Source organism: Oryx dammah, unplaced genomic scaffold (genome assembly GCF_014754425.2).
Source record: "Oryx dammah isolate SB20612 unplaced genomic scaffold, SCBI_Odam_1.1 HiC_scaffold_1, whole genome shotgun sequence".
NCBI classification, from domain to species: domain Eukaryota; kingdom Metazoa; phylum Chordata; class Mammalia; order Artiodactyla; family Bovidae; genus Oryx; species Oryx dammah.
Window position 1 is genome coordinate 33,328,988 of NW_024070185.1, and position 72,089 is coordinate 33,401,076.

The 72,089-nt window shown below is 36.8% G+C and overlaps 1 pseudogene; it reads left to right on the plus strand.

Moving 5' to 3' along the window:
• The first annotated feature begins 43,195 nt into the window (after nucleotides 1-43,195).
• Nucleotides 43,196-45,528, plus strand: LOC120863849 (annotated as a pseudogene).
• Nucleotides 45,529-72,089: the final 26,561 nt, after the last annotated feature.

Sequence of the window (72,089 nt, forward strand, 5' to 3'; positions counted from 1 at the left end):
TAGGAAATAATGGTGGTCTGACTTTAGAAAGAACCAAGTAGATTTGATAGCTAATTTAATAAATTAGCCAGTATAAATGTATGCTTATTTACTAGGGTAACTAAATAACCATTGCATATTTTCCTACAAAAGGAAAAGGGAAGATAATTACAGATTTTATGAAGCATTTACAGATGCTCTACTGTTGGTTAGATGCATATACAAAGATTTAATTTACCCTTCATAACTTCCCTTCAGTGTAGCTGTTATTAGTTTTGTTGTTTGAAAAATTGCTTCCTGAGGTTGCACAGCTAGTAAGCGACAGAGCTGGAATTTCAATCCAGGCATATCTGATTCCAGAGTTCACACAATTCTTTACATCCTGTTGCATCCCCTCATTCTTAACTTCAGATTCAACAGTTGAATAACATTAAGAATATTAAGTAATTTTAACTACTGATATCTTGCCAAGTGATATCTCAAGCTGTTTTTAATCCAAGTGTGATCCATGCAACACTGACAACTGAGTCATATGGGCTTTTGTAAAATAATGTAGTTTTCTAGGCCTCATGCTGCACTTAGGGCATAATTTAGAATATTTGGAGATAGGGTAATCTCCATTCTAATAAGGCCTTCAAATGATTTTTATGGTCCACAAATTTTGAGAAACCCTGCCATAAAATCTAGAACTACGTATTTAGCCAAATTTATCTTTTTGTAAAGAAAAAAGAGACTAAGCATAAAATTAACATGCTACTAAACAATAAAATTATGAAACCAAACTTATAGTCACATAATACAAGTCTAAGGAATCTTGCTTTTCTGTGCAAAGGATTAATAGGGAAAAATATCGTTAAAATAAATTAAACTTTGAAATTAAATTTTGAAAATTAAAACATTTTTCCAAAGGCCTTCTTCCAAGGTTAACTTATACTGTTTTTAGAATGTGTTTCTACATTGAGAAGAACCATAATGTTTTATATGTTGAAGCCAAGGAATATTTTTACTTCTTATTCCATATAATCGATTTGATTTATTTTATTTTTTTTCTAAAGACAACTATTCTGAAAATCACTAATAAACTGAGTTTTAGTACATGAATATTCATGGACTAAATGGATGAGAAAAATTGCAAAAACAGAAAATAATAAAGTATAAATATTGAGTTATTAAAAATATTTCCTAATCGATTTACTTCTAATATCCCATGTAGATATGTAAGCGTGACCATTATGATACCTTCTTAAATGAAACATTTTTTAAAATATTGATACTTATATCAGTGTTCATATGTTAGCTTCATACTAGTTTTACACTTTCATGATATGAACTTCTGAGAAGGGAAAGTCAACTTACAGAGGAAGTGTCCAGGCCTGTGTGATTCTTTCAGTTGTATCTGTATTTAACCTGCCCAAATATTGCCCTGTCTGAGCCAAAATGAAAGAAATATACAAGTTCCTATTGCAAATGGTGAATCTCTGTTGTTTTTTTCATCATAGATTTTTTTAACTGATTATTTTCTCTGTAAGATTTTTTTTTCCATAGAAACTACCTTCAGAATCTTCTAAAACAGTTAATGAGTTTGCCAGAAATTCTAATAAGTCATTCTTAAATATGTAGAAGTACATTTTTTGTTCTTTGATATGCTCCTCATAAAAATGAGAAGGAAGCAGAAGAGCAAAATGAATAAATTCAGAGTTTATTCATTCATTGGAATTTCAGGAATTCTTTTTGAATTAAGAGTATTTGAGGAGGTAAAACAAACACCCTTATGTTCTATGAAACAATAACATTTGAATCCATAAAAAAGGGAAAGTTTGGAAGAACTCAAGCTATTAATCTCAAGCTGAATCTTCCACTTTGTATCATTGATGTTCTAAGGGCACTGCAGTTTTGCAGTCAGAGCTAGGACTTCTTTAAGAATGTACTTGACAGAAATTGCTGGAGGATGGGTTGAACACATGAAACTCAGTCAGTTATTTATTTTACATTTAGAAATCAACCTTCCAGGCAGACCAGCTTTAGAAAATATTTGTATCATAAATTATCTCAAGTGTTCTATAGTTCCTTCTTGCAGTGATGCTTTGCGTGGTCATTTGTTATTCAGAAATTTCACTGGTGCATTCTATTAGCAATAATTTATGTTTTCCAATGAAACCTGAAGGGACAACTTGACACTTTGACATTTAATGCTGTGGTAAGGTGAAGTAAATTGGTGGTTTCATACTGCCTGTGCACTACAATAATTTATGCGGCTCTTGCATATATTGAACAATAACATTTGAATCCATAAAGAAAACTAAGAAACAATAGTTTAGAGGAACTCAGTCAATAACATGTATCTCGCTGAGTTATTACCTTGCAACTAACAATACATATACACTGCCTATTTCCATAGCTAACTTAGTTTTTTCAAGTCTTTTTTAAACTGGGAGTAACTTCAAGGTAAATGTGGAAAAACTAGGTTAACTCTATTAACGAGTATTTCCAATGTATTTAAATGCAGAATTCTGTTTTACAAAGAATTTGTATCTAACTTGCATACAGAATTTAATCTGAGAGTTTTTCTGAATGACTGTTTAAAATATCTTGATTGTTTCATCACTGAAAGTTAATAATGAGAAAACAATGATATCTTCCATGTTCAAAAGATACTTCTCTTATATGAGTATCAAATGTCATAAAATAATATGAATTTAATAAGGATATATATTAATTTTAACTTCATTAAAGAACATATTCCTAGGTAGGAATTATAATAAATTTATGTTGGAATTACGGATCTTCAACTTCTATTAACTAGTTTGTTTATTTTGACACACTTTATCCATCTTAACAACTCATTTTACTCGAAGCTTAAAAAGGAGAAAAAAAAAATCTCCTTCAACTCACATTAATCTCTAAAGGACACAAATAGATTTTTCTGTTTCGCTCCTTTGAAAAAGCTAGAACAATGTCTAGTAAATCAAGGATAAGCATAGGTTCAAATCATTTCTTTTTTTTTTAACCAGTATATTGGCAGTTGTCAGTCTTTTTAATGATCTCTTACTTTATCCAATCTCATCAAAAGAAGCCTGCATCCAAAAAAGGTTAAGGGATTTTCCAAGTCTATTTGAATATCTGAACGCACACAGCCGTATTTAGTTGCTATCTAATTGATAGAAAATAATTCATTGTTTCATAAAGGGGCAGAACATTGCCAAAAATCATTTTAATACTTTAGCTTGGTTTTGTAGAGATAGAAGACAGCAACATTCTTTATTTTAAACGTGGCTCCAGTCGCTGCTAGGGCTCTAGCTGCCGCACTATCTTTTTGCTAGAGACTCAAGGACAAGCTGAGGTCACAGAATATCACTTACAATTCAGACAGTTTGAGATGCTGTGAAACAATGTGATACTGCCACATTCTCCCAGTATATCATTTTATGATTCCTGATGTTGTAACTTTGGGAAGCACATTAGTCAGAAGATTTCATTCATGTTTTCTTTCAGTTCATGGTACATCTAAATACCTACCACCCATGAAGGAAGCTTCAACCAAAACTCAGAGGCTTCAAAACAAATTTCAAAGCTGACATCAGATAGGAGAGTAGAAGGCAGAAAACGGCTGCCATTACTTAATCATCACAACTGATTATGTAATCATCATAGTTATTGGAATCTAAGCACCATATTTTTAACCTAACTATTTTGAGAGTTCTGTGTCATTAGAGAAAAGAACACAGCAAAAAAAAAAAAAAAAAAAAAACTTGGATTCCATAAATAGACTAACAACTCTTCCTTAATTCAAAAATAGAATGTGCATAATTCAAAAATACCACTCCTCGCATTAAGAAGGGACAGAATAAAGAGAGAAAAGTGAAAGAAGATCCTTTCATATGAGTAAGAGGACCTTTAGAAAAAATATCTGAACAGACCCTAAAGATTTAAACATATATACGTTGATTTAAACTTGTCACACCACTATAGTAGCTTAAAAAATGGTTCCTAAGGAATATGTGTAATAAGTTACCCTCAGAATTTATCAGGAGTTGACTGAAGACATTTTTTAACATATTTTATATTAAAATTTTATAGTTTTGCTTATCTGAAACTATTATATGAGATTTTATATACACAAATTTCTAATAAGCCTAAGGTACTGGTTCTTCAAAAATTTTAGTCAGCGACATTGATATTCTTTCTGCTAAGCACAAAATATTTCTAAATAACTTTCAGAATATCTATAAATGCAAAACAGAGAATAAGAAAATAGATTTGGAGTAAATGGTGAGAATATACATGTGTATAGAAGGAAGTAAAAGTGAGAGGAAAAAAGTAAAAATGAGAAAGGAATAAAAGGAAGGAGGGAGGAGAAAGAGAGAGAATAAGTTTTTACTAAAAATGTCCAATCCAATACTTTCTATAGGAAGTATTTGATTCTACTATTTTCTTCTATTTCATTCACTTGCCTTAACAAATGTAATAAATACTTCTATCTTAAAAATGCAGATAGGATCTGTAAAGAGGTAGGTGTAAAAATAAGGTTTTTCTAGTCTATTTCTTCAACAATCTGAGGATCATGATTAATAACAACTATTATAATTACAGCTACCCTTCCTTGAGTAGCTATTGGGTACTAGGAATTAGTATAGATAGTATATGCAGCAGTTGTAATCTTCCCAACAATTTTGCAAGAAAAGTCTTGTTTTTCGCACATTAGGAATGAGGGAACAAACACGCAAAAAGAAAAAGAAGCTTTTCCAGAGCACATGACAAATAAATGAGAGTCAGGCTCTAAGTTAAGGTCTTACTGCCTCTGCCTGTGGCTTCAATCTATATAGCAGAGACAGAAGGAAAATCTGAATATCCTGTGCTGCATTAGCATGGATTGTTCTTTTTTTTTTTTTTCCTACTACAACACAGTGATCAATGACACTGCCAAGCAGAAGGCATGAGGATGATATTAGCCACCATGATGTAAATAAAATTATCATGTTCTCTTCAGACCCACTATAAAATGTCATCTCTTTGTGGATGTTTTTCTGTTATCTTCCCAGCACATGTGGCACTTAGTTCTTTCCCTTTATTTTTTTAAAGAACACTAAGATTTAGGCAGCAATTCTAATATCTTAACAACTAATAGTAATTGATGAAGAAGGGGCCATAGGAAAAAACAAGACCTATGTTGAAACAAAGAAAATAAGCAGAATAACGATAATGGTGTAGAAAACCTAATTATTGCCAAGGAGGATAGGACAAAGTAGAGACAGGTGATGAAAATTCTTTAGCAACAGTTTGTATTTACATGCTTTAAATACCAATTATTGTTGTGTATACACACACACACACACACACACACTTATGTGGGCTTCCCTGATGGCTCAGTGGTAAAGGAACCACCAGCCAATGCAGGACACAATCCCTAAGTTGAGAGGATCCTCTGGAGTAGGAAATGGTAACCCACTCCAGTATTCTTGCCTGGGAAACCCATGAACAGAAGAGCCTGGTGGTCTACAGTCCACGGGGTTGCAAAGTTCAGTTCAGTTCAATTCAATCACTCAGCCATGTCCAACTCTTTGCAACCCCATGGACTGCAGCATGCCAGGCCTCCCTGTCCATCACCAACTCCCACAGCTTACTCAAACTCATGTCCATAGAGTTGGTGATGCCATCCAAACATCTCATCCTCTGCCATCTCCTTCTTTCCTGCCTTCAATCTTTCCCAGCATCAAGGTCTTTTAAAATGAGTCAGTTCTTCACATCAGGTGGCCAAAGTATTGGAGTTTCAGCTTCAGTATCAGTCCTTCCAATTAATATTCAGGACTGATTTCCTTTAGGATGGACTGGTTGGATCTTCTTGCAGTCCAAGAGACTCCTTGGACTCCAACACCACAGTTCAAAAGCATTAATTCTTCAGTGCTCAGCTTTCTTTATAGTCCAACTTTCACATCCATTATGGGGTCGCACAGAGTCGGACACGACTGAAGTGACTTAACACTTAGCAGCAGCAGCAGCAGCGGCTCATATCCATACTACTGGAAAAACCATAGGTTTGACTAGACGTCTGGATCTTTGTTGGCAAAGTAATGTCTCTGCTTTTTAATATGCTGTCTAGGTTGGTCATAACTTTTCTTCCAAGAAGCAAGCGTCTTTGCAAAGAGTTGGACACAAATTAACAACTAAACAACCAATCACCCAACCATCGGTTTTTATATAGTGATCCTCCTAGAGTTAAATCCTCAGACTGTGTTTATGATCAAAATACTAAAAAGAAAAACAATTAGAAGGTAATTTTTTATATTACTAATATACAATAAACTATCTCCCATGCATCCTATGTATATAAAGACATTGTTAATTAAGCTTGTGTGACTGAATGCTAAATTATGAAGAATTTCATTGCTCCTATTATTTATTTATAAAGAAAATGCATGCTGCTAATATTATTGCTTACTGATTGAATTCACATACCTAAATCAATGGATGGGTTCCATATGAAAAATTATTATAAATTCAGAGCTGGTATAAAGGCCTGCTCAAGCCAACAGGTAATATTTAATTTTGCATAAGCCTGCCAATTGCAGTGCATTGTTGGTTTGTGTTTTCTCATTGCTAAAGCAAGATTATATATAGCTATATTGATGAAAATGAGAAGAAAAGAATTTGAGGACGGTGGTTCATGGTCATAAAAGTTAAGGAATTAATAGCAAGAGCTAGAGCCAAAAATGTAACAACTTCCCCTAGTGCATCAGGAAAATAAAACAATGCCTTTTCCAGTCAAGGGTTTCTACTGTGTGAAGATAAATGGTTATAATAATATTCAGCACTTTCAATGAAAGATCACAAGGTTTTTTATAAACTAGTATGTCATAGTCTCAAAATGGAATACAAATATGGGTTTAGGATAAGGTGAAAGCTTAAATAGAACAAGATGTTCTATTCTATAAAATGCAGTTATAACCCAGCTTCCAGAAGGCTTTGGTCTCTAGAGCAGCTTCTTTATAACTGTATTTTAGAACAGCTACAGTTTTGTTCAGTCACCATATTGAACAGAATACTATAAAATATTTTATTTGAAAAGTTATTAATATTAAGAAAATGGATATGTAGTTGAATAATAATGATAGAAAAGAATATTTTAGCATTATTATGTGATTCTATTTTTAAAAGAAATTATATTTGTATGTGTATTCATATACATAAATACATGTACATATGGTGTAGAAATTTGTTCACAATATGTTGGCAGTAGTTATCTTTTTTTAAAGTAGTAGTTATCTTTGATAAGTAGAAATAACAGGTGAGTTATGAAAATATACTTTTACTCATCTCTGTTTTTGTAATTATATATGTTACTTGTATAATACAGAAATAGCAAAGAACAGATAATATTTATAACAAAGCTGTGTTAAAATACAATTTTAAAGAATTGTTTTACTTAGTGATTCGCAATATTTAGAGAGCTGTGGTCCTTTAGACCTGGTGATGTAATTTGTATTAAAACTTATAGCAGTGTGATAGAATATATTTAAAGACTTTTTTCTATTTTTTTTGTGTGTCCCTCATATCTTTATATATAAAATTACATTTTCTATTATTTGGCTTATAATTTTAGTTCTATGATTCTGTAATTCCCATCCCATTGTTCATTTGTAAATGCCATCTGCCTTTTCTGGAAGTCATAAAAATTCATTTATAGAGCATCTCTTATGTGACAAGCACACATTAGATGCATTACGTGAATCATGTCACTAATTTTTATAGCAACTCTGTGACCATGACATTAGTGCTTCCACTTTGTAGATGAAGTAAATTCAGGAGGGACGAGGTTAGAATAACAAACCAAGATCAAACACCTAGAAAACATCAGTACAAGAATTTAAAGTCAGATCTGTCTAAAGCCAAAGTCAACACTTTCTACTGCAACACTAAGGATTACTCTAAGAAGTTATCAGAGGGATAGTCAGTCCATAAGAATTTTGAGTACATATTTAGAAACATTCCTATGTTAAAATATACCACACAGTTAATTTTGAGTCTTCTGGTATTTCTCTCTGACTCCATAGAACTTGAATCTTTAAACACCTCACTGGCCACATCATTATCAATGCAAACATTTGGCAGAACTTCCCGACTGAAAGCGTTTCATGTTAATGCTTTTTAATATAGTTCAGATAGTAAATTAGTTCATGATATACACATAAAAGAAAAATATTTTGTGTGTAATTCCATGAATATCTATTCATCTGTTTATCATCTATTTAATCTACTTATCATCTGTCTTTGCTAGAGAAACTGCATGCATGATCACACATTTTATAATCACATTTTTAAAGAAGGCTTGCAGATACAGCAGTGCCTAACCAAGGTTTACCTAACTATGTGCTAGGCAGTCCAAGATATCTTTTCCCCTCAGGGTGCTCAAAATCCTTCACAGGATTCTAGCCATGGCTTTCTAGTGCATTTATCCACTGACCACCTGCCTTAACTCTGCAGTTTAGATTACACACTTGGGGTCTTATTTGGATTGATGTCTTCATTAGAGCTGCCCCCTCCCTAGCACTTCTCCCTTCTCCAGCCTAGCTGACTTCCTCTGTTGTTATCATTCTGTGTTTTTGAGCATTCTTACCTGATGCCCTGCAATAAAAGGACCATGACTTACTCTGTACCAGTGTAGGGTTCCAGGATCACCATATGCTTCAGGCTCCAGCTTTCCTGAATTTGAGTTCGATATTGGGTAGGATAGGCTATGTGGCAGGTTAAGGGATGGTAACAGTCCCTCAATACTAAGTATGACTAAGTAATAGTAAGTATGACTAAGTAATAGTAAGTATGACTCCCAAGGATGTTTGGGAAACTGGTCCTTGCACTAATGATATAGCTTTAAATTCAGAAAACTGTCCTGACCAGACTGTTTCAGTTTGTGAAAATTGAAAGTGTTAACAGAGGCCCACACTCAGGCATAATGGTACTGAATCTCACTTCAGTTGCATTTTAAGTTATATAACCCTGAGATTGACAAAGTGCTTGTGTGATAGTTTCCAGCAAGTATTTATCAAACCTACTTGAATTGCACCTGTATGGTGACACTTGGAGGGGACAGCTGAGCATCGTAAACATCTGAGATAATCCATATTCATTCATATACTAACATTTCCTACTGTAAACCTCAGGATGTGGCTTTCAGGGGTCCATAAGTGTATATGTGTGCATCTACTTTGAAAAATCCTGCTAGTTTCTCTTCTGGGTGTTGTGACTGGACTGAACACTTTTTTGTCCTTTTACTATGCAAATAATTTTGCCCTTTACCTGAGTGATCCTTATAATGTTCTCTCCACTAAGTTGAACTAGTTCTTAGTATTTATCCAAACAATTTTCTACCAGTGGGTGGCATTTACATAAAGAATCAGACTCATGAGAGAAAAATTCTGTGGGGAAAGTACTAAAAAAGTGAAGGGAAAGATAATAATTCTGTAATGCCAAAATTGTTCCCCTGACCCGAGGGTTGTAGATGACCAAGATGTAGGATGTCTTAAACAAATCAGTTTTTCACAAGAATATACAGCCCATACCATGCATTCCTGAGAGTCTAGCCTATTGATAGATTAAATTATTTTTGCAATGGCCAACTTTTAGTAATGCTATGGTGAAAAAGATTTAAACCAAGATGGGGAGCTGATATGGCATAGGTGAACTTACAGGGTGCTGCAGTTCATTAACAGTAATCCCTGAGTACCATGGAAAAATAGTTAAAAGGTCTTATGATATCTTGGAGGAATATAGAGATTCAAGAATGTAGAGACAAACCAAGACTCTGAAAAGGAAAATAACTGGCCCAGGGTCAAGAACTGGTAGTAGAATAGCCAGATTTAAAATCCTTGTCTACTGATTTCCAAAATAGCATTCTTTCTAAACTTGAGGTTGCTGACCAAGGTAAAGCATTCCTCAGGGCAGCGCACTCCAATATTACGATTCCTACTTCTCAAATATTTTTCTTCCATCTGCACTCAGTTTCTTCTGGTCCCCTTTTATTCCACTATATACAGTTCAGCTTGTCTGGGTGCAGAGGTTTAAATCTCAGAACTTAACTATTTATCACCCTTCCCTGACATTTTTCCTCATAGTTTTCCACAGCTCAGTCCACCTTCCCTACCATTTGGCCCAAAATACTTGCAGAACCGTTGTATTATTTATGACCAACTTGCTAGATTCATCAGTCAAATATAGTTTATGTGTATGCAGGTACCTGTGTGTTTGTATATACTGATTACACTCTCCTAATTTTTTGTATTTGGAAACATACAGTCAGTCATATTAGTGTCAGGTGAGTGTATTCTCTTCAGTTCTGTCTTGCCACAGCAAAGATTTGGGGTGACAAACATCAAAGCCCTCGGTGCATCACAGCTCTCGGATCTTGGACAGACCGTGTTATAACTCTTAGATCGGTGTTACAGCTCCGTTTTACAGCTCTGTTTTATTTAGAAAATAGCAGGAAAATCCATCCTCGAGGCTTGAGGGCATGCCGACCGGAAGACATGAAGAGAAGAGAGTGGAGGAGCATGCCAGCATGTGGGAGAGAGCCCTAGCCCTTTGGCCCCTCTTTTTATATGATTTTTTTTCTCCCCCTGGACATGCCCTATGTAAATTGGGCTAGCCAGGAGTGCTGTTCTACCTGAGGTCCTCACTCCAGTCCTCAGACCTTCCTTTGACCTTCCTTTGTTCTACATCCATAGACTTTTCCCTTCCTTGTCTTTTCAGTTCATTTCAGTTCAGTCGCTCAGTCGTGTCCGACTCTTTGTGACCCCATGAATCGCAGCACGCCAGGCCTCCCTGTCCATCACCAACTCCCGGAGTTCACTCAGACTCACATCCATCGAGTCAGTGATGCCATCCAGCCATCTCATCCTCGGTCGTCCCCTTCTCCTCCTGCCCCCAATCCCTCCCAGCATCAGAGTCTTTTCCAATGAGTCAACTCTTCACATGAGGTGGCCAAAGTATTGGAGTTTCAGCTTTCGCATCATTCCTTCCAAAGAAATCCCAGGGCTGATCTCCTTCAGAATGCACTGGTTGGATCTCCTTGTTTTTTAGCCACTGCCATTTTGCACTCCTGTTTCCTATTCTAACTACCTAGCTCAACCCACTCCAGTGTTCTTGCCTGGAGAATCCCAGGGACGGGGGAGTGTGGTGGGCTGCCGTCTATGGGGTCGCACAGAGTCGGACACGACTGAAGCGACTTAGCAACAGCAGCAGCAACACAACCATATTCTCAAAATGATATTTCTATAAAACAGAAAATTGCAAGGACAAAGGTAACAACTATCTACTCACCTCTTCAAGTAGACAAATGAAAATGGTTGTCATTTTGATGTATTTTAAATTTATTTTAATAGAAATAAAAGTTGAAATCCTTGTGTTCATCTGCCACGTTCCTTTTCTCTCCATCCCCAAACACCGTTACCACAGCTTTGTTCTGTTGCTCGTCCCTGTTGATACTTTTACTACTTATATATAAATGGCTTTGCATTTATAAAAATCATATGCTTGCACACTACACACATGCATCTGTTAATTGCTTCTTTATTCAGCATCTTTTAAGGTTGGTAAATTCTAATCCATCCATTTCAAGTGGTGTACGGTAGGTCATGTATAATACATGAATATACAATAGAACATTTATTTGACTTCCCCAATGTCATCCATCTCCATATCCAATATTAAAAGAATGATTCAAATAATGTCTCTTATGTATCTCTGATCTTACTTGTGCAAAAGATTTTCTTAGAAGTGAGATTTCTGAGTGGCATCTTGTGTGTATAGTGGATAGTTGGTATATATTCCGTTGTTCTAATTTATACTTGCAACAAATTGATATGAAGAATCTGCTCTCCTAATCCTTTGTCAGTTGATATGGTTAGACTTTTGAGCATTTTCTGATTGATGGATGTGCAAGGAAATCTGATTGTAATTTTTAATTATATTATGCTTATTATTGGGAGACTGAGGAGATTTATTTCTTGGTTGTCTGTGTTTCTTCTTCTTGGTATGGTTTATTTTCATTTATATAATTTTTTGGCCCTGCCCTCTTTTTATATGAATGATTTATGCATATGTTCTACTAACTAAAATTTTTGTTGGCTGTATTTATCTTCTCCCTGCCAGATTTTTATGCCTTCTATAATAAAGTTTTTAATTGTGACATTGTTGTTCATTCACTAAGTGGTGTCTGACTCTTTGTGACCCCATGAACTGTAGCATGCCAGGCTTCCCTGTTGTCCACTATATCTGAGAGTTTGCTCAATTTCATGTCCATTGAGTCAGTGATGTTATCCAACCTCCTTATCCTCTGTCACCTCCTTTTCTTGCCCTCAGTCTTTCCCAGTGTCAAGGTCTTTTCTTATGAGTCGGCTCTTCACATCAGGTGGCCAAAGTACTGGAACTTCAGCTTTAGCATCAGTCCTTCCAATAAATATTCAGGGTTGATTTCCTGTAGGATTGAGTGGTTTGATCTCCTTGCAGTCCAAGAGACTCTCAAGAGTCTTCTCCATCACCACAGTTTGAAAGCATCAATTTTTCAATGCTCAGTCTTCTTTCTGGCCCAGTTCTCATATTTGTACATGACTAGTGGAAAAACCATAGCTTTGACTACACGGACCTTTGTTGTCAAAGTGATGTCTCTGCTTTTTAATATGCTGTCTAGGTTTGTGATTGCTTTTCTTCCAACGAGAAAGAGCCTTTTAATTTTGTGGCTGCAGTCACTGTCCACAGTGATTTTGGGTCCCAAGAAAATAAAATCTGTCACTGTTTCCACTTTTTTCCCATGTATTTTCCATGAAGTGATGAGACAAGATGCCATGATTTTCATTTTATGAATGTTGAGTTTTAAGCCGGCATTTTTGCTCTCCTCTTTCACCTTCATCAGAAGCTATTTCCTCTTTGCTTGGGGCTTCCCTGGTGGTTTAGAGGTTAAAGCGTCTGCCTCTAATACGAGAGACCTGGGTTCGATCCCTGGGTTGGGAAGATCCCCTGGAGAAGGAAATGGCAACCCACTCCAGTATTCTTGCCTGGAGAATCCCATGGACGGAGGAGCCTGGTGGGCTACAGTCCATAGGGTCGCAAAGAGTCGGACACGACTGAGCGACTTAACTTAACTAACTTCTGCCGTTAAGGGGAGTGTCATCTGCATATCTGAGGTTGTTGATATTTCTCAGGCAATCTTGATTCCAGCTTCTGAGTTATCTAGCCTGGCATTTTGCATGATGTACTCTGCATAGAAGTTAAATATGCAAGGTGACAATATATAGCCTTGACACTCTTTTCCCAATTTGGAACCAGTCCATTGTTTCATGTCCATGGGGATAGTTTTGGTCACCACCTCCTGCACAATGTCATGAACCCCTGTCCATAGTTATTCAGGCACTCTGTCTACCAGATCTAATCTCTTGAATCTACTTGTCACCTCCTCTGTATAATCATGAGGGAATTAATTTAAGTCATACCTGAATTTTACAATAAGGAGCTGATGATCTGAGACACAGTCAGTTCCAGGTTCTTGTTTTTGCTGACTGTATAGAGCTTCTTGATCTTGAGCTACAAATAATATAATCAGTCTGATTTTGATATTGACCATCTGTTCATGTCCATGTGCGTAGTCATCTCTTTTGTTACTGGAAGAGGGTATTTGATATAATCAGTGTGTTCTCTTGGCAAACTCTGTTCCCTTGGCCCTGCTTCATTTTGTACTCCAAGGTCAAGCTTACCTGTTACTCCAGGTATCCCTTGACTTCCTAATTGTGATAGTCTCACTATTTTTTAATTATTTCTATTTTATGTCTTTCATATTTTCCCTACATATGTAAGAAATACATTTGTCTATATTTTATTCTATAATTTTTGTAAAGTTTTGATTTTTACATTTATATCTTTAATATATTTATATATTTCCACTTCCATGTGGAAAGGGGATTGTCCTAGCTCTTTCCTCCTTCATCTATAAGGTCTCTCCATCATGTATCAAGAACCCATACACGAGTAAATTCCTATTATCCAACTTATGTGTATCTTATATTATCACTGCCTGTTCTTCACAGTGAAGTAAAATATATAACTCCTTTCAAGTCTTGTCTTCAAAATTTTCTCACCCAGTAAATCTACACTTGAATTGTGTTTATGCTATAGCATCATTGTACATTTATGACTATCAGTTTAACTATATTTGATACTTACTAATTTTTAATTTTGTCTTTGTTGTATAAAATATACTTTAAAGCTAATGCACATGTAGTGAAAGATGACTAACGTGTGTCAGATAATTATTTTGAGAAATCTTTTTTTATATCTTTCTCTCTGAAAAAAAATATTATAGTATATGCATATGCTATATGTTGAATACTACACATCATTTAAAGTGGATACATTAGATCTTATCAGTCTCAAAACTCTAGTATTCCATAAGCCAGAGTATATTACCAAAATCTCCAAAGAACTATCACATCTTACATGAACTGTGCCTCAAAATGCTTTCTAATGCTATGGGTCATTTCCTCTTTTTCCATTTAATGTACATCAAAGGTTTTCATTGCTTTAAAGATAAAATTTTAATTTGTTAACACAACATCAAAGGTTTTTCCAGATCTAGACCTCTTTACTATCCACACGTAACCCTTAGAAATCCTAACTCCAACTTGCATCCAATAAATCAGCTTTTCAAATGAAAAAATTTTAAGCCAATTTTTCTTGTCTCTCAGCCTCTTTACATCCTGTTTTGTCTCAGTAACAGAGTTGTTTCTGAAGGCTTCTTCACCTGGCTGAGTTCTAAGTCTTCTTGACAATGGAGTTCTGATACTAGTTCCTCCAAAGTACTTTGCATGACTTTCTGCCATACTCCAGTTTACTCATGCTATATTAATTGATCCTACATCTATTATTTTATATTTGATGTGATTTTAAAGGTAGTGACTATGAGTTAATGTTTTTTAAACTCCATATTTTCCACACTTAGAAAACACTTTTAAAATGACGGCAGTATAATCAATGTTTATTAATCATATAGGAAAATCACAGCCACATAGGGGAATATAAAGATGTATAAGACATTAAGACTCTGTGTACAATCTGATTAGGGTCACAGGTATCTTTATAAAATTATCAATCAAAGCAAGTAGAATTAACAAAAATGATATATGCAAAATAGTTATAGTTAGAATTATCTTTGTATATGTTTATATAAAATTTAAGAATAGCTCTTTTATGAAAAATCCATAGAGAAAAGAAAAACTAAGAAAATTCAAGTATAACAAAAAAGAAACAAATTTTAATAGATGTATTGCTAACAATTATTAATTTTTTTGGTATATATTTTTTAAATTTGTGTGTTTGTGTATGTTTGTCTGTATATGTACTTATATATGTGTGCTCAGTTGCTTCAGTCATATCTAACTCTTTGTGATCCCATGGACTGTAGCCCACCAGGCTTCTCTGTCCATAGGATTTTCCCAGCAAGAACAATTACCTATTTAAATATTCCCTAGCTTAATTTAACCAAATCATATTAATTGATACTTTCACTATTTGCAAGTTTTGGTATTATCATATAATAATGAAGAACTATCTAAATGATATCAAATACTTAAGAACATCTATTTTAGCCATGAAATTACTAATTATTATGGATATTTTTGAGAAATTTGATACATATTGCCAAGTCACTTTCCAAAAATTTTGTAATAATTCATACTCAATTTGCAGTACATGAAAGTGCCCTCATTTACTAGCACTGGATATTAGAAAAATAAATTACTGAAGATTAAAGTTTAAGTGTAATGAAAATAACCATGTCTTTAATCCATCAGTGATTTAGTTTGGTATAAAATATGGTATAAGCTGTGTGTATATGTGTATGTGTTCATGGTGTTAACTAGTTATTCTGCCACCTTTTATTGATTAATCCATTTGGTTGTCTTATTGATTTAAAGTGCTTATTTAAGATTCATTCACTAAGTTTTATGTATAATTATCTTTACTTCTGATGTTTCATCATTATTGCATTGATCTATCTCTACACTCTGCTGCTGTTGCTGGTCTGTTTTATTAATATGTTTATAAACTGTTTAATAATTGTGAGAAAATTCTTTCCATGCTTTACTGTTTTGATTCTAAGTATGTGCATATCCATATGATGTTAAGAATTAGCCAAATTTATGGTATTTTCTCTGAGTTCAATATGGTCTTATATGTGATTAATTTAAGAAATGTTGCTCTCACTTTTTTTCTGGTCTTCCTATTGAAGAGCAAAGTATGTTTCTTCATTTTCATCTTTCCTTTATATTCCCTAGAAAATTTATATAGTTTATTGTGTAAAGTTATGAGAAATTTATTTTAGTTCATTGTTTAGATTTCATACTTATCTGGATACTATATATGGCTCTTTATTTTTTATTTTAGTGGCTTATCATTTGTATATTAGAAATTTTGATTTGTCTATTCTTTTTCAATTCAGCTATGCTATTGTGTAGATTAGTTCTAATAGGTTTTTTAGTTATTTCTTTTGTATTTCTCAAGTTGAAAATCATGTAATCAACAATTAATATATACTTTTCCTTTGTTGCATATAAACATATATTTTTTAAAAACTTTGTTTTCCTGAATGATAATTTTAGAACATCTGAGAAGATTGTTTAAAAAAATAATAATGTTTATTTTTCCCAACTTTATGTTCTCTTGAGATTAAAAGAAAGGTCTCTAGTGCCCAGACATTTGCTAGAAAGCTGACTTCTGTCTAAATAGCAATATTTTATGTTAAGGAATGGAGAAGGCAATGGCAAGCCACTCCAGTATTCTTGCCTGGAAAATCCCATGGACGGAGGAGCCTGGTAGGCTGTAGTCCATGGGGTTGCTAAGAGTCGGACACGACAGAGCTTCAATTTCACTTTTCACTTTTCACTTTCATGCATTGGAGAAGGAAATAGCAACCCATTCCAGTGTTCTTGACTGGGGAATCCCAGGGACAGGGGAGCCTGGTGGGCTGCTGTCTATGGGGTCGCACAGAGTCGGACACGACTGAAGCAACTTAGCAGCAGCAACAGCATGTTAAGGAATACACAGATATTTCATCATCCCACTGCTTTTTGTTGTTTTCCTTGTATTATTTCATCCTTGTTTCTGACTTTATTTGTTTGTAGTGATTGATTTTTAAGTGTAACAGTGACTTTTACTTTATAATATTGACTTTTCTTTTTACCAATTGGTTTCCAAATAAGATACTTTTTAAAATTAGGAATACATGCTGAATATTGTTTTGTGGGCATTTATCATTTGGACCATAACAGTTTTTCTTCCTTGATTCACTGATATGATTCATTATATTAGTAGATTTTCTTGTACTATATAATTGCAGTTTCCAATATCAATTTCTATAGCTGATATCAGAGAAATGAAACTGCAAAATAAGACCAGTCTCTAAAATTAATTGTTTTAATATGTTGCTAGAAATTTACCAGCAGAAAAGAGACCACTGCTTTATGGGAAATATTTTTTGTGATATAAAAGTTTTATGAAATAGCCTCACCTGAAATGTGAGATGCTACAGTTCATTGAAAATATGTTTTCTGTGTTTATGTCTGTTTACAAAAATGAAAAAGTAAAATCAGTTTTTCAACTATCATTTAAGAAAAAGTAAAATGAGTCTATGAATAAAAAAATGGAACTTTGCATATAAAAACAAAGGAAATTAAGCATATGTCTTAATGACACTTTTAGGATAGAATTATGTGGAGATCTTAATTGGACACCTAGAGGAACATATTTTTCCAAGTATATGGGGTTATAAAAGTATATTCATTTCTGTGCAAGATATTTATGCAAGACATTTCAGTTAAACATTTTCACAACCACATTTTTGTTAATTTCTTTCATGAAATCTACAAAACATTTTTTTCATGAAAATATAAATTAAGCATATGTTTTAGCACTCAATTATGTAAATAATTATTGGAGATAGTGGATTTATTTGTTAATTTTTTTTAAATTTCCTTAGAATATGCATTATCTTTCACTTTTCTATCCACTGAAGAAAACCACACAATATGAGAGTTGTGAGCTAATTTTCATTTGGAGACTACTGAAGACTATAGGCCAGGAGACAGTCTCCCAGACAGTTCTGAGGAACTGATCCGAAGAGGTAAGGGAGGAGAAGATATATAAGAGTTTTATTTTTGCTGGGGAAAAAATTAAAAGGCATGCAGTTGAACATCAAAAGATCACAAAAACAGACATATCAAGTTAATGATTTTTGTACTTTTCTATGTATGGGAACGGAGAAGGCAATGGCACCCCACTCCAGTACTCTTGCCTGGAAAATCCCATGGATGGAGGAGCCTGGTAGGCTGCAGTTCATGGGGTCGCTAAGAGTGGGACACAACTGAGCAACTTCCCTTTCACTTTTCACTTTCATGCATTGGAGAAGGAAATGGCAACCCACTCCAGTAAGATGCAGGAATCTGAACTCATTGAAATTATTATTTAGATACTCATCTTAACTATGTAGGGCTAGAAACCAGAGTGCACTCTGGCGGGTGGGGAGGGATTCAGAGGCTGATGATAGGCAATCCCTTTCCACACCCTATTGCCAGCAAGACTGTACCTAATATGAGGAGAACATAGTACAGTGAAAATATTGAAGAACACACAGGCCATGGCAAACAGATATTTAAGTTTATAGTTCATGGAAATACTAAGTCAGATGGAAAAAAAACAAAAAGACAGAGTTTGTAACTGCAAAGACAATTATGCATCTGTAGAGATTTGACAGAAATTAGACAGTGGGAAATAATGTTGGGAATGATAAAAAGATTCAACAAAATTGCAAGTAGATCAAAGAAGGGAAATCAGGAACTGTATCCGTGACTATTGAATGTATATCCTCAAATTCATTCCATTAAAGGATTGTCAGGGCAAGTTTTCAAAGGGATCATCCAAACACTTAACAATTGTCAGTATTTCCCTGAAGACTCAGTGGGTAAAGAATCTGCCTGTGATGAAGGAGAGGCAGGAGACGTGGATCTGATCCCTGGGTCAAGAAGATTACCTGGAGTAGGAAATTGCAACCCACTCCAGTATTCTTACCTGGAGAATCCCATGGACAGAGGAGCCTAGCAGACTGCAGTCCATAAAGTCACAAAGATTGGACACAACTAACCACACTTTAGGCTTTGCAGGTGGCGCCAATAATAAAGAACCCACTGCTAATCCAGAAGATTCAGGTTCAATCCCTGAGTCCGGAAGATCCCTAGGAGGAGGGCAAAACAGCCCATTCCAGTATTCTTGCCTGGAGAATCCCACAGACAGACGAGCCCAGGGGGCTCATCCATAGGGTTGCAAAGAGCTGAACAAAACTGAAGCAACTTAGCACACACAAGCACACATTAATAATTCATTTAATATATTTGAGTCTTTTCTTTAAATGCAAGTTAAGAAGATTCATTTTTCAGCAAGCTGTTACAGATCACATGTGGCTGCTGGTCAGTTCAGAAGCTCAACTAATGTTTTCTCCATCCATTCTCAACATTAGAATGAAAATTTCAGCAAAGCAAAAGGACAAAATTACATTATTTTTTTAAAAGGGGGGATGTGGTTAATGACAATCCATCATAAAATTGTAATGATAACTAAAGATGGAAAAATTTGAGGAAGAAAAGGGAATTGGGGAGGACTCATGGAGTAGAGAAGTAAGTAACACATGTTTAGTCAAAATAAAGTGTGACAAGAAGAGGAAAAAACATAGAGGAATTAATTTTATAGTTTACAAGAGTTAAATCTTTCTATGAGTATGGAAATATGCTGGGAATTTTCATCTACATTCCATATTTTAATACTCAAAACTATCAGTGATATAGTATTATCTCTTTTAAAAGTGAGAAAATTAGTGGTTCAGATGACAAAAGTAACTTGTTATGGTCATTCCATTAGCAAACTTCATGAATTAAATCAGCCAACCCCATTATACTCCATAGCCACAAAAGATAGGCTGTGCACATATTTTGTTTTGCACAGATTTCTAATTTCAAATTAGTGACCATTTTAATTTAAACATTTCTTTTAAGAATCAGATATCTGTCAATACTGGACAAACCTGCAGAATCTAGATAGCATTAAGGAGAATGTTCTTCCTGTCAGAGCCCCCTTGCTAAAACATGCAAGAAAAAGAGGAAGGGTGAGATAATCCACATATCACACAAACACAGTTCAGTTCAGTCCCTCAGTCGTGTCCGACTTTTTGTGACCCCATAAGTCACAGCACGCCAGGCCTCCTGGTCCATCACGATCTCCCGGAGTTCACTGAGACTCACGTCCATCGAGTCAGTGAGGCCATCCAGCCATCTCATCCTCTGTTGTCCCCTTCTCCTCCTGCCCTCAATCCCTCCCAGCATCAGAGTCTTTTCCAATGAGTCAATTCTTCGCATGAAGTATCCACAGTATCGGAGCTTCAGCTTTAGCATCATTCCTTCCAAAAAAATCCCAGGGCTGATCTCCTTCAGAATGGACTGGTTGGATCTCCTTGCAGTCCAAGGGACTCTCAAGAGTCTTCTCCAACACCACAGTTCAAAAGCATCAATTCTTCGGTGCTCAGCCTTCTTCACAGTCCAACTCTCACATCCATACATGACCACAGGAAAAACCATAGCCTTGACTAGACAGACCTTAGTTGGCAAAGTGATATCTCTGCTTTTGAATATACTATCTAAGTTGGTCATAACTTTTCTTCCCAGGAGCAAGCGTCTTTTAATTTCATGGCTGCAGTCACGATCTGCAGTGATTTTGGAACCCAGAAAAATAAAGTCAACCACTGTTTCCACTGTTTCCCCATCCCATCACACAAACACATACATGATATATTGAAACATTAGAAATGAAATAAAGGAAAAACTGAAGTATAGACCTCAAGAAGGTAAAAATGATTTAAAAGAGTATTGAATCTACTGGATTACTATTCAAAGTGAAAAATAATGTGTTTAGATTTTATTTTCTGATTATTCTTTTTTAATTGGAATGTTATCCAACAGTTAAACATGAAAGTGAAAGCTGCTCGGTCGTGTCCGACTCTTTGCAACCTCATGGACTATACATCCATGGAATTCTCCAGGCCAGAATACTGGAGTGGGTGGCCCATACCTTCGCCAGTGGATCTTCCTGACCCAGGAATCAAACTGGGATCTCCCACATTGCAGGCAGATTCTTTACCAACTGAGCTATCAGGGAAACCCTCTCAAGTAAACATATGGGTGTGTGTGTGTATGTATTATCCACAACAGCAAGTTCATTGTAAAGCATCTTTTTTGTTAAGGGTTTCCAAAAATCATGCATACAGAAAACATACATGGTGATCTCTAAAGTTAACTATCATTTTTAATGATATTTGGGAAATTATTATTTTATGTCTCTACATAGAAAAACTCAGATGAAGGATTGATTAAGGTTCCGATTTCATAGAGGGAGTTCTTTGAAAAAATGGAATTAAAATTTTTGTACTATGCTCTTTATTTATAAAATGATATTTACATCACCAATTTATATTCAATGTCTGTACATTATTTAATACTCTGAGTCTCTTGATTCTACATATAAATAGGTATTCTGTTGTTAAAACACAGCATGGGTTGATATGCTGTCTTTGTAATTATCTGTCTAGTTTGATTATTGGAGATTGAAAACACATAATTCAGATTTCCAAAATAAGTGTATTTGCTGCTTTGGTATCATTTGTTTTGTTTTGACAAAATAATGGTTATGTATAAATTCAGGAATTAAGCCTTCTGCATTCAAATCCTATTTCTGCCTTTTACTAATTGTGTGACCAGAGGCAAATTGCTTTCATATTCTTGACCTCTGTTTAGTAATATTATAAATAAGGATAATCATAATACCATTCTCCCAGAGTTTGAAAAAATTAAATGAGAAAAAAGGATGTAAAATACTTTGCAAAATATCTGGCATATATTAAGTGAACTCGCTCAGTCGTGTCTGATTCTTTGCTACCCTGTGGACTGTAGCCCCCCGGGCTCCTCCGTCCATGGGATTCTCCAGGCAAGAATACTGGAGTGAGTTGCCATTTCCTTCTCCAGGGGATCTTCCCTACCCAAGGATCCAACCCAGGTCTTCTGCATTGCAGGCAGACGCTTTAACCTTTGAGCCACCAGGGAAGCCGGTATATATTAAATACTCAACAAATATTGGATATTATTATAATTTTTACATTAATTAAACTACCCTCACAATTGGTAGATTTCTACCTTACCTCAGGGGCTGTCCCTAATAAAAGAAGGGAGAACTTTAGGGAATAATCTAATTAAACCTGAAAAGTAAAATTACTCAGAACATGGATTCTTTCAATTCTAGGTCACTTAAACACATCAGGGCTAGAACTATAGTGAACAGATTCATTGTGTTTTTCTCTGTAATAAATCAGTGAGTTGACTTTTCACAATTTTTCAAGGATTGAAATAAATCTCACTACCACTAACAACTTAGTTCAAAACTTCCGGCACAGTATTAGAACTTTATTTTTGATAAGGGGTACTAAGCTGAAAACCTACTTTAAGAAGACTGAATATAACCTTCATAAAACAGTATTCAATAAAAAATCCTGATCCTAATTTTCAATTTCTATGCGTATAAACCGCTGAAAAAACCAAGGGCTAGTAGTATTCCATATTCCACTAGCAAGAGCATTTTCAGACTACTCTACACAGGCTACATACTCCCAAGCACTTTCTATCATATCTTCCTTCTTTAATATATTATTTCCATTATTACAAAGTCTGTAAATGTAGGTTTATTATTTTGATATTTATCTATTTAAATATATCTATATTTTTATAGCATCAGTTTCATGAAGACAACAACCCTTTTGCCTTCTTCACCAATACATCTTCACAACATAAAATGTTTCCTGAGGCAAATGATGGGAATCCTGAAAATAATTGTTTATTGATAGCCTAAACCATCCATCAGTTTCTACTTCTCTATGATGTAAATAGTAGGAATAAAGGCCCATTTAATTGTGCTACTTAGAGTGGAATAAGTCCTTTATGAGTAATAGAGCTAATTTTAAAGATTATATTCTCATACTGAATTCAATAACAAATAGAGATAAATTCCAAGAGGAAGATGCAATCAGTTTGTGCAGAAGGGATTTAGAGATGAGAGTAAACTGTGTGGACTTTGATTGTCTGTAAAATTGTGTGATTGAAACAGAACGTTGGCTTTGGTACTTATCTTTTGAAAGCTAGCAGAAGAATGTGGACAGGCGGACCTGAGCTGCTGAAACCCATTCTAGGCAGGAGGAATGAACAAAGATAAAGAGGTGAGCAAGAACTTTGTGTTTGGAGGTTGTATTAAAGTATTTTTCAAAGAGGAACAGAATTTGCATTAGGTAATGACTGGACAAATTTCAGTAAGTAAGGCATAACAAATAATCTCAATCTTGAAAGCAAGGCCAAAGAGTCCAGAATTGATGTAATCATCACAGATCTCCCTCTCCATAAGGTTAATGCCGCTCCATGTAAATTTCTACCTTAATTTCGTGTTCTGCTGTGTCTGCAACTATGCGACACTCTTAATAGTAAGGACTATACCTTTATTCATCATTGTACCCCAACACCTAGAACAGTGGTTAACATCTGCATGCCAAATTGCTTCAATTGTATCTGATTCTTTGCGACCCTATGGACTATAACCGGCCAGACTTCTCTGTCCATGGTATCCTGCAGGCAAGAATGCTGCTGCTGCTAAGTCGCTTCAGTTGTGTCCGACTCTGCGCAACCCCATAGACGGCAGCCCACCAGGCTCTGCTGTCCCTGAGATTCTCCAGGCAAGAATACTGGAGTGGGTTGCCAATTCCTTCTCCAATGTATGAAAGAGAAAAGTGAAAGTGAAAGTGAAGTCGTGTCCAACTCTTGGCGACCCCATAGACTGCAGCTTACCAGGCTCCTCCATCCATGGATTTTTCAGGCAAGAGTACTGGAGTGGGGTGCCATTGCCTTCTCCCCAAGCAAGAATACTGGAGTAGATTGCCATCCCCTCCTCCAGAGGATCTTACCAACCCAGAAGTCAAGCCCGCATCTCCTGCTTTGGCAAACCTGTTCTTTACCACTAGCGCCACCTGGGAAGCCCTAAAAAGCAACTAGTATTCGAAAAAATAATAAGCCAAAAGAAAACTGTGAATGCTTTTGAATATTAAAATGAGGTAATAGTTGAATTTTGGGAACATGAAATTCAAAGAAGAAATGGAGGAAACTAGTGCCAGAGATTTGGGATTCCTGGATTATAGATCTGGATATCAGTGATAGCAAGGAGGAATAGGGTTAAAGTTAATATGGAAGGTCAAGAACAGTCCTCATTCCCCTGGACTACACAAAAGTATTCATTTACAATTTTCCATAGGACTAATGTTAACTCCATCATAATACAGGAAAAATATCTAGATTATTTGAACATCCTGCCAAATATCACATTGATCCATTAGTAAAGTTTTTGAGCCCAATTTTAGAGACATAAGAGGACATCCCTTCCAAAGTAAAAGATAAATTGTTGCACCTTGCATACCCATCAACAAAGAAGGAAAGTGAACTCCTTCTAGGTCTCCTAAGGTTCTGGTGAAAGCACATGTCATATCTATGAACAGTGCTCTGGCCACATACTGGGAGATAAGGAAGCTACTGTTCTGTTTTTTATTTATTTTTTTAATTTTATTTTATTTTTTCTTCTAGTTTTATTGATATACAACTGACAAATAGAAATGATAAATATTTAAAGTGTAGAATGTGATGAAGGCTGCCACGTTTGAGTGGGGCAGAGCTCTGTATCTGTTCCAGTCTGCAGTGTGATCAGCTGCACTGAGACCCAGGTGACTCAATAGATTATGTGAAATTGAAGTTTGGATGTTGTAAAAAATGCAGTATGGCATGTATGGCAAGCCCCAGTGAATCATGAGGTTCTTGAAGCAAGAGTCTGCCATCTATGTGAACAAACTGGAAGTCATTTTTAAAAAGTAGCTCCTGGAATGCTATGGAGCAAAGGTAGAGTGAAGCCTTGATTATCTATAACTGTCTTTTATGAACTTGGTACTGTCAAATGCACCAAATCATAAGGTTCAGTGGAATTAGAAAACATAATTTTAAAATAGAAGTGAATCGAGGACCAGTCAGGAGCAGAGATAGAGGGCACAAGGAACATGCATGAAAAAGTAGCCCAGGTCCCTTATCCTCTCACTCAGTTGCATTGGTTTCCCTCTTCCAGCTTGTACCTATGACCTTTGGGGGAACCATGTCTAAATATCTCCAAAAGGAGTCAAATCCCCAAGCTTGTTTAACATATGAGCTAGCTTATTATGTGGAAACTAGCTGAAAAAGTCACCAACTGGTGACTTTTTTTAGAGCCTCACTCATGATCATGCTTAAAAAATAGCCATAATCCTTGAGCACTTGGATGCTTAATTTTCATGGAAGGAGAATTAGCTTGTGGTCATAATATATATATAGACTAAAGGACAGTGACAAATTACTGGGTCAGTTGGTCAAAGATCTGGGAGGAAAAGGATTGGAAGATTGGCCACAAGGATGCTGAGATAATGGCATGTGGATGGATATGTGAGAGCGGTCACAAGTGATTGCCTACCAGAAAAGATTCATTAAAGACACTAAACTTCCAAATGGAAGCAGTGTTCAACCAGTGGATGTTAGCTGATGCAAAACTATCAGCAGCTACCATAGTATTATCATGACAGGTATATGAAAAACAAGAAACATATGGCAAGGACACAAGCTATGCATGAGCCCAAAAAATTAGCCTTCTTACTTAAGCTCATCCAAATACTGTTAACCACTACCTCCACATCTCCAAAATTCCTACAGCAAAGACCAATATGGCAATATTCCTGGAGTAGACTAAATGGCCACTTGATTCCAAGTTGACCATATTGAGTCTTTCTATTAGCTAAGGCCATGTGGTTTGTTTTCACAGGAATAGATATCTAGTGTAAGTAGAGGGTTGCCTTTTCTTGCTAATGGGACTCAGCCAGCACCACTATCCAGGTGCTCACAGAATGCCTGGTCCATAGGTACTTGATCCCCAGACAGCTTCTGACCACAGAATTCACTGGGTGTAATACATAATGCATCATCCAGCTGCTGCTACCCTGATAGTGTTAGAATGGCCTGCTGAAGGAAAAATCTAAAGCACCAGCTTTGAATCAGAATCCTGCAAGAATGAGGTATGCTTTATGTTTTGAATCAGGGACATTTATATGGGTAGAAGCCAGTTATGCTGTTAAATTAAACATCCTATAATGGATAGGACTAATTCTATAACAAAGAATTATTCAGTTCCAAATATCAACAATGCCAAGATTGAGAAAACCTGTGCTAAAGGTTCAAAGGTGATTCAAGGTCCCAGGACATAAGAACTTTGTTGCATAGGCTAACAGGTATTGATAGAATCAGGTCAGGATAAAAATTTCAGGATCATGTTATTCTATTTCATGTTCCTTCCCTTGTGGTTGAACCAGTTTGGCACTACTCATTTGAACTTAAACTTAAAATATAGTAATTTGTGAGAAGCCTCCAATATTCCAGGAGGTAACATCAGAGTTTCTTCTACCATTTCAGAATGAATAAAATCTGTCATGTTAACTCACTAGTGTGAGTTCAAAAGGAAAAAAAAAAAATGAGGTTTTTTTAAATGAGAAATTTACAAAAATGTGAGAAGTTTCCCATACTGAATAAACTTGGAAATCATTGCCTGACATTCATTTTCACAACTCCAAACAATGAAACTCTCCTCTGACTTTTAAGATAAGTTAAATATAGAATTATGAAGGCAAGAATAGATAGATTAAATAAAAATTTTCTTATAAGACATATGTTCTCTTCTGACTGTTCTTGTGTTGTCAGTACCATTTTGCACCTGTGTTTGCTAGGGAAAAACACCTAGTAGGAAAATATAGGAACAAATAATCAAAAAATATCTTTACAAATGTCAAAAGCCTACCATCAAATTTATATTATTTGCCTTGGTAATATTTTCCTATTTTCCTAATTATTATTAAGTAATTAATAAGTACATAGTAGAACATAGATCTGATAAAAACTTGATAAGTGATTTTACAGATATTTAGAATATATTGAAAATTTCCAACTATGATATCTTACTCTATATCGTATATACTAAACCAAAATGTGCTGTATATGTAGTTTAGAGTACAGTCTCTCCTAATCCTTAGCTGAAGTTTATGAAATAATGCAGTTTAAACTACAGCACTATAAGGGTTGTGTCTAAATGTACAGCCAGTACAGTTATTTTGCCTGATTTTTTTAGTAACTATAATTGAGCAGTAAATTCATTCCTCCTGCCAAGAGTTTTTATCATTTTTTGACAATTGAAAGAAGTTAGCGGTCACTTCAAGGAAGAAGTCTTAAATCTAGCTTACAGCAGAAGAGGAAATGAAATTTGTATTTTAAAAGATTTATTGCAAAATAAACAATGAGGCACACAAAACAGGAGGGTTACTGCAGGGACAACAGCATATTGATAATGATACACAATGAGATAAAGTTATAAATGCCTTTTTTTTCTAATGTCTAATTTAATGAAGAAAGTGCTAAAAATAAGTATAAGTAATTAAGAGTCTTACTGACCTTGCTATTAAATAGTTTGTTTCTAAATATAAAAACAAAACTAAAAAATATAAAAGATTAGTATGCCCTCATGCGGCATACTGAAGATGGAAGAATAATTGCATAGTTATAGTATATAAATCTCAGTGAATATTACTTCTTAAATGCCAAAGAGGACCTGAGAGGCATTAATAAAATTCATTAGAGTTGCATATTTTCCTAAGAGAAAAAAAAAATAGCATTCTTGAAAATGATCATTTTTTAATTTATTTTTTAATCTTGTTAGTTCTTAGAATTACAGAAACATTGCTTTTGAGTGAAGATTAGGATGTTCAAAGTTTCTTTCTTATCTAGAAAAATGTTACATAGACCAAAATAAAAAGCAAGATATAAAAATACAATAGTTTAAAAGCTAAAGATGCATTCCAAATTAAAAATTTATTAGGGGCTGAGTGGAAGAATTAGTGCTTAAGTTCAAAATAATTATTTCCCATTGTGTAGTAGGTTGTTGTTGAGTCACTAAGTCAAGTCTGACTCTTTTGTGACCCCATGGACTGTAGCCCATCAGTCTCGTCTGTCCATGGGATTTCCCAGGCAAGACTGTTGAAGTGGGTTGTCATTTCCTTCTCCAGGGGATCTTCCCGATCCAAGAATCGAGCCCACATCTCCTGCATTGCAGGCGGATTCTTAGGGAGATTTTTTATTACTGAGCCACCTGGGAAGCCCATGTAGTAGGTAGAGTATTGAATTTTAAATCAGAAATCTAAATTCAGTTTCCACCTGTGAAATTTACTGTAATATCAACTTTTTGTCATGTAGAAAAAAACCCTCAGAATCTCTGTCTTGCAATAACATTTAAAAAACTAATAATAATAACTCATAGATCTTTGAGTTTTTAAGATTTAACCCACCTTAGCAAGATTACAAAAGTTCACTTCAGCTGGGCTCCAGACTGTCCATGGGCTCATATCCTCCTACATGTCTCCTTCTGAGACAAGCAGCACCCTAGCAGCACTATCTTCAAGGCCTAAAGGAAACCCAAGAGGTAAGTGGAAACCTGGATATGTCTTAACTACTCAGTTGAAAAATAGCATGCTGTGGCTTACACATGCATCCCACTGGCTAATGTAGTTAATATGGTAAGTCCAGTGTCAATGGGCTAGGCAAATATACTCTGACCTCAAAGAGACACTGCACTAAAAATTAATACGCCAGAGGTTATCCATGTGTGATCCTGCTGTACAGGGAAGTAAAAAACTGGGAGAAATAATTCAATTGACCACATGTCTATGTGATCTCTGTTTACTCTGCAAAACAATGCATTATCTGCCCTAGGCCTTGTTTCTTCATAGAACTGATGATTCATCATAAACAAACATTTTCTGAACACATATACTTATTGTTAAATGCCAAGAACTCTGCTAAGTGCTCAACACATAGAAGTGTATGGAACACTGCCAAATCTGTTAGCTGAATGAGACATTTTATTAGACAGGGCAGACTATGCTAAGCTTATGTAATAAATAGACCACCTAACATGAGTAGATTCATGGAATAAAGTTTTGTTTCTAAGGTACACAGAGCATATTTTACCTTGGAGTTTTTCTTAGTGACTTTCTCTCAGCCAGTTGAACCAGGCTACCAGCCTCTTATGCCACCATCTCTTAGGTGGCCTTCCTGGTTGTCACAAAAGCAAAAGATAAAGTTAAAGAGTGTGCAAAGGAGTTTCACATCCATGCCTGAGAATGCCTCACATCATGTTTTCCCACACTAAAGAAGCTGTCACCTGGCCATTATCTAGTTGGAAGGTCCAAACTAACTGTAAGGATTTGGAAAACATAGTACCCAGAAATAAATGTTGGGAGTTATTGAACACCTAGACATTCTGTAATGTAATCCTCTTTTTTTATTCACCAAATGTGTCACTTTTCTTTCTATACTTAGAATACACTTTTCCCCTAAAAAGGACAAGGCAGAGGGCCACTTAAGTATTATATCTAGCTCAAAGTCCATGATTTTTGAATCATACACAATCATATCCATAGAGTCTTGATGACTTCCATTATCTCCTACAAATCTCAATGGTCATGTGCCTTGACCACAAAGCTATCTGATTGCAGACCAAGCAGTCACACACAGTATCTGGAGTAGAGACTGTATAAACACAATAAATACTCCCATTTGGAGAAGCAAATAACAGGAGACCTTGTAGTCATTAGTTTCTGATGATTCTGAAACACTACTGAGGTAATAGCGTGCAATCTCTCAACCCTAGATTAAATTAACTCAGGTATTTGTTAATTTTTGTTGTTTCTGAAGCTACTCTATTAGGGAAACTGTGTTATCCCTGTTTTTTCCTGGTCCCTGGCTCCACACTCTGGAGATTCTTCCTAGTTCATTATTTATATAAAATCATTTTGGAAGAAATTACTCTTGCAGACCTGAGGAGCTGTTGAAACATGTCTATTCATGGAGGTTGAAGTCTTAGGAGTTGTTTTAAATCTTAAAAAGTCTTAAGTTTTTTATGGTCCTAATTTTCTTGAAAACTTAGTAGACTTCAAATCCCCTTGCTTTGCTTCTGGTCTGTTCCATGCTTAAAGTTCTTTAATATACATAGTTCTCAAAACCATTTATTTTTTCTACTTTTTCACTCTCATGTCTGTCTCATTCAATTTAATGGTGGCTATCTGCAAGCTTTGAATGAGAAGGATATAAATTAACCTGACATTTTCCTTGGGTCACTTTTTTCAAATGAACATTTTTACTTGGGTTTTGCTGAAATTTTTGTTTACTGTTAGGTTTTTAGAAATAGTTGACTTTTCCTCCAATGCAAAGTTCCCAAACTCTGTGTGTGTATGCGCAGTATTCAGTTGTGTCTGGCTCTTTGCAAGCCCATGGGCAATAGCCTGCCAAGCTCCTCTGTCCATGAAATTCTCCAGGCAAGAATACTGGAGTGGGTTGCCACTTCCTTCTCCAGGGTATCTTCACAACTCAGGGACTGAACCCTGGTCTCCCATGTTGCAGGCAGACTTTTTACCCTCTGAGCCACCTGGGAAGAAAGATCATTCTTTCTTGTAAATTGTTATTTAAATCAATAATAAATAACAAACCATGCTGAACTAGTGATTTTCAACTCTTTTCTCTAGACCTAAAAGCTCTACAAGCCTATGGTCTGATTTCAAAGTTATCTCTGGTAAACAAGTATTTTGCCATTACGTGACACAATTCACCAGCCTTCTAGCTTTCAATTTCAGTTTCTTCTTTGTCCACTCTCTGATTTCTAAGTAAACAAATGTCCTTTTTTTATTGTTTTTGTAATTTCATAGCAACAATTCACATAGCCATTATCCTCATTATTTAGTGAAGGCAAAGCTGTGATGCATTGACAATTAAATCAAAGATCTGTAACCCAACAAACCTTTTTCTTATTCATTCAAATTCCAGTAGGTTTCAGATATTCTCTTGGAGCTTTATTCTAAAAATAAATTTTTAAAAATAGGCTATTTCCACATTGTCATTGCCTTTAATATAACTTTCCTGATCACTATTTAAATAGAAGAGATTGTGGAGGCTCACAAAGCAAGTTCTTAGGCTTAAACACAGGACACTCTTCTAAGAATAAGACACCCTTCTACCCATATTGCATTAGACAGAACCCAGTTGTATGGCCCTACTTAAAAAAAAAATAGCTTCAGGTGAAGATGGAAATTATGGTTATTTTACAGATACAGAAGGATGAAGTTAGTTTTCTTGAGCATCTGGCCAGTTTTGTCCCTCTCCCACATGCATCTCTGCAAAAATCCTAATACTACATGATATGAGGCTAACATGAGAATCAAAAACTGATCAATATATAGTGTAAACCAATGTACACATTCAAACAATTTTATTAGGTTTTTATGACTTCTGACATTAATTGATCATTTGAGAAATATTAATGAATGCACAATAAATCTAGCTTGTACACAAATTAGATAGATATTTATATAGCTTATACAATTTCTTCTATTTGAATTTTGAAACATCTTAGTGAGGCTAGAAATAGTCATACTTAATATAAAGTATATGATTCATGGGGCTTCCCATGTGGCTCAGTGGCAAAGAATAAGCCTGCCAACTCCAGAGATGCAAGAGATGTGGGTTCAGTCCCTGGGTTGGGAATATCCCCTGAAGAAGAAAATGGCAACAGACCCTAATATTCTTGCCTGGGAAATCCCAGGGACTGCAAGGAACCTGACAGGCTACAATTCATGGGTTTGCAAGAAGTTGGACACAACTTAGCGACCAAGCACACACATATGATTCATGGGTCATCCTAATGGAGGTTCATAGTCTCCAAAGGAAAATTATAAGAACAATTGATCAAATTTTCCTCTAATCTAATTTGAAAAGTAAAAGTGAAAGTCACTCAGTGGTGTCCGACTCTTTGTGACCCCATGTCCATAGAACTCTCCAGGCTAGAATAATGGAGTGGGTAGCCTTTCCCTTCTCCAGGATATCTTCCTAACTCAGGAATTGAGCAGGGATCTCCTGCATTGCAAGTGGATTCTTTACCAACTGAGCTATGAGGAAAGCATCAAAATTTAAGTGACCATAACTGCCTATGGCTATTAAATGGCAACCCACTCGATATTCTTGCCTGGAGAATCCCATGGACAAAGGAGCCTGGCAGGCTACATGGGGTACATGGGGTCGCAAGAGTCAGACATGACTTAGCGACTAAACCACCACCACCATTATTTCTAAGATATTAGAAGAAATTAAAATCAAGAAGAAAAGTAAAATACTTTGGCATCAGTTTCTTGTAACTATATTATTTTGATTGAATATTCATTATGCACCATTTATTATAAACAGTAATACCCAGAGATTGAACCCAGGTCTTCTGCATTAGAGGCAGATTCTTTACTGTCTGAGCTACTAGAGAAGCCCTTCTTTCATCCATTATACACTATTTATTATAAACAATAATATGCAAGTGATAATTAGTATGCAGTAATATTGAAATGATAATTTATCTACTCACAGTTTACATGTAAACAAAACACTGTAACTAAGAGTGAAAAGTGAAAATTAACTAGTTTCATAGCATGGGAGTGACCAGAAATCAAACATTCTTCAGGCACTATATTCAAAAGTGTAGATTTATTTCTTACTTTATTTTTCCATTTATTTAAAAACACTGAAGGGGTTCTTATGAATGCTAAGCACTCTTCCAGGCACAAGTTTATATTAGGACTTTTCCCACAGAATATTAAAAAAAAAATGAGAGAAGAGGGGCAGGATAAATTTCCCGGCTCATGGATTCTTTTATATTTTTTGTACTTATTTTAAACAGAAGATATCATTAGTAGAGTATAAGGTAAAATCACTGGATCAAGAAAGAGAATACTGTTCCACATCTTGACCCTATTATTTACTGGCCCTACAATCTTGAGCAAGTCACATAATCTCTCATGTTACTGGTCACTGAATGCTTTTGGATAATAGAGAAAATAATAACCACTCTTTCTACAACACCAAGTGGTTCTAAAGATCAAATGAAACAATGTATGCAAAAGTAGTTTGAAACTAAATTGCTGTACAGATTTAAAATATTTTTTTATTTTTTCTAAAATCATTTTAATAGATTAATAATTATGCTTTAGGTTAGGCATTTTCCTCTTCCTATTATTATTATTTTTTTACAGCATCATCTTTTAGGATTTCAAATAGCTCAACTGGAATTCCATCACCTCCACTAGCTTTGTTCATAGTGATGCTTGCTAAGACCCACTTGACTTCACATTCCAGGATGTCTGGCAACAGGTGAGTGATCACACCATCATGACTATCTGGGTCATGAAGATCTTTTTTGTATAGTTCTTCTGTGTATTCTTGCCACCTCTTCTTAATATCTTCTGCTTCTGTTAGGTCCATACCATTTCTGTCCTTTATCGAGCCCATCTTTGCATGAAATGTTTCCTTGGTATCTCTCATTTTCTTTTTTTTTTTTTTTAATAATTCATCCCTGTTTATTTCAAACAAAAATACTAATTCAAAATGATACATGCACCCCAATATTCTTAGCAGCATTATTTACAACTTTCATGATATGGATATGGCTGAGGTGGTAAGAACTGCAGTCCAGGGGGCTTGCATTGGAATCATGGACATGACTTCTTTCAAATTATGCTTCTCAGGCATCTCCCCTCAGATTCTCCCTTCAACAGAGAGTTACTGCTCCACTGTGTTAAAATCTAGGCATGAGATGCATCCTTGATTTCTTTCAGGAACATGAGGGTGGTCCTCTGGCTCAGGGAACTGTGGCCGTGAAGCAGCTCCTGTGGCCCGTATGTCCCGGGAATTACGGAGCAGCCCCCAGAGGCCTGGTGGTGTGTGTGGCTCTCCTTCCATCTCTCTGGGCACCGGGGCCACAACTAAGAAGGCGCTGGAACACTGTGATCCTGGGCTTTCTCCTGGATTCCTTCAGAGGTTGTGGGTGGAAGCCTGGGGGGTTGTTGAGTCACCACCAACTCCTGTCTCCAGTTACGGCCACTCCCTCCCTCAGCCTGCGGGCTCTCCATCTCTCATTTTCTTGAAGAGATCTCTAGTCTTTCTCATTCTATTGTTTCCCTCTATTTCTTTGCATTGATCGCTGAGGAAGTCTTTCTTATCTCTCCTTGCTATTCTTCGGAACTCTGCATTCAAATGAGTATATCTTTCCTTTCCTCCTTTGTCTTTAGCCTTTCTTCTTTTCTCAGCTATGTGTAAGGACTCCTCAGATCACCATTTTGCCTTTTTGCATTTCTTTTTCTTGGGAATGGTCTTTATCACTGCCTCAGTACAATGTCATGAACCTCTGTCCATAATTCTTCAAGGATTCTGTCTATCAGACCAAATCCCTTGAATCTATTTGTCATTTCCACTGTAATCATAAGGGATTTGATTTAGGTCATACCTGAATGGTCTAGTGGTTTTCCCTACTTTCTTCAACTTAAGTCTGAATTTGGCAATAAGGAGTTCATGATCTGTGCCACAGTCATCTCCTGGTATTGTTTTTGCTGACTGTATAGAGTGTCTCCATCTTTGGCTGCAAAGAATATAATCAGTCTGATTTTGGCATTGACCATTTGGTGATGTCCATGTGTAGAGTATTCTCTTGTGTTGGACTGAAAAGAAAGCTGAGCACCGAAGAATTGATGCTTTTGAACTATGGTGTTGGAGAAGACTATTGAGTTTCTTGGACTGCAAAGAGATCCAACCTGTCCATCCTAAAGGAAATCAGTCCTGAATATTCATTGAAAGGACTGATGCTGAAGCTGAAACTCCAGTACTTTGGCTGCCTGATGTGAAGCACTGACTCATTTGGAAAGACCCTGATGCTGGGAATGATTGAAGGTTGGAGAAGAAGGGGACGACAGAGGATGAGATGGTTGGATGGCATCACCGACTCAATGGGCATGAGTTTTGAGTAAGCTCCAGGAGTTGATAATGGACAGGGAAGACTGGTATGCTGCAGTCCATGGGAATATAAGGAGTCAGACACGACTGAGCTATTGAACTGAACTGAACTGATTATTATTAAAAAAAAAAATACTTGCAGGTTTGATGCATGGTACAAGATGCTTGGGGCTGGTGCACTGGGGTGACCCAGAGGGATGGTATGGCGAGGGATGTAGGAGGGGGGTTCAGGATGGGGAACACGTGTATACCCGTGGTGGATTCATGTTGATGTATGGCAAAACCAATACAATATTGCAAAGTAATTAGCCTCCAATTAAAATAAATAAATTTATATTAAAAAAATACTTGCTCTATAGGACATACTGTGTTAGTCACTCAGTCATGTCTGACTCTGTGACCCCATGGACTACAGCCCACCAGGCACCTCTGCCCATGAGATTCTCCAGGCAAGAATACTGGAGTGGGTTGCCATTCTGTTCTCCAGGGGATCTTCCAGATGCAGGGATTGAACCTAGGTCTCCTGTATTGCAGGCAGATTCTTTACCATCTGAGCCACCAAGGAAGCCTCAAGGGTAAAATAAAAGGGTTCAGTACTAAAGTAACTGAATAAGATAGCTATTATTCCTAACCTTTTCTCTTTGCATTCTTCCTATTTCTTCCAGCACATTATTCTAATAAAGCTATCTTTTCCAACATGTAAAATACATTCATAATCTTGAATAAAGGAAGACAGGCACTATAATAAAAATGTATTAAAAATGTATATCTAAAGATCAGGATGAAGGATGAGTGATTTGTAGTACAACCTGCCATCAAAAGTACTGAACGCTGGGGAATGTATAAGACATGTGTAACAATCAATATTAAAATCATACTTAGCACAGTCTAAGAGGGCAATAGTGACATTCAGCATAACATTTTACATTTTGCTAATGGATTAGAAAGGCGACTGTAATTTTGAACTCCTTAGCAATAAAATCCACTTTATTCTGCAAGTTGTTAAAAAAAAATGTCATAGTATTAACATACTTCTCAAGTTAGACTGAAATTCATGGAATGTGACTGACAGAGTGTTTTTCCCTATGTTTCTTATATCTTTGTTTGTTTTGATAAAAAATCTGAGTTTAATTTAATTTTCATTATAAAATCAACAATAATGATAATCATAGGGTCTCTTTGAGTTTTATAATTGACCAAGAGGTAATATTCAGTTGTTGAATACAATTTAAGTTGGCATGATTGATTTCAAAGCCATCCAGCATTTGAACTTTTGCAAGTTAACATAAACAAGAGTGAGGTATGGAAGTGATAAAAATAAGAAAAGTACCTGGTAAAAATGAGTGTTTCCTTATTGACCCTAAAATCACATAATCTCTTCTTAAGGTTTAAAAACATTTTTTTTGTTTATATGGGTTTAGTGGAAAGCAAGTCTTAAAGAATATATCTGAAAGTGATCATCCTGGCTATATATTATAGAATTGTTATTGGTAGTTATTTCTATTTTTTCTCATCCTTTGAAATATATTTTTCTGTTATTACAAGTACTATATGTATCAAAGACACACTAAGTATATATCATTCTGTTTTATTGTATATCTATTGATTTTCATCTATCTGGCAAAGACTTTCAATTACTAGTATTCTATTGATAAAATGAAAATTACTGTTAGTGCACTTAATAGGTATTTATACATTTGTATTGCATCTCACAAAACGATGATACTATTTTATGTCTATCTTTAACAGTCATCTCTCTCTCCCAAACCTGTAAAATGCCATGAAAATTGATAAATCTAATAAAACTACCTTGAGTTGGAATCTGACACTCAAAGTACATTTCTTGCTCATCTTGGCCACTATTGTCATACTTGGAAGACAGTTAATATAAGAAAAGAGGCAAAAGGCCCAACAGAAAATTTGTGCAACTATCCTTTTATTAACGGTTAAATGACAGATATGGCAGTAATAGCCAAATTTAAACAATCATACTAAATCTAATCCAGTCTTCTGGATGTGGGAGGAGAGACTGCTGAAAATATGAGATGAAATGAAGCAAAAGTATAGAATGCTTTGACTAAACACACACACACAGATACAGAATGAATTATATACATATTGATGATGATTTATTTTTTCCTTTCTTGCCTTATTCTGCCTTGTTCCTTTTGGATCCCACTGATACCAAATCTGAACTCTCCTTTTCTTGGTCTGCACAAAGAAATATAAGTAGTTACAATACCAACTATTCTCGATGTCCTTCAACAGGCTAAGCCTTTTGTATGAACCTGATAATTGCCACATTTCTATCTCTCTCACTTCCTTTTCACTGGTGTTCTTATGAAACCTGAAAGCAATCCAGTGAGTTAGCAAGCAAATACATCAGTCCCATTTGTCCTGCACGTTGGAGCGACAGGATCATTTTCAGGACTGACTTAGCTATTCAGTTATAAAGGTGTAGAATCCCAGGTGAAAGCCTGCTCTGCAGCCTGAGGTCTGTGTTGACCTCAAACCAATTATTCAACATCCCAAAGCCTGAGGTGGAAACTGAAGACATGAATAAAAATCCTGTAGGATTATTAATAAGATTAGAGATAATGTTTGTAAAGTTCTTTCAGTTAATGCTGGGCATACAGGGGGCAGCTGGTGAAAAATGGCTACTATTATTAAAAAGAAACTCTGTAAAAAAAAAAAAAAGAAAAGAAACACTGTAATTAGAGACCCAAGTTTGATGATGATATTTAAAATATTTTAGGCCTAGGAATAGCAAAGACTTTGTTTCATGTTTGAGGGCCTCTAGAGTAAGAAACACTTTGCAAAGCAGAATTAAAGACTGTCCTTGACTGCCTGCCTTCTGTAATACTTGCTTCCTGCTATTGATTTCACAAGCATGGCACAATCCCATGGAAAGAAGAGGTAACAATGGTTTAAAAATAAAATGTAATATTGCTTTTGAGATTCTTGTTTGTTTGGGTGCTAGCTTACAAAATATGTCAAGGATTGTATGAAATTTGTGATATGTTTTCAAACATCTCCAGGAAAGATGAGATAATCACAGCATATGGTATATTTGTCCATCCCTAAATCAAGAATGAAGAGCTACCCAATTATCAAACTAATAAAGGTAGTGTTCACTGTGCCAGGCATTGCTCTAAGATCTTCATATAAATTGTTTTATTTCATTTGGTGATTCCCTGAATTTTATTCTTCTATTTTTAACATTGGGTGATGGGGTTTGTAGAGATAATTATGGAAGGATATAGTACAATTCATTCTACCTCTTTCTGTATTTTTCACCTTTGTCAATGTTCCCTCCAATATTACAACCCAGAATTCCTAAAGTTATTTTGGTGCCAACCCTCTCTTAATTCTTTTTACTTTAAAAGCCTTTAATCCTACAGATGTCCCTCTAGGTATCTTAGTATAATGACCATTCTTTCAGTTTTTGTTTTTTGCAGTATCAGATCCTTCCGCCTTCAGTCCTTTCTCCACGTGATTGTTGCAGTTATTTTCATAGAGAAGTAAGTTCTTGTCACTTCTCTGATTTAAAACTTCTGCTCACTGCTTAGCAAGGCTTCAGTGGCTCTTCACCACCAGCATTTTCCCACACCTTGATGCTCAGTGCCAGCCACTCCCCACACTACCTCCCACTTTACTTCAAGCTTTAATTCATCCATTATACACAAACACACTCTGTATCCTTGCTGTAATTATCCCCTAAACACAATACCAAGTCTTATCATTTGTATTTGTTTGGACTACCCTCAAAACTACTTGTAGACTTTCCCTGATTCAACCACATTTTAAATTGGATTCTTTGTGACTCTAGGATGGATATCTTTCTGTACGAGGCTTATTGGGGCGGTTTTCAGCAGTGCTGCATGTCAGAGATGGAGGAAGCAGTATTGTTAAGAGGAGAGGTTGAAATGTGGTACAGATGAAAAGAACCCTTAGCCAATCTAACTGAGTGAGCAGATCACAGAACAGTATTCAATAAAGGTTTTCCCTAAGGAAGAAGCATAGTCTGGGGGGAGCAGACCTCTTTGGCCTAAGATAATTCCTGGAGAAGGATAGATACAGAACTGTAGCAGCCCAGGATCAGGGATGATGGGGATCGCAGACCCGAAGGAGTTTCTGAGTGGCCCAGTACAGCACCCACTGCACCCCCATAGGGATTATTCCTCCAGCGCTTGTCATCTGTACTCAGTCATAGTTGAATCTCTTTTCAGGCTGTGAATTCTCTCTCGCATGGCTGCGTTTATGTCTTCAGGAGCCATCCCAGTTTGCAGTACAGTGCTTGGTGCCTTAGAAGCTTTTAAAAGAACACCAACTTGCCACAGAATGAAATGCCATACACCTGGAATCGTAATACCTGATGCTGTATGCTTCCTTGTAAAACCTGTACAGATTGTCTATCTTAGAAGTTTTAATTAGCATTGCTATTTGGTTAAATTGGCTTTCAAGGAGATAAAGGGAGAAATGCTGAGAAGAGGTTTAGTTTGTAAAGAGATCTGTACAATGGAAAAGGCTATTTCAGAGGCACAGTAGATTACCAACATCAATTAGAAATCAGAAAGAGGAAGACCTTTAAATAATACATATTTGAGAGAAAGGGCAATTGGAGACTCTTAATTTGAACATTGGGGAGAACTGGAGTGAGATAGAGACCACAGGGATAAATTACTGGAAAATATTTAGAATCAGCTGAGTTCAGGGCTGTAAATCAAACACCTCAGATACTACTGCAAAACCACTGCCATGTGGGAATAAATAAATTCTCAAGTAGCTACTTGACTGGTTAATTCAGTAAAATATATTGATATTTCAGTTGGTATAGGGACAGTTATGTCTCTCTAAGGAAAAAAATATATATATGTGGCCTGCCCTTCACAGACATGGCACGTTGAAGCCTCACAATAAGTGTTTGTTCGTTACCTCTTTCTGATAAAGGTAAAGGTTTTAAATCTGCCTTACCTTTCATTTCAAAGATGTGCTAAAGTACCTGGTGTTAGACATCCAGGGGTCCTCTATTGCCCATATGGTGCCTCTCACAAGAGGTTATATAGTCAAATACTTGACTTAGCCTGAACTTCAGGAAACGAAAACAGATCTTTCTCCTCTTTTTCCTATCTGAGTAGGTTCCTTGTACATATATTTTTTGCTTTGCCCTTTCTCCTATTCACACAGGTAATGTGGTCTTTAAAAAAAAAAAAAAAACAATACAAAAAGAACTTGCCTACAGTGCATGTGTATATTGGAGGTAGAATTAGGATACACCTATTTTCTCACATTAAGAATAAAATGAGTTATGATTTGAGTCAACAGTGTTTAGTATCAATATCTTGCAGAGTAGTACACTAGAAAATATGCTGGAGAATGATGACTAAAACATAGAACTATTGAGAAGGAAGACAAATCACTAGCAGTAATGGCAGAAGAATGAAGCAAGTGTGTGCTTTAGGTGGAATTAAGATGCTATGACAACAAGGAGGTGGGGATGATAGCTTTTGACCTAAGGGAAATCAGAAGATGTGGCTCTTTTCAGACCTTGTGAGTGTCCTTAATCATTAGTTAATTGACCCCTGCATGTAGAATCTGTGTTGTTGGCTCTGTATGTGTTTCTTAGTAATTAATACCCATTTTTCCAGTTAATTTTGTGTATTTTCCATCTGTGCCTTTTTAGATGCAGGGAAATGATTTTAGAATGATCTCTCTCTCTCTCACACACACACACACACACACACGAGTCTCAGGAATGCCAGTTTTATAAAGACCAAAAGTTGACTGAAAGGAAATCAAGCGGTGGGACACACATCACAGTATTGAATGTCGCTTAGAGTCCAGCAATTAGAAATGTGGCAGAAAATTGCTAGAAAAAAAAAAGAAAAAGTCAAGTTACAAGAATAATTTTGAGGAAATTTTGTCAGAAAGCAAATTTCTAAAACTAAGATTCAGCTCAAGCATGATAGAACTTGTATGATATAGCAGGAATAGTGACAGAATCTAAGACAATGACTATCGGAGGTTGTTTCAAGTCATCTGCAATGTAACAATCATGAGGAAAGTTTGGAACCACTGCAAAAATTCCATTAGAATTTGAGTTTGCATCTAGAAATTGACTATAAAATGGGATGGAGAGAAGCTTAGATTAACTGAAGATAAAATAATCTGAAACTGAAAAGTCAAAAAGCAACTATTTTGCAGAGTTGCAGAAGGATGCACATCATACTGAAGCAATGTGTGAAGGAAGTAAAGTGTTCATATATTGTTTTTTTCTGTAACATCCTCATCCTTCTTACTACCCTCCAATGGCTAAGTAGCAGGAAAAGAAAGTAAAGCTTAGTTTTCTTTGCTAATCTCAGTACAACCCAATCATTAATTTTTTTTTTTTACATTGCAAAATGTGTCTTCTTGGATGATGCAAATTCATCATTGTTCTCTTATATTCTCTAAGATGTCATCTGGGTACAGAACAGTAGAAGCATAGTGTATGGCAAGATCTTGTAACACTGGGAAAAGGGTCTTCTTCTGCTAATTTATATATGCCCTGATTGTTATGCTAATGTATTATTTATCTAAGCTGTTGTTTTGCCTAACTGAGTTGGCAATGGCTGCTGATTTCTGCCGCAGATGATTTCTTATTCTGTCTTATTTCCTTGTGTCTTGGAACCCTCCCAGTTGAATTGACCTTTTGAATTTCTGCTGCTTCTCTCATCTTGCCCATAGTCTGATGGCAGAATCTACTTAGGTGTCCCTTTACCCTCAGCCACAGGAGGCCATATTGTCTTTTGATCATCTGCAGCAGCGGCAGCAGCAGCAGCAGCAGCATGCTTTCTTCAGGTGGTGCAGTTGGTAAAGAATCCGCCTGCAATGCAAAACACACAAGAGACACAGGTTCCACCCCTGGGCTGGAAAGATCATCTGGAGGAGGGCATGGAAACCCACTCCAATATTCTTGCCTGGACAATCCCATGGACAGAGGAGCCTTGCATGCTACAGTCCAGGGGTCGCAGAGTCAGACACGACTGAGCCAAGAGCACACACACATACCAGTGACATTCAGGAAAAGAGAGGTGTTTGGAAGTATAGGCTAGATCTTCTCTGCCTGACAGCCTCCCAGCTACACCAAGCCCTCCAAAGCTAGCTCAGAGATACTCTCTTCAGGAGGCTGCTCTCCACCTCCCACATGGGTGGCTGGGAAATTCCACCTACAGAGTTCACCTCACACCATACTGAACCTTGCTGTTCCAACCCCTGTGTGCTTTGCAATTCCACGACTGGAAAATGAGAGTAGGTGGCTATTCTTATATACATTTCTTCAGTCTCCTTACTTGTCTACCATTCTCTCCTAAATTTCAACGAAATTGGAAGTGATGGGATTTTCATTTATTTCTCCCAGTTGTCTTCCTCGGACATCTACTAAATCAAACTCTGTCATCTAAGCACTCAAGTCTAGACAATAATATGTTCAATAGGAAACTGGAAAGACAAGGTTTTCTCTCATAGCAATGCCTGGTTTTTAAGCCTATAGCCTAACATTTTGTTTTGATTTATAAAAAATAATTTATCAACTACTACTTAATATTTTTAACAGGAAAAAGTAGTATCACTGGATATATGTCATTTATTTCTCCTGTTGCTTTTATCACTATAGAATAACATAAAACTTCCAATCCAGTATGTTCTGTCCCTGTATTGAAGCTCATAAGTATCTTAAAAAAGAAACAGTTCTAGATAGAATGTAAGTTTAAGACTCAGTAAACAGTAACCAAACAAATGTCGTACAATAGACTTTTCTTCATAAAGCGTGTAAGATAGGCAATAGCAGCAACAATGCAGTGGGTTGGGCCTCGAGCCTGGCACACAGGCCAGGCGAGGCCAGGCCTCCTCAGCCACCACTAACACCATATGGTCTCTGGCACCTCAGCATCCTGACTGTGGGTGGGATCAGTATGGGGAGGTGACTGTGACAGACCAGCGGGAATGGCACTGTGTCATCAAAAAGCTGAAGCTCCAAAATGCCTCAGCTGAGAGCATCAAGTTCCTGGAGAGAAAGCTCAGCTCTTGTCTCAGCTGAAGGACCCAATGCTGTCACCTACAAAGAGCCGTGGGAGGGAGGGGACCACCTGTTGAACATCTTCATGGGCTTCTGCATGGGAGGTGCTCTGTACCGAAAACTCTAAGAGCAGAAGGGGAAGCTTCTGCCTGAGAGTTTTGTGATGGGCTTCCCTGGTGGCTCAGATGGTAAAGAATCTGCCTGCAATGCAGTAGACCCAGGTTTGATCCCTGGGTCTGAAAGCTCCCCTGGAGAAGGGAATGGCAACCCACTCCAGTATTCTTGCCTGGAGAATCCCATGGACAGAGGAGCCTGGTGGGCTATAGTCCATGGGGTCACAAAGAGTTGGACATGACTGAGTGACACTTTCACTTTCACTTTGGTTGTAGAGTGGTTTGTTTAGATTTTCATGGCCTTGCAGTATTTACATGAAAAATACTTCCTTCATTGAGCTCTGCAAGATCAAAATGTCTTCCTAACAAGAGCAAAACATCATCAAAGAGGGTGAATTAGGGATTTCCTGAGTGCTTGAGAACCACTGTGGCATGGCTGGAACACTTATTGGCACATACATGAGCCCTGAATTGTTCTCAAACAAACCCTAAAACTAGAAGTCTGATATTTGGGTTATAAGATGCTGTGTTTATGAAATGGCAATCCTGGATACATGCTTTCAATGCAAAAACCATGAATTCTTTGGTTTATTGAATTATTGAAGGAGTTGCCACCGATGCTGAAAGATTACAGCCCAGAGCTGATAGAATTGATAAGAACCATGCTGAGCAAAAAACCTGAAGAAAAGACCTTTTGTGAGGAGCATCCCTGAGACCGCCTTACATAAAGCACCAAATATCCTTGTTTTTGGAGGCCACAAAGGAAAAAAAAAAAAAATGAAATAACATTAAAGATGGTGACTCTAAATTCAAGCCTATAGCTACAGTGCTTTTTGGAAAGATTGAATTAAGTCATAAAGTAGTTCACTATCAATCACACTCTTCTGAGAGCTCTAAGACATATGTAATGGATGAAGACAAATGTTTGTCCCAAGAGAAACCCATGGTCATTGGCCCCTTGAGACACCCACAAGTCTGAAAGACCATGACTACAAACCAGACATAAGCAGTACTGCAGAATCACTAGCTGTGATTTTAGGGTAAATATTAACATCTTATTTAAAGAAAGGTGAAACTCAATGGACGATAGCTAGCTCAAGAGAATCAACCAAGACTCTCAGATGCCTCTAGAAGGTAAATGTAACATTTCTCAAGTGAAGGAGAGTCTGAATAATAGCACTAAATCAGTGTTCAACCTGAAACCCGAATTCCCACATGACCCTCTGAATATGTCACTGGAGTAATGAATGAGCCAGTGAAGCCTCTGCAGCCCCTAAACAAAGACCGAGATTTACCAAAGGACTAGAATCAAGTTGCTGGTGAATGTGTTATAGAAAAACAGGATAGAATCCACCCAGGTTTACAGCCATACAGCTCTAGGTCTGAACCTTCCCTTCTTGACAATAGCTGCAGAAGGAAAGAGAACCCATTGAGCCTAGTGGGGAAAAGAGACAGTTCCAAGAGACCCTCCTCATCTTTTGCCTTCTCTTCCCACTGTTGGAAAATTGGATGTCACATCAACACAAAAAGATGCTGAAAGCCAAAGTAGAGTGGTCACTGGATCTGTGAGTAGTTCCAGGAACAGTGAGACAACATCATCAAAGGACCAACCATTATCTGCAAGATAGGGAAGGCAACTAAAGCAGTCCCAAGACAAGGTCTTGTCCTCAGGCACTTCAGGGAGGAAAGCTCCTCAGAGAGACAATGTGTGAGTTTCCTTTCCTGAGCAATGCTGCAGTCAGAAGACAAGCATGGAGCAGGACCGGGGTGACCTTCCTCTTGTGGTTCTTCTGGCCCTGTTGGTTTCAGATGAGTACTCATACAAAGGAAATATTGACTGGTACAAATGATTACTCAGATCTTAAATCTGGTCTCTAAAGAGAGCTGTGAAGATCTCCCAATACCAGATTCAGTGTCAGAATTTAAACTTCATCAAAAATATTGAGATGTGATATTTCATGGGAAAGTTGCAGAAGAGGCAGAGGAACTCCATTTTAAAGAATTATTTTCAGCCATCATGTCATGTTCTGAAAAAAAATCAGAAGAATAATTGAAGCCTTGAGAGCTGTTGTAATTCAGGGCCTGTGGATTCAGCTTTTAGAGCACGTGTATGATATTTTTGAAGAGGATGATGAATTGGAAAGAGACGTACATTTGCAGAACACATGGGTGAAAAGTATGCCTTACACTGTGAAAGCTCACCAGTTAATGATTTTTTAAGAAAATGTGAATTTTTGAGAATTTATCTAGTCCGCTAGAATCATACTATTTTCAAAGGTTTTTGGCTTAAACAAAAACAAACAAACCTTTAACAGTGATTGGAGGCCATTCAACATTTTTATATCTTATGGGTCTTTCTTTACTAGGGCGAAAATAAAGGACAAAACAGAGAAATAATGAAGCAAGCTTACAAAAGAAAATAACATTTTATTTATAATATCAGTTTACTATCTTTTCCTATGCTATACAGTAAGACCTTGTTGTTTATCTATTAGTAGTTTGTATCTGCTAATTCCAAACTCCAAATTTATTCTCCCCTGCTCTGCACTTTATGCTTTGGTAACCATAAGTTTGTTTTTTATGTCTGTGGGTCTGTTTCTGTTTTATGTATAATTTCATTTGTCCTTTTTTTTAAAGATTATGCATATAAGTGATGTCATATGATATTTGTCTTTGTCTGACTTACTTCACTTAGTATAATAATCTCTAGCTTCTTCTATGTTGCTGCAAATGACATATTTCATTATTTTTAATAGCCCAGTAGTATTCCATTCTATAAACACACCACATCTTCGTTATCCATTCATCTGCTGATGGAAATGGCAACCCACTCCAGTGTTGTTGCCTGGAGAATCCCAGGGACGGGGGAGCCTGGTGGGCTTCTGTCTATGAGGTCATACAGTCGGACACGACTGAAGTGACTTAGCTGTAGCAGCAGCAGCTGATGGATGTTTAGATTGTTTCTCTATCTTTGCTACTATAAATAGTTCTGCAATGACCACTGGGGTGCATGTATGTTTTTGAATTATGATTTTCTCCAGATTTATGTTTGTATATCTTGATTGAAACAAGATTGATAGAGAAAATAAAAATAAGGAAACTACTTCTAGTTTTAGTATCTTATAGTTCAAATAGAACAGACATTAGAATGACTAGAAAAGCAAGGTATAATGTTGATCACTGTTTTCCAGTCACAAATCTGAATGGTTGATTGAAAAGCATTCTTTTTCATCCTCTTAACTGAAAAATTTTTGCTCAAAACTGACTATATGAACTTTTGTTCTAAAGATTTTCTATCTATATATTCAGGTAGCAGAAGTTTCCCAAATGTGACTAGATGTCATGTCCTTGAGATTCTTAGGCACAGATTTATTAGCAAGAGGATCTATTTACCTTGTGCAGTGTGGCACAAAGAAGCTGAGTTTTATTACATATGATATTAGTTTTAGGTTTATAAAAAAGTTGCAAAGATAGTACAAAGAGTTCTATATACCCCACATTCAATGCCCTCTACTATTAATATCCTCTTTAACTATAGTACATTTATTACAACTAATGAAGCAAAATAAACAAAAAATGAACTGATATATATATGATTGTAACAGAAGACTAAATCAGAGTAGTATCAGTGGTATTAATAGTGATAACCAGATGATCTAAGAATAAAAAATAAAAGCTTTAAGTATGGTTGGAACCCAGGCCTCCAAAATTGTCATCAAAATTCACCACCCACCTCTAGTTGTTTTTTTCCCCACTTTGGACCAAAATAGGCCCCTGCATTTCCTTTGTTAGCATAATTCAGACAGAAGTTCCCAACATAGAGGAAAGGTGTGCACAAGATCTTCAGGCTCATATCTATATTCTTAATAAGCCTGATAAATAATGTTTCTAACAGATTTTTAGATTGATACTTACTGGACTGACTCAGATCATGTGACCCTTCCTGAATCAATCACCATAAGAAACTGAATACATGGATTGGCCAAACTAGCATCAACATCCCAACCTTTGTCCAAGAATATGGTTATCTTTCCAAAATGGCTTAATCTAGCTATAGGACAGTGTTTCTTACAAGTAAATTATGTTGCTGATAGGACAATTAAGACATACAACTACTGAACAATTGCACTCATCTCACACGCTAGTAAAGTAATGCTCAAAATTCTCCAAGCCAGGCTTCAACAATATGTGAACCGTGAACTTCCTGATGTTCAAACTGGTTTTAGAAAAGGCAGAGGAACCAGAGATCAAATTGCCAACATCTGCTGGATCATTGAAAAAGCAAGACAGTTCCAGAAAAACATGTATTTCTGCTTTATTGACTATGCCAAAGCCTTTGACTGTGGATCACAATAAACTGTTGAAAATTCTGAGAAAGATGGGAATACCAGACCATCTGACCTGCCTCTTGAGAAATCTGTATGCAGGTCAGGAAGCAACAGTTAGAACTGGACATGGAACAACAGACTGGTTCCAAATAGGAAAAGGAGTGCATCAAGGCTGTATATTGGCACCCTGCTTATTTAACTTATATGGAGAGTACATCATGAGAAATGCTGGACTGGAAGAAACACAAGCTGGAATCAAAATTGCCAGGAGAAATATCAATAACCTCAGATATGCAGATGACACCACCCTCATGGCAGAAAGTGAAGAAGAACTAAAAAGCCTCTTGATGAAAGTGAAGGAGGAGAATGAAAAAGTTGGCTTAAAGCTCAACATTCAGAAAATGAAGATCATGGCATCCTGTCCCATCACTTCATGGGAAATAGATGGGGAAACAGTGGAAACAGTGTCAGACTTTATTTTTGGGGGCTCCAAAATCACTGCAAATGGTGACTGCAGCCATGAAATTAAAAGACACTTACTCCTTGGAAGGAAAGCTATGACCAACCTAGATAGCATATTCAAAAGCAGAGACATTACTTTGCTGACTAAGGTCCATCTAGTCAAGGCTATGGTTTTTCCAGTGGTCATGTATGGATATGAGTTGGACTGTGAAGAAGGCTGAGTGCCGAAGAGTTAATGCTTTTGAACTGTGGTGTTGGAGAAGACTCTTGAGAGTCCCTTGGACTGCAAGGAGATCCAACCAGTCCATTCTGAAGGAGATCAGCCCTGGGATTTCTTTAGAAGGAATGATGCTAAAGCTGAAACTCCAGTACTTTGGCCACCTCATGTGAAGAGTTGACTCATTGGAAAAGACTCTGATGCTGGGAGGGATTGGGGGCAGGAGGAGAAGGGGACGACAGAGGATGAGATGGCTGGATGGCATCACTGACTCGATGGACGTGAGTGAGTGAACTCCGGGAGTTGGTGATGGTCAAGGAGGCCTGGCGTGCTGCAATTCATGCGGTTGCAAAGAGTCGGACACGACTGAGTGACTGAAATGAACTGAACTGAACACACCAAGAAGGAAAAACCATCTTATCTGCACTAAAATGTGCATATGAATAGATGTCTTAATCTTGACAGGGTCTCTAAGGATATTAGTTTACAATCAGTCCTAGTCTAAATTTCATCTATAAAAAGCTGTGGCTATGTCTTTCTCTGGTAAGAGAAGAAAACTTCTTTCATATTGGGTATATTGTAAGTTAGTTATCTATATTTTTAAATTAAAATAGGAACCCTTATTCAAGATCAATATTTTACTGATATTTCTCTCACATCTTCATGACATAAAAAAACCCCAGATACCTCTAAAATCTTTTTTTTTTTTTCTGATACTCTATATATTTGGTGCTTTATAAGGAGGTTGAATAATAGTTAGAACATTTCAAGTTTTTATTTAGATTGCAAAAAGTTTCCTACATGAAAATAGAAATAACAATTAACACACTGTTGTTTGGTCCAAGCTCTGTGAAAAACATTTACAAATAAGATATCTTATAATTCATAGAGCAACCAGTTAATGGAACTAATACAATTATTAGTTCCGTGCTATAGAAGAAGCAACTGAGTCAAAGGGACAAAGTAAATTTTAAAAGGTTGCAAAGCTAGTAAGTAGTTTTTCAGATGCCATTTAAGTTTCCTTTCATAGCTTCTTTGCTTCACCTATTCCATAGGCCTTTTACTTCCTGGGCCATAACCACAGAGATCTCCTTTGTGTGAATTCTGACCAAATTCAGATGACTACAGCAACACCATTCCTTTCTTCATGGAACATATATAGAGCTTTTGTCCTTTGCCCAAAGTCCTTGTTGACACTAAGGCAAAAGATACCATGGGATCATTTGGTGCCTACACCTAAGCAGCCTGGTAATGGGAAGAGATTATAACCTTGAAGGTGAATTTTTGAACAACAGGAAATAGCTGAAAGAGGAGAATAAGTTCTTCTCCAGTCCTCTGCCATGCATAACCTGTCCTGCGAAGCAGTCATTGATAAGTCTTCTTGGGAGGTACTACCATAAGATCAAGCATTCAATTACACAATATCATGTAGTGGTCAGCTTGGGAGTGCACCACTTATCAGCTTTCCCTCTTTCTCTGTCCTACTTCCCTTCTTTACTCCCTAGGATCATACTCATTAATACAATCTTAACACGTAAGCCTTTGTTTCAGGCTCTGTTTCTAAGAAACTTAGTCTAAAAGAGTTGGTATCAGAAATGGCCCCAGAAAGTGGACCCTTAGGGAAATAAACTGAAAACTGCATTACTGACCATTCTCACAGCAATAAGAATCCCATTGCTAGTGCTGAGAGGGACTGGTGATTAGCTCAGGAATGCCGTGACATCACAATTACTAAGGCTTTCCCTTGTGGTTAATTGGGATAAGGTGCAGGTGGAAGATAAGACTTTAGGATGTGCAGTGGCTGTGCTGCTTATATGATATGGGGACAATGATAATTATAGGGACTGTGGATTGGGCTGGCTTTTGTTAATGATATTGGAAGCTTTGAAAGAGAAAATGATAGGCTTAGAACAGCCAGTTGCCAACTTGAGGCACTCTGTGAAAGCCAGAGGGCCTCCATTGCTTCATTTATGCAGACTCTTAATATCTCTGAGTACAGGGCACTCTGCAGAAAGTCAGTCCCCAGATTTAATTTTAAGTGTGACAGAGCTACAAAGGAGACTGAATATGTTGCCTTGAGAGATCTCATCTATTTAGTTCAGGACTTTGGTTGAAAAGAGCAAAAATTTGAGAATTGGATTGGGGCCATTTGTGTGGACTGACTGAGCATCTTAAACTCTATTCCCCTGAATAAGGCAAAAGCAGTTCTTTTCCTGTGACAGAAGAGAGTGTTTTTTTTTTTTTTTTCCCAGCTTGTAGCCCAGGCACTTCATGGAGGCAAATGCCTCCCCCAGTATTGCTTGTGTTCCTCAGGAGCTGTCCCAGCAACTTTTATTCTTTCTAGGCTTATTACAAAGCATAAAGTTTCAGTATTTCCCCCTGAAGAAAGTTATTTAATTAAAAAATTGGAATTGTAGTACCTCATTTATGGGTATAGAATAGGAACTGGGGAATAATTTTGTAATGGGTGTTTAAAGTGTTAGACCAGGTTAAAAGAACATAAGGCTCGACAGGCATCTTAGATTGACTTCTCTGGAAAACAGACTCTGAGATGGAGATTTGCATGCAAGAGATTTTTTGAGGACTAGTCTGGGAAGCATCACTTATAAAGGGTGAAGAGAGCAGGGTTGGGTAAAGGGAGAAACTAACTGCTGTGTTGCACTTAAAGAAGTGCTACGTGTTGCTCTGGAGTTGAGTGATCATCAAAGTTGTCTGGAGTTGAATCAAGGGAAAGACCTTTGAATTGCTTCACAGACCGCTCATTTGATGAGGGCTGACCTCTCAAGGGAGAGGAATTTGTTTGAGGTAACTCCCTGTGGCCGTGGGCAGCTCTCAGAAACAGATGCAGCTGAGAGGCATCAACCAAGACTGCCAAAGCTGGAAAAAACCATACCTCAATCCTGAGTGGAGAACTGGGCAGCGCACCAAAGCAAACAATATAATAAATGAGAATTTATTGAATTTGAAGCACTCACTTGTAAATTGAAAGTCAATATTCTCTCAAGAAGTAGAGTCAGTCCTCATAATCTGCGGAGATAATTCTTCAAAGCTTGGACACAATGATAACCTACAGAAAATGAGGTGAGGACTTTAGTACTTCCCTGCCAAAATATTTGAATATTTAGGAAGTGGCAAAGTTTAGAATACACTTGGATGTGCAACTTAAGAATACACTCTCAAACTGCTTTCTTAAAGTATTTCCAGAGACCATTTCCTTCATGGAAGCTATGTGGAATAATGTACTGGCAGGGTGTGAAAAAGGAACCAACATCCTTAAGATATGTGATGTTCCCTATCCATGTAAGGTTTGAAGGACAGTGGGAAATATTGCCATGAAACTGTGCTTTCCAGGACACGTAGAAATAATAGGATGCTGAAGTGGAAGAATATAAGTGATAGTGTTTAATAATCAGAGACAGATAGATTTAATTACTCTAATAGGTAATATTGCTAGAGTTGAAATCAAGGTGTCTTGATACACAGGTGTCTGTGATGATGACAAATAAATATTGGTATCCTTGAGGAAAGTTAGATGCTAAACAGAATAGTGTGTAATGTGAACTATATAATAAATGAAATAAATAAAATGAGATCTTGTGAACTGGTGTCTTACATCAACCTTCAAAATGGAGTACCGGGATTCTTCACAAAAACTCTAGGCTTAAGTCATTCACAGACCTAGAAGTCATTGATTGAAGGGAAGTCTACATCTCTTTGAGAATGGATTGTGTAAAATCTGCTAGTAAGTTAGGTAAATATTCCCCATATTTTTTCCAGAAGGGACTTGTTTAATACTAGGAAAACAATATTTGGGCAAGAACAATGACAAATATTTTAAGGACTATTAGTTCAGTTCAATTCAGTTGCTCAGTCGTATCTGACTCTTTGCGACCCCATGAATCGCAGCACTCCAGGTCTCCCTGTCCATCACCATCTCCCCGAGTTCACTCAGACTCACGTCCATCGAGTCTGAGATGCCATCCAGCAATCTCATCCTCTGTTGTCTCCTTCTCCTCCTGCCCCCAATCCCTCCCAGCATCAGAATCTTTTCCAATGAGTCAACTGTTCGTATGAAGTGGCCAGGGTACTGGAGTTTCAGCTTTAGCATCATTCCTTCCAAAGAAATCCCAGGGCTGATCTCCTTCAGAATGGACTGGTTGGATCTCCTTGCAGTCCAAGGGACTCTCAAGAGTCTTCTCCAATACCACAGTTCAAAACCATCAATTCTTCGGCGCTCAGCCTTCTTCACAGTCCAACTCTCATATCCATAGATGACCACTGGAAAAACCATAGCCTTGACTAGATGGACCTTAGTCAGCAAAGTAATGTCTCTGCTTTTGAATATGCTATCTAGGTTGGTCATACCTTTCCTTCCAAGGAGTAAGTATCTTTTAATTTCATGGCTGCAATCACCATCTGCAGTGATTTTGGAGCCCAAAGAAATAAAGTCTGACACTGTTTCCACTGTTTCCCCATCTATTTCCCATGAAGTGATGGGACCGGATGCCATGATCTTCGTTTTCTGAATGTTGAGCTTTAGGCCAAATTTTTCACTCTCCACTTTCACTTTCATCAAGAGGCTTTTTAGTTCCTCTTCACTTTCTGCCATAAGGGTGGTGTCATCTGCATATCTGAGGTTACTGATATTTCTCCTGGCAATTTTGATTCCAGCTTGTGTTTCTTCGGTCCAGCGTTTCTCACGATGTACTCTCCATATAAGTTAAATAAGCAGGGTGACAATATACAGCCTTGATGTACTCCTTTTCCTATTTGGAACCAAAGGACTATTAGATAAGGATATAAAACAAGCTTGATGATAGAGAAACTGAAATATCATGAGTGGAGGATTGGGAGCTCAGGTTGTCTGTCTCACAGTTCAATGATTCCAACATGTCTGCAAAACTATCCTACAGTTATTTCTATGGTCTCCAAGCAGATAATTAAGTGTGGCATACTAACCTGGAAGAATCCTCATATGGATTTATGCTCTGTGGAGTACAAGCCATTGTAGTTTAAAAAAAAAAAAAAAAAAAGAAAAACCCCTCTTGTATCTTGGAGGATATACAAGAAATGATGCTATATTGCAGGAGGAATTACAATGATAAGCACCACCATCAAATACTGAAACAATGCAAGGATACTGGTTTATGTGATATCCCCATTCAATTCACCTACTGAGCTGCTAAAAGAACAACCAAAAAAGAGTCAATAGAAAAATGATCCCTATTTGTAGATGACTATGAAAAATTAGAGATACCAAGGAAATATTTTGTGCAAAATGGGCTCAATAAAGGTCAGAAATGTTAGGGACCTAACAGAAGCAGAGGATACTAAGAAGACATGGCAAAAATACACAGAAGAACTGTACAAAAAAGATCTTCATGACCCAGATAATCACAATGGTGTGATCACTCCCCTAGAGGCAAACATCCTGAAATGTGACGTTAAGTGGGCCTTAGGAAGCATCACTATGAACAAAGCTAGTGGAGGTGATGGAATTCCAGTTGAGCTATTTCAAATCCTGAAAGATAATGCTGTGAAAGGGCTTCACTCAATACACCAGCAAATTTGGAAAACTCAGCAGTGGCCACAGGACTGGAAAAGGTCAGTTATCATTAAAATTCCAAAGAAAGGCAATCCCAAAGAATGCTCAAACTACCGCACAGTTGCACTCATCTGATGGTGCCCCACTCCAGTATTCTTGCCTGGAAAATCCCATGGATGGAGGAGCCTGGTGGGCTGCAGGCCATGGGGTCACGTTGGACACGACTGAGCGACTTCACTTTCAATTTTCACTTTCATGCATTGGAGAAGGAAATGGAAATCCACTCCAGTGTTCTTGCCTGGAGAATTCCAGGGACAGAGGAGCCTGGTGGGCTACCATCTATGGGGTTGCACAGAGTTGAACACGACTGAAGCAACTTAGCAGCAGCAGCAGCAGCACACACTAGTAAAGTGATGCTTAAAATTCTCCAAGCCAGGCTTCAGCAACACATGAACCATGAACTTCCAGATGTTCAAGCTGGTTTTATAAAAGGCGAGGAAAGAGAGATCAAATTGACAACATCATCTGGATCATTGAAAAGGCAAGAAAGTTCCAGAAAAACATGTATTTCTGCTTTATTGACTATGCCAAAGCCTTTGACTGTGTGGATCACAATAAACTGTGGAAAATTCTGAAAGAGATGGGAATACCAGACCACCTTACCTGCCTTTTGAGAAACCTATATGCAGGTCAGGAAGCAACAGTTAGAACTGGACATGGAACAACAGACTGGTTCCAAATAGGAAAAGGAGTACATCAAGGCTGTATATTGTCACCCTGCTTATTTAACTTCTATGCAGAATACATCATGAGAAACGCTGTGCTAGACGAAGCACAAGATGGAATCAAGTTTGCCAGGAATCAATAACCTCAGATATGCAGATGACACCACCCTTATGGCAGAAAGTGAAGAAGAACTAAAGGGCCTCTTGATGAAAGTGAAAGAGGAGAGTGAAAAAGTTGGCTTAAAGCTCAACATTCAGAAAACTAAGATCATGGCATTCGGTCCCATCACTTCATGGGAAATAGATGGGGAAACAGTGGAAAAAGTGGCTGACTTTATTTTCTGGGCTCCAAAATTACTCTAGATAGAAAATTAATACCATGAAATTAAAAGACACTTTTTTCTTGGAAGGAAAGTTATGACCAACCTAGACAGCATATTGAAAATCAGAGACATTACTTTGCCAACAAAGGTCCATCTAGTCAAGGCTATGGTTTTTCTAGCGGTCATGTATGGATGTGAGAGTTGGACTCTGAAGGAAGCTGAGCACTGAAGAATTGATGCTTTTGAACTGTGGTGTTGGAGAAGACTCTTGAGAGTCCCTTGGACTGCAAGGAGATCCAGCCAGTCCATCCTAAAGGAAATCAGTCCTGGGTGTTCATTGGAAGGACTGATGTTGAAGCTGAAACTCCAGTACTTTGGCCACCTGATGTGAAGAGCTGACTCATTGGAAAAGACCCAGATGCTGCGAGGGATTGGGGGCAGGGGACGACAGAGGATAAGATGCTTGGATGGCATTACCGACTCCATGGACATGGGTTTGAGTGGGCTCTGAAAGTTGGTGATGAAAAGGGAAACCTAGCATCCTGCAGTTCATAGGGTCACAATGAGTCAGCCACAACTGAGCGACTGAACTGAACTGAACTGATGGACTGACTATGTTAGATTTATCCAGTATGTAATCCCAACTGCAACTACTGTGATGTGATATTTTTACTGATGCAATACCATACACTTGTCACACAGGAATTTGTTTGGAAATCGCATTCTACTTGATTTCTGACAATAAGAAGAAGCAAAAGCAGTTCTTCATCACATAGTAGGGGCAGTGGTATACATTCAGTGATTGCCCCAAGAGTGTGTTAATGCTCATGCTCATGTTCATGATACACTCTGCAGAAAACTGATCCTCTTGCTATTCTGCAGAACATCATACTGGTCTACTATAATGATGTATCAAGCTAATTGAGCTCAATGATGTGGAACTAACAAGTGTTCTATATGCCCTAGGAAGACTCCAGAATGCCAGAGGTTGAAAGAAAACTTGTTGAAGATTATAACTGGAGCCTGCCATGGTGCCATCTGCATATCTGAAGTTGCTGATATTTCTTTCAATAATCTTAATTCCAGCTTGACCTTGATCCAGCCTGGCATTTCACATTATGTACTCTGCAGATAAGTTAAATAATCAGGTTAACAATATACAGTCTTGACATACTCCTTTCCCAATTTGAAATGAGTCTGTTCTGTGTCTGGTTCTAACTGTTGTTTCTTGACCTGAATACAGGTTTCTCAGGAAGCAGGTAAGGTGGTCTGGTATTCCCATCTCTAAGTTTTCCACAGGTTGTTGTGATCCACACAGTCAAAATGTTTAACAGAGTCAATAAAGCAGAAGTTGATGTTTCTTTTTCTGGAATTCTCTTGCTTTTTCTATGATCCAGTGATTGTTGTCAGTTTGCTCTCTGGTTCCTCTGCCTTTTCTAAATCTAGCTTGTACATCTGAAAGTTCTTGGTTCATGTACTGTTGAAGCCTAGGTGGAAGGATTTTGAGCATTACCTTGCTAGCATGTGAAAGGAAAGCAATTCTCTGATAGTTTGAACATTCTAAGGAATTGCCCTTCTTTGGGATTGGAATAAAAACTGACATTTTCCAGTCTTGTGGAAACTGCTGAGTTTTCTAACTTTGCTAACATATAGAATGCAACACTTTTATAGCATCATCTTTTAGGATTTGAAGCTCAGCTGGAATTCCATCACCTCCATTAGCTTTGTTCGTAGCCATGCTTCCTAAGGCCAACTTGACTTCACACTCCAGGACATCTGGCTCTAGGTGAATGACCACACCATCGTGGTCTTCCAGGTCATTAAGATCTTTTCTGTACAGTTCTTCTGTATATTCTCACTGCCTCTTCATAATATCTTCTGCTTCTGTGAGGTCCATACTGTTTCTGTCATTTATTGTGCCCATCTTTGTATGAAATGTTCCCTTCGTATAATTTTCTTGAAGAAATCTCTAGTCTTTCCCATTCTATTGTTTTGAATAGAATATTGTTATGATTCTGAAAAAATTATGTTTTTGGTAGGGCTACAAAGTAAGAAAGTATTTTGTAGTGAATAAAGACTCTGGTGTCATCCTGCTTTGACTCAGGGATGTCAGAGCGCTAAATGTATCTGGCATATTTAGGATGTTACATTGAATCACTGACATGAGCCAGCAGGAAAATTAACACGTAGATTCCTATGCTATAGAACAAGGTCAAGGTTTCCACAACTGAGAAATTAACTGTCATTTAAAACATTAATTCCTAATATATTACTAGGCCATAACAGCAAGGTGTCCTGACTATTGCACACCAAATGCTTATGTAACAACATCTATTTATCCTAGCTTGAGTATTATTAGACAGGCTCAGTTGTAAGTTTGAGTGTGTAAAGTAGTAATCCATTGTATGATGGACTTGGTATATGGGATCTGAGCTGAGAAGATGTAAAAATCATGAGAATATTAGAAGAACTGATGGCCAGAAATCCCTTGCCTTTACTATCATCTTACCTCTATTTCATTCACATTTCTCCCTCAGGGTTACGGTTAGCCTTCTGGTAGTATTTCCTGTGAACAACTGATGTAGAATAAATATAAAATCAGGCATGCTTCACAGATAAATTGACTTAAAGGAAATGTCCTTAATTGAGACTCTGTGACTAACTGGACTTACATGTCACAACTATGGAGGTACCATGTTGTATTAAGCACCTGGATATTGGGGTGAGAATTAGTAGGTTTGAGAACTGGTCAGTCAGATGGATACTTCTTACATGTTACTGCAGATCATCTCAACCTCATTATCTCTGGAATCGTTGACTGTTCCAGACTAAGCCGTTATTGTGATAACCTATTCTGTGTAGATTCTGGAAAGAGTCATGAGGTACAATCCAACAGTGGCTCATTTTATAGGTGTTCTGAAAACCATTGATCTCCTATTTCAGAGCTCTTCTATTTCTTGATGAGTGAGATACTGTTGGTCTGTTCAGGGCCTCCATGCAAGCAACCCAGAAATGAAAGCTAAATCACAGTCCAGGAGGTGAAACTTAATCATTAAGAGATTACAGCCAAAGTTAAAATTTCAAATTCCAGCAATAAGTGTCTTGAGAAAAGTTTGTTTATCTTTTGGAAATTTATCTCATAAGTTTGAAGACCAGCTTAGTGACATATTCTTATATTTACTCTCCCTCTTTTTTGACTCATTCTGTTTTCCTATTACTTCTGTTTTTTAGTAAAATAGACATGCTGAAATCTTTGCTTCAGGCTGTGCTCTCTAGGTAACCCAGACTAAGATAGGAAAGATGGGGTTGAGCACAGGAAATGAAACCTTTAACCTGCTCTTAGCCATGACTATCCATGAATACTTCAAGTGCCAATAACCTCCCCTTCATTTGTCCCTGTGTTTAAACAATCTATTTAAATATTCTACTGTTTTCCCTACTATGTGTTATATATATATATTTTTTTCTCAAGAATCTTTATGTCTTTGAGACTTAGATACTGCAGTCTTTAAGATCAGCCTGTCATCTGCTAATTAAATGCTACTCATCAATTCTCTGAGGTAAGTTTGTTGTGTACAATATAGCCCTTTAAGAACCAAAATGAAACCACCATATATATTCTACTTAAGATTAATTGCAATTATGGTACCTCAGCAAAACATGTAAACTTAGTTCACTGTCAGATAGTAGTAGTAATAGCATAAAAATATCCTTTAGGATGTTAAAATGTTTGTAAAATATTTTTGTAATAAACATAGTTTCTAAACCTTTAGAGGAGAAAGAAGAGGAAAGTTAATATAAGAAAAACTTAATGTGTACATAACCTTAAGTTAATCATATCAATGGCCAAAAGGGAAAAAAGTGAGCTGTCTTAAAACATCTTTTAATAAAATACGTTAATGAAGGATGTTTAAAAATGAGCATCTGTTATAACACCAAACATTTCTCACATGTTTATTTTGCAAGTTTGTACCAAACCAAGTGCTAAAATTATTTTTGGTACATTAGAATAAAAATACACGCACCCACATAAACACACAAAAAAGATAATAAAAGACAAAAGCCCAACAGTTAGTTCTAAGCTTTCTAGTGATCAGAACAAAATAGAAAAATGCATTTCTTGTCTACTGTCAAAAAAGCTAACAGAAAAGATAAAATCTATTATTTTTCTTCTGCATACCGTGTGCTTATTACAGAATGTGTGTGTGTATCTGTGTGTGTGGATTAGTCACTCTGCTGCTGCTAAGTCACTTCAGTCATGTCCGACTCTGTGCAACCCCAGAGACAGCAGCCCACCAGGCTCCCCTGTCCCTGGGATTCTCCAGGCAAGAACACTGGAGTGGGTTGCCATTTCCTTCTCCAATGCATGAAAGTGAAAAGTGAAAGGGAAGTCGCACAGTCGTGTCCGACTCTTTGCGACCCCATAGACTGCAGCCTACCAGGCTCCTCTGTCCATGGGATTTTCCAGGTAAGAGTACTGGAGTGGGGTGCCACTGCCTTCTCCCAGTCACTCAGTCATGTCCAACTCTTTGTGATCCTATGGACTGTAGCCTACCAGGTTCCTCTGTCCATGGGATTTCCCAGGCAAGGATACTGGAGTAGGTAGCCATTTTCTTCTCCTGAGGATTTTCTTGACCCAGGGATTCAACCAGTGTCTCCTGCAATGCAGGTAGATTCTTTACCACTGAGCCACCAGGGAAGCCCACAGTCAAAATTATCAAAAGGTTTTCTTTACTCTATCTTAAATCATTATTACTTAAAATGTATATCCTGTTGCTGGCAGTGACCTCTGGTGTCAAGTTTTACAGAATACATAGAAGATCAAGAGAGGACTGCAGAAGAGGAAAGGGATCAGTTCTGTTTCTATATTCTTTGATTCTCTTTCTATGATTTTTTTATTTGCTTACTTAATTTTATTAGAGAGAATGAGAATGTTTTCTTCTTTGAATGGACTCAGCAGTGTAGCAAGTGTAGCTTGTTCTTTTTGGATAGGTAGATATTGACTTAAACCTTCAGATGTTTAATAGTTAGGAGACCTTTTTCATGTCATTTTCTTTCTCTGTGTGCCTCAACTTTTTTGAGTATAAAAATCAAATAAGACTATCTATTTAAGTATAAACACATACCAAGTATACTGCTTTGCCTCACTCTCCTTGTAATTCCAAGATCTATGACAACTCACACAAAGTCACCTGCTCAGAAATCAAGGTCACTGCCACCTTATTAGAATATTAGAACTTGTATTAGAATGTACAGGAGATTAACAAGTAGGTAAAGAAGAAATAAAATATTTTTGGATCAATGACTACAGTTTCAAAAGTACTGCCAGTTATTCTTTTTAAGATTTTCAATGTTTTAATAGTGCTAAAAACAACCAGAAATTATTATTCTAGATTACTCTTCTTGCAGTAATTTATTGCAAGACAGATTCGGGTACAGGGTGATCCATTGTTTTTTAACCTCTTCTGTGTCCATATGTCTATTAATTGGAACTAGAATTTTGACCACATATTGCATTATGATGAAGTTCTGTGTGACATGAGAATCATCTCTAATATTGCATTTGCATGATTTATAGGCCAGATTTCAGACATATTTGATTCTTTTCTATACAACACTATTTTTCTTTCTTAAATTTTTGTGCTTTCCTTTCTAAGAATTTGAGAAAAAATTGCTGATCACTAATGCCTACCACAGTACAGTAGAAAAGAGTACAGAATAGAAATCAGACAAACCTGTGTCCAAATCCCAGTTGCAGCACACACTGACTCAAATTACGTAACACCTATAAACCTAAAGTTTTTTACTACTCCAATGAGAATGATAGTAGCTGCCATGCTTGGTCGTTATAACCCTGAGATATAAAGCATCTGACACATAGTAAGTACTCAACAACCAATAGTGCCATTATTAAATGATTCTAAATGGTAATGAATAAATCAATAAATGATGCAAGCATTGTGCATCTTATTTGGTCATTATTCTTTTTTTCTCCACCGTTCACCATAAGTGACCTATTTCTAAAGAAAATAAAGTACTGTTAGTAACCAGGACACAATTTTACACCACTGATTTCTTCCTTGTTTATTCTTTTGTATACACAACACATTGTTTTGACCTTGTACTAATCTACAGTGATCTCTTTCTCTACCTCTCCACACATGCATTTTAAACCTTAGGAAGCTAAATGAAATTTTAAAAAGTTAAAAAGGAAGCCATGAAGTGAAGATAACTGAGTAAAGACCTAATACAACAGGTTTAGCTCATTTGAAAGTGTAGGTATCTAATAACCAAGACATACATATTCTATTTCATACTTTAAGTTTTATTAATTTCTGTCTACTTTCTCTACAGTAATTTCTACAAGAAAAAGCTTTGTAATTCAATTAATATATGAGAAGAACAATGAGAAAAGTAGATTAAAGACATAAGGCAGTTGTTATTTTATCAGATTTCTCTACTTGATTGTAATCTGTGTTTCATTAAACTGAGTTGTGTGATAGATTTGGAAAATTTTTTTTAAAATCTAATAGATTATTATAGGATGTTTGGTTTAATTGCTTCTAGGTTATGCCAAACCTAACAAAGCTTGCTTTTTTTTTTTCTTAACTGATTTTACTACAAGCAATTGTGCTCTTAAAAACATGACCAAGACAATAGCCATTATAAAACATTTAAAAAGACACCAAGGCATTCCTTTCAACAGTTAGAAGATGTTTCTCTCCCTATTTCCATTAACCTTGTTTCCATTACTTTTCTGTACATTAATAAACATTTTCTGAATATCAATATATTACCATCCTGCTTTACCACATTTTGCTAAGTTTCTAAAACTGAGGTTTTGTTTTTTAGGTACAAGGGGATGAAAGTCATAGTACTTTTTTAAAATTGTTACTTTTATTTGTTATTAGATAATATTTCAAATATGATTGATAGTGAGTTATTATTAAACATTTTAATTATGCTAGTATATGGCTACCTTCTAGAATTTCAAAGTACAAGAGTAACCTTTACATGACCACTGACATTACACCAACAGAAGAATTTAAAATCTTATTAAATTATATATATAATCCTTAAATTCTTATATTTTATATTAACTTTTACTAGTTATACTGCAAAGCAGTAATTCTAGTAACTATCTTGAACTGTCATAGAAAGAAGCTAGAGTTTATGAGAGCATTACTATTTCTCACTGAAGCTCCCTTTAGATGGCAATCAGTATTGGCATTCAGAATTCTGGCTTGTTTGGGAGACAGTTTGCAGAGAGAATTCCAATAGCTGAATTTTGCTTTTAAGTTCTTCTAGGAATTGGATTCTGAGAATTGTTGAAAAGATTTAAGTAAGGATATAGTATAAATCCTTTGACCTGAAACTAATGCTTACTCTCAATGGTTCAATTGAAGATTCACCTAATTTACAGTATTAGGAAATATCTGGGTAACTTGGATTTTTGGTTGAATAGTCACTAATTGAGATTGCTTGCCAGAGAATGAGACTTTATGAAAAAGTGAAATACATGTTTTATATTCTTATGGGTTTATTTTCAACATCTAGCTGTAACATCAGTCTTTAATATCATTCTCTCTATGCTAATAAATGTGAATTCATCTCATAAGGCCTCCTATATTGTTTAAATGTTTTATGTTCCTTTGATAATATACTATCTGAAGTCTAAAATAGACATCTAACTTGATTTTTAAATGTAAATTTTTGAACATAAAGAAAGTGGAGGTAAATGTCATGAGTTTTTAAGAACTTTTAAAATTACACATCTTCAAGATTATAATTGTTCAGTTTAATGTAATAAAATGGTGAGGTGTTGTTTTTTTTTTCCTAAACACTACAGAAAATAATTAAGTCATGACATCCAGGTTTAACAACTCTTCTCCTAAATATTCTTCTGTACATACTATCCATGTAAAGTTATGGTTATTTTTAGAAATTTCAAATCTTTCTAGTAAGAAATATTCAGAATTTGAGATGCTTAACTTCTACTAATGTTCTGGGCACTCTCATGTATTCTAGCAAGATCACACAAGAATCCTTGGGACAGATACTTCTGAACTCCACAATTGTGTTTGGACTAGTGTGCCATGAAGGAATCCAACATTTTAGGCTATAAAGGATAAAATATCACTTCAACATTTCCATCACTCTTCTTTAACATTATATATTAATTTTCTTTATTTTTGTCTGTGCTGGGTCTTCATTGCTGCTTGCTCTTGTCTCTAGCTGTGGAAAGCAGGGACTACTCTGTAGCTGCAATGTGAAGGCTTCTCATTCACAGTGGCTTCTCATATTGTGGAGCATAGATTCTGGAGCATGCAGACTTTAGTAGTTGTGGCTTGCAGACTCAGTAGTTGCAGCGTGCAGGCTCAGTAGTTGCACTTCCCAGACTCTAGAGCATGGGCTCAGTAGTTATGGCACACAGGTTTAGTTGTGCTGTGGCATGTGGAGTTTTCCCGGACCTGGGATTGAACCCATATTTCCTTCATTGGCAGACAGATTCTTTACCAGTGAGTCACCAGGGAAGTACTCCTTAGCATTATTGAGCCTCAGGTTCCTCATCTGTAACAATGAAGGCATAGACACCTACCTTTTACATTGTAAGCAGATGCTCTCTTACGTATATGTTAATCAGGATAGGCTAGGTTATGACAGTAACAGTTAATCCAGAATTCCAGTAGCTTATAGCAAGGAGATATATTTTTCCTTCATGCTATATGTCTATTGTCAACTGGCTGAGGGCTCTGTTTTTATAAGGCATACAGAGTAACAAGAGAGTTCCCACTACTGCAGAGCAGCTAGAGACTTCATTGCATGTTGTCCTCAATCAGAGAAAGAAGTCTGTGGAGACTTCATCAACTCAAATATTGCTAGTAGCTGTGTCAGAAGGAAAGAGAAAGCAATAAATCACACTTTGACTTCTAAAGACTTTTTCTCACATTATTTTGACAACAGTAAGTGATAATATTGTTGTTGTTCAGTTGCTAATTTGTGTCCAACTCTTTGAGACCCCATGAAATACACAACACCAGGTTTGCCTGTCCTTCACTATCTCCTGGAATTTGCTCAAATTATGTTCATCAAGTCATATAATATGTCTAAATACAAAGGGGGGATGCATTTCTAACATCTAATGAGATGGAAATTTATACTTAGTGAAAAGCTAATGATCTAAAGATTATATGTAAAATTTATAGTTTAATGATAACCTATAGTAAGTGCTAATATCTTAGCTATTGTGAAAGGCTTTCACTCATTTATTCAACTAAATATCATTGAAAATGTACTTATCCTAAGTACTGAGTTAGATATTAGGGATATTTGGATCCATAAAATAAAATTTCAGAACTTGGGGAAACTATTTTCCAGTGTATGTGTGTGGGGGGAGGGGTATTGCTATCTTATTTTACCTCTCTTTCCAAATCATTTCACCCCAACTTTTTATTCCCCATGATCCATTTACAACTTCACCTGCAAAGATTGTACCTCAGTTAGGCTCTTTTCTCCAACACTAGTCATTTTTTCCATATAACTTGAATTGAAGTCCCATCTGAGATACTAATGTTTGTGTCTAACCCTACTTTATTTCACTTATCTTTAATTCTCCTATACCTTAGCTATTAACCCTCACAGAGTCACTTTAGGGACTTGCCAACAAACAGCCCCTCCAGCAAGTGTGATGCTATTTCCACCCCCATCAAAATCTCATTACATGTATAAGAGTTGCCCAAAGAGCAATATAACATTAATATGAAGTTAGCCTGCTGTCTATTTTTTTTTTCCCTAACTCTCCCCACTCTCTGGGTCCACTTAACTCAATTTCAAGCTTACTTTACTTCTTCAATCACTTTAATGTTTTCCTTTTATTAATATTCTGATGTATTTCAATGTTTTACTGAATTGTCACCTAGTGTTCAAAATTAAATCACCCTCACATAATAGTTTCCCACTCTAGTTCCTGGACCAATGAGCACTTTTAGAGAAAATTACAAAATGAGCAAATATGACCTAATGTAAATACATGCTTACTGGTCAGTCTGGCTTAGAGGCTAGTGATCTTATCTAATCTATTTTTTTTACAAAGAAAATTAATGCATTGCCATGAATTTACATTTTATCCTTTTGCATGTATTTGTATGTCATTTCTCTTCTCCCTTCTTTTTTATATCATTCTATAAATCTTAAAGATATATGCATTTGAGTGCAGAATTCCAAAGAATAGCAGGGAGAGATAAGAAAGTCTTCCTCATTGATCAGCACAAAGAAACAGAGGAAAGCAATAGAATGGGAAAGACTAGCGATCTCTGCAAGGATTCTTCAATATCCTCAAATCAATCAATGTAATACACCACATTAACAAATTGAAAACTAAAAACCATATGATTATCTCAGTAGATGCAGAGAAAGCCTTTGACAAAATTCAACATCCATTTATGATTAAAAAAAAAAAAAACCTCCAAAAGCAGGAATAGAAGGAACATACCTCAACATAATAAAAGCTATATATGACAAACCCTCAGCAAACATTATCCTCAATGGTGAAAAATTAAAAACATTTCCCCTAAAGTCAGGAACAAGACAAGGGTGCCCAAACTCACCACTACTATTCAACATAGCATTTGAAGTTTTGGCCACAGCAATCAGAGCAGAAAAAGAAATAAAAGAAATCCAAACTGGAAAAGAAGAAGTAAAACTCTCACTGTTTGCAGATGACATGATCCTCTACATAGAAAACCCTAAAGATTCCACCAGAAAATTACTAGAGCTAATCAATGAATATAGTAAAGTTGCAGGATATTAAATTAACACAGAGAAATCCCTTGCATTCCTATACATTAACAATGAGAAAATAGAAAGAGAAATTAAGGAAACAATTCCATTCACCATTTCAATGAAAAGAATAAAATACTTAGGAATATATATCTACCTAAAGAAACAAAAGACCTATATATAGAAAACTATAAAACACTGGTGAGAGAAATCAAAGAAAACACTAATAGATGGAGAAATATACCATGTTCATGGATCGGAAGAATCAATATATTGAAAATGAGTATACTACCCAAAGCAAACTATAGATTCAATACAATCTCTATCAAGCTACCGATGGTATTTTTCAGAGAACTAGAATAAATAATTTCACAATTTGTATGGAAATACAAAAAACCTCGAATAGCCAAAACAATCTTAAGAAAGAAGAATGGAACTGGAGGAATCAACCTGCCTGGCTACTACAAAGCCACAGTCATCAAGACAGTATGGTACTGGCATAAAGACAAAAATATAGGTCAATGGAACAAAATAGAAAACCCAGAGATAAATCCATGCACCTATGGACACCTTATGTTTGAGGTGAAACATAAAGAGGCAAAAATATACAATGGAGTAAAGACAATCTCTTTAACAAGTGGTGCTGGAAAAACTGGTCAACCACTTGTAAAAGAATGAAAGTAGAACACTTTCAAACAACATACACAAAAATAAACTTTAAATGGATTAAAGATCTTAAATGTAAGACCAGAAACTATAAAACTCTTAGAGGAAATCATAGGCAAAACACTCTCCGACATTAATCACAGCAAGATCCTCTATGACCCATCTCCCAGAATATTGGAAATAAAGGCAAAAATAAACAAATGGGACCTAATTAAAATTAAAAACTTCTGCACAACAAAGGGAACTAAAAGCAAGGTGAAAAGATAGCCTTCAGATTGGGAGAAAATAATAGCAAATGAACCATCAGACAAAGAATTAATCTAAAAAATATACAAGAAACTCCTGCAGCTCTTCCAGAAAAATAAACAATCAAATCAAAAAAATGGGTCAAAGAACTAAACAGACCTTTCTCCAAAGAAGACATACAAATGGCTAACAAACACATGAAAAGATGCTCAACATCATTCATTATCAGAGAAATGCACATCAAAACCACAATGAGGTATCATTTCACACCAGTCAGAATGTCTGCTATCCAAAAGTCTACAAGCAATAAATGCTGGAGAGGGTATGGAGAAAAGGGAACCCTCCTACACTGTTGGTAGGAAGGCAAACTAGTATAGCCACTATGGAGAACAGTGTGGAGATTTCTTAAAACACTGGAAATAGAACTGCCATATGACCCAGCAATCCCACTGCTGGGCATAAATACTGAAGAAACCAGAATTGAAAGAGACATGTGTACCCCAATATTCATCGCAGCACTGTTTATAATAGCCAGGACATGGAAGCAACCTAGATGTCCATCACTAGATAAATGGTTGAGAAAACTGTGGTACATATACACAATGGAATATTACTCAGCCATTAAAAAGAATACATTTGAATCAGTTCTAATGAAGTGGAAGAAATTAGAGTCTATTATACAGGACTTCCCTGATGGCTCAGAGGATAAAGCATCTGCCTGCAATACGGGAGACCCGGGTTCGATCCCTGGATCTGGAAGATCCCTGGAGAAGGAAATGGCAACCCACTCCAATACTCTTGCCTGGAAAATTCATGGATTAAGGAGCCTGGTGGGCTATAGTCCATGAGGTCGCAAAGAGTCAGACATGACTGAGCGACTTCACTTTGACTTTTATACAGAGTGAAGTAAGCCAGAAAGAAAACTCCAATATAGTATACTAATACATACTGCCAACATCCGCTGGATCATTGAAAAAGTGAGAGAGTTCCAGAAAAACATCTATTTCTGCTTTATTGACTACACCAAAGCCCTTGACTCTGGGGACCACAATAAACTGTGGAAAATTCTGAAAGAGATGGGAATACCAGACCACCTGACCTGCGTCATGAGAAACTTATATGCAGGTCAGGAAGCAACAGTTAGAACTGGACATGGAACAACAGACTGGTTCCAAATAGGAAAAGGAGTATGTCAAGGCTGTATACTGTCATCTTGCTTATTGAACTTATATGCAGAGTACATCATGAGAAACCCTGGACTGGAAGAAACACAAGCTGGAATCAAGATTGCCAGGAGAAATATCAGTAACCTCAGATATGCAGATGACACCACCCTTATGGCAGAAAGTGAAGAGGAACTAAAAAGCCTCTTGATGAAAGTGAAAGTGGAGAGTGAAAAAGTTGGCCTAAAGCTCAACATTCAGAAAACTAAGATCATGGCATCTGGTCCCATCACTTCATGGCAAATAGATGGGAAACAGTGGAAACGGTGGCAGAGTCTATTTTGGGGGGCTCCAAAATCACTGCAGATGGTGACTGCAGCCATGAAATTAAAAGACGCTTGCTCATTGGAAGGAAAGTTATGACCAATCTAGATAGCATATTGAAAAGCAGTGATATTATCTTCCCAACAAAGGTCCCTCTAGTCAAGGCTATGGTTTTTCCAGTGGTCATGTATGGATGTGAGAGTTGGACTGTGAAGAAAGCTGAGTGTTGAAGAATTGATACTTTTGAACTGTAGTGTTGGAGAAGACTCTTGAGAGTCCCTTGGACTGCAAGGAGATCCAACCAGTCAATCCTAAAGGAGATCAGTCCTGGGTGTTTATTGCAAGGAGGAGAAGGGGACGGCAGAGGATGAGATGGCTGTATGGCATCATGAACTTTATGGACATGAGTTTGATTAACTCCAGGAGTTGGTGATGGACTGTGAGGCCTGGCATGCTGCGATTCATGGAGTCACAAACAGTCGGACACGACTGAGCGACTGAACTGAACTGAGTGCATATATATGGAATTTATAAAGAAGGTAACAATAACCCTGTATACGAGACAGCAAATGAGACACAGATATATTGAACAGTCTTTTGGACTCCGTGGGAGAGGTTGAGAGTGGGATGATATGGGAGAATGGCATTGAAATATGTAAAATATCATATGTGAAGGGAATTGCCAGACCAGTTTTGATGCATGATACAGGGTGCTCGGGGCTGGTGCACTAGGATGACCCAGAGGGAAGGAATGGTGAGGGAGGTGGAATGGAGGCTCAGGATGAGGAACACATGTACACTCACGGCGGATTCAAGTCACTGTATGGCAAAACCAATACAATATTGAAAGGTAAAATTAATTAATTAATCTTAAAAAAAAAAAGAAATGAGAGATACCAAGGGAACATTTCATGCAAAGACAGGCTCAATAAAGGATATAAATGGTATGGAAATAACAGAAGCAGAAGATATTAAAAAGAGGTGGCAAGAAAACACAAAAGAACTATACAGAAAAGATCTTCACCACCCAGATAATCATGATGGTGTGATCACTCACCTAGAGCCAGACATCCTGGAATGTGAAGTCAAGTGGGCCTTAATAAGTATCGCTATGAACAAGGCCAGTGGAGGTGATGGGATTCCAACTGAGCTATTTCAAATCCTAAGAGATGACTCCATGAAAGGGCTGTACTCAATATGCCAGAAAATTTGGAAAACTCAGCAATGGCCACAGAACTGGAAAAGGTCAGTTTTCATTCCAATCCCAAAGAAAGGCAATACCAAAAAATGCTCAAGCTACTGCATATTTGCACTCATCTCACACACTAGTAAAGTAATGCTCAAAATTCTCAAAGCCAGGCTTCAACAATACATGAACTGTGAACTCCCAGATGTTCAAGATGGTTTTAGAAAAGGCAGAGGAACCAGAGATCAAATTGCCAACATCTGCTGGATCATCAAAGAAGCAAAAGAGTTCCAGAAAAAAACATCTATTTCTGCTTTATTAACTATGCCAAAGCCTTTGACTGTGTGGATCACAAAAAACTGTGGAAAATTCTGAAAGAGATGGGAATACCAGACCACCTTACTTGCCTCCTGATAAATCTGTATGAAGGTCAGGAAGCAACAGTTAGAACTGGACATGTAACAACAGATTGGTTCCAAATTGGGAAAGGAGCATGTCAAGGCTGTATATTGTCAACCTGCTTATTTAACTTATATACAGAGTACATCATAAGAAGTGATGGGCTGGATTAAGCACAAGCTGGAATCAACACTGCTGGGAAAAATATCAATAACCTCAGATATGCAGATGACACCACCCTTATGGCAGAAAGTAAAGAAGAACTGAAGTGCCTCTTGATGAAAGTGAAAGAGGAGACTGAAAAGTTGGCTTAAAACTCAACATTCAGAAAGCTAAGCTCATGGCATCCAGTCCCATCACTTCATGGCATATAGATGGGGAAACAATGGAAACAGTGGCAGACTACTTTTTTGTGCTCCAGAATCACTGCAGATGGTGACTGAAGCCATGAAATTAAAAGACACTTTCTCCTTGTAAGGAAAGTTATGATCAACCTAGACAGTATATTAACTAGCAGAGCCTTTACTTTGCAAACAAATGTCCATCTAGTCAAAGTTTTTCCAGTAGTCATGTATGGATGTGAGATTTGGACTCCGAAGAAAGCTAAGCACCAAAGAATTGATGCTTTTGAACTGTGGTGTTGGAGAAGACTCTTGAGAGTCCCTTGGACTGCTGGAGAGCCAACCAGCCCATCGTAAAGAAAATCAGTCCTGAATATTCTTTGGAGGGACTGATGTTGAAGCTGAAATTCCAGTACTTTGGCCACCTGATGAGAAGAGCTGACTCATTGGAAAAGACCCTAATGCTGGGAAAGATTGAAGGCGGGAGGAGGAGGAGATGGCAGAGGATGAGATGGTTGAATGGTATCACTGACTCAATGGGCATGAGTTTGAGTAAACTCCAGGATTGGTGATGGGCAGGAAGGCTTGGTGTGCTGCAGTACATGGGGTTACAAAGAGACAGACATGACTGAGTGACTGAAATGAACTGAACTGAACTGATAAATCTTTTCTAATCCATTGAAAATGCTCAAGTTCTTATCATTAAATGTAACTCTATTGCTTCCCACTGCCTATTGTGTCTATTAATATTCCTTTTATCTTTAAAGTCATCCATTCTTAGAGTCATAGAATTTTTAAATCTAAATATAGCTTAAAGATTATGTTTAAAATCTGGTTCAAATTTGCATTTTGCAGGTATCTGTCAATACAACCTCCCCCAACATCTCACTAAAATACTCATGAAATCTCAGAAGGAAATGAAAATTCACATAATCGACAAACACCATGTTTGGCACATAATCTATTACCAAAATCTGAAATACAGATGGAAGTGAAATGGGAAAAACTGGCAATAAGAAAAACAATATCAAGAACAGGAAATTGCCACCAAAATAACAGTCCTATTAGATTTGAGTTACAGTACATTAAGATTCAGTTCAGTTCAGTTCAGTTCAGTCACTCAGTCGTGTCCAACTCTTTGCGACCTCATGAATCACAGCACGCCAGGCCTCCCTGTCCATCACCAACTCCTGGAGTTCACTCAGACTCATATCCATCGAGTCAGTGATGCCATCCAGCCATCTCATCCTCTGTCGTTCCCTTCTCCTCCTACCCCCAATCCCTCCCAGCATCAGAGTCTTTTCCAATGAGTCAACTCTTCTCATGAGGTGGCCAAAGTACTGGAGCTTCAGCTTTAGCATCATTCCTTCCAAAGAAATCCCAAGGCTGATCTCCTTTAGATTGCACTGGTTGGACCTCCTTGCAGTCCAAGATTACATCTCATTAAAAAGAAACCACCTAAAAAGTCATAATTTATGACAAAGGTCCTAAATTACATTACTCTGAATACCTATGCCAATCTGGGGTTTTGTCATTGCTTTTAAGTATTAAATGAAAAAATGAAAATGTTTCATAATAGGTGTACATTATTTTTTGCCATCTTTAGGTATATTAGTAATATATAAAATAACTTTAATAATATTCTGCAGTGAATATGAAGTGTAATTATATTTTTCCAAGTCCATATTTTAAATAACCATGAAGCTGAAAGTAAAATAAAATTAACTTTCCTTTTCTAGGGTCACAACTTAGTTGATGTACATATTCCTTGGGACTAATAAGAGATCTTTGGAAGTGGTTTTTGTTTGTTTTATTACTATTATTTCTCTCCTTTTTTATAAGAGTAAAGTAATCTACTCCTAAAAATAAAAGTAAGTTATTTCAAGTGGAATGTATTTTCAGAGGATAAAGTTTTATCTCATAGTGAACAGTTCCCATCATTTCTTTTCCAAATGGCATATTTGTTTTGCCTTTTTTGTGATATGTGACATAGTGATAAGCCATTTTTTTCTTGAGAGGGAAATGTCTTTCTCTTAAACAATAATCTTCAATAACTATGAAAAATTGGGGCCCAGAGCACCTCTTATTTTAGAGTTCTAAGAAGTTAGTGAACAAAAACCACTTCAACTTTTTTTACCCAACAGAAC